This window comes from Pinus tabuliformis, chromosome 3_1 (assembly GCF_031772625.1).
Source record: "Pinus tabuliformis cultivar Carrire ecotype Pingquan chromosome 3_1, CPIR1, whole genome shotgun sequence".
Taxonomy (NCBI): Eukaryota; Viridiplantae; Streptophyta; class Pinopsida; order Pinales; family Pinaceae; genus Pinus; species Pinus tabuliformis.
Window position 1 is genome coordinate 500,416,897 of NC_142301.1, and position 72,089 is coordinate 500,488,985.

Genomic DNA, 72,089 nt, shown 5'->3' on the forward strand with positions numbered 1-72,089 from the left:
TTCATACTTCACTTTTGTATCTTGTAGTCATTTTCGTGCCCTCACTTTCTAACGACATCATGGTACTCAATAGTCCCCATTGACCTACTTTTGTGGTAATTTGTTGGCAAGATGTGCTTTGGTGGGTAGCCCTTAGTAAACAACAAACCACACAAAGACTCAGAGCTTGCAGCTTAGTCACAAATATCAAACATGATGTAACCGATCAGTCCATGTAGCCTTAGTGTTAGAAGATGTCCATTGAGCATTTAACATTCGAAATAGATGTGTTTGATGCAAATAAATTTTCTTGGAGTCTTATGCTACTTACGTGAAAAAAGTTGTGTCCATAACAATTTCCATGTTTCTTGTCTAAAAATGGTGTAGGGGAAACATCAAATAGCACAAACAACAATCCATACATTGGATTATGATGGAGAAGTTGTATTATAACCAAAAGATATCATTCCCACCAGAGAAAATCAATTACATTCTCGAGTAATTAAAGAGTACCTCATAAGTGGAAGAGCTTATCGAAAGAAGATGTTTCTTGGGAGATAGAATATTTTTGTCAACAACATCCCTCATTACCTATGTTTTGGGTACAAAGAATTTATTTTGAGGGGAAGACAATGTTATGTATAAAACAATAAAATAACTATAATTAAATATTAATTATGTAGATGGGCATGATCAAAGATCACGACACCTCGTGAAAATGCACCCAAAACTATATTTAAGACAAGGCCTTCATTGTAAAAAGGTCAACATTCATTCTATCAATTATTTACAGATCAATACATTTATACAAATACAAATATATTGTCTACACATATTGCTTGTAATATGTGACCACTCATACTGAGTAGAAAAATGTGGAAGATAAGGACACACAAGTGGATAAGTTTGATGAGTGGGTAAAGGAAAAATATGATATACGAAACCAATTGTTCGCCTCACATCAGCAGGGAATGATGCCCAATAAGGAGCATCACCAAATTATCAAAGAAATGAGAGAAAGTGGGCCAAATTTTGTGAAACCTACACAAATATATGGGATCAAGAAAGAGAATAAAAGAAGAAGTTTTTTTAGAAAAGAGACAAAGAAACAAATATGAAATAGAGCAAATAGTAATATAACTTGGGCTTGTTAGTAGAATCATCTCTTAGTTGCAAAGCCTATTCTCCACATTACAACATGTTTTTGTAAGAAATATCATAATGTTTCAAAGAAAAACCATACTGACTAGTAAGCCATTTAAAATCGTGATCCCAACCACTTTTTTGGAGGTATGTTATGTGTTAGTCCTCCATTTTGATATAAATTTGTTATGGTTTTATGTCTTGTTTGGCCTTAGGAACACCTCTCTAAGTCATTTATGAGGACATTTTCTCATATTTTTCCCACATAATCAATCTCCAAAAGTATTTTAATGGTATTTTTAATTTTTGAATTTTTATGTAAATAATTACATTATAACATATTTTTTCATATTTCAGTAGAATTCATAAATCATCCTTCATTATGGTACTCACAATAGGTTTGGGTAAATTCTAAAACATGGGTTTTGTTTATTGATGTCCTAATCTGGTGATATTCTCATTCTCTTGACTCGAAATATCCCCAAAGTATTGAGTTAATGTGGACACTCCAACAGGAAAAATGTAACACAAGTTGGCAAAATATAACAGATCTAATTTTTTGAGATCCAATCCATGATTTGAGCACTCAAGAATGTCAAATTGATCAATTTTATCTTCAAATTAGGTTGTAATTAATAGAAAGGAAGATTTTTGGGCATTTGGTTATCTTTTTCCCTAGAAAGGAAAGCAAACCTTGCTTGCCAAAACATGTTTGTATTGTTGATACTTTGAATTTTGACTTGAGAGCTTAAAATTTGTTTTTAGACATGTTTTTAGTCTATTTAAATAAATTCATGGAGTGCCCTTGAGTTTCAATCACTGGTAGAAGTTAAGTGTGTTTGTTGAGCTATAGAGGGGCCACCACCACTCAAGCTAGTGCATTGTATTTCATTACTATGGATAATTTAGGTCAATCCACTCGACATGTGAGAAACCACATGCAACAAACCTTGCCTTATGTTTCTCCACACTACCATCAGCTACTTTCTTTTCCTTGTAAAGCCATCAGGAACTCACTACTGACTTGTTCTCCGGTCTTGGAACAACATCCCAAACACTGTTCCGAACTATGGAGTCATACTCCTCCACCATAGCATCAACTCAAACTGGTTATTGCACTGCTTGATCGAAGTAAGATGGTTCAGTCTCTATACATTCCCCAACAAGGGCCATGTGACCAGTGTACTGCTCAGGTGACCTCCTTTGTCTGCGTTGAGAAGATGGCTCTCCCACATTCTCTCTCGCATCCATCAACAATCTGTCAACTTCTCTTGAGTGTTTCCGCCCATCTCTGGAAGACTCTGCATGAGTGGATGTCTCCACTCTTGGATCCTCTGCATGCGGCTGCTCTGCATCAGTCTGAGGCTTCTCCTCCTTAGGAACCAAAAGTTCCTCCTCTGCATGCAACTTCAGCTCCCTCTCAAGGGATACCTGCATGGCCTTCTGCTCATCGAACTTCAGATCTCTGTGTACCACTGTCCTCTGACTGGTAGGCAAAAACACTCGATAGTTGTGGGGTGTATCAGTGTACCCCAAAAGTATCCCTAACTCTGTTGTTTTCTCTAGCTTCTTCTGTGAATCTTTGGTCACATGGAAAAATATCGATGAGCCAAAGATCCTCAAGTGACTCACATCTGGTCTCTTCCTGGAGAAAGCCTCCTCTGGTGTCTTCATCCCTAGTATGTGATGCGGGCTTCTATTCTGCAAGTATACCGTTGTATTTCATGCCTCAGCCCACAAATGAAGTGGTACGCCTTGGTCATGCAGCATCGCTCGAACTTCTCCCACAATCATTCTGTTCTTCCTTTTGGCCACCCCATTCTGTTGTGGGTTATGGGGTGTCGTCAACTCCCGTTTAATTCCTTCTGCTACACAGAAGTCCTTAAACTCTTGAGAGACATACTCTCTACCATTGTCGCTTCGCAAGGTCCTTATCTTCTTTCCTGATTCTTTCTCAACCAATGCTTTGAACTCACAAAACCTTGAGAAGGTTTGATCCTTCTTCTACATGAAATAGATCCAGCATCTATGAGAAAAATCATCAATGAAAATAACATAGTACCTTTGTTTAGCAATGGAAGCTATCGAGAATGGTCCACACACATATGTATGAACTCGCTCCAAGATTGCTCCAGCTCGACTCTCTCGATCCTGAAAGGAAGATTTTGCATACTTACCCAAGGTATAACCTTTGCATGTATCCACATGCTCAAGTTTACCCTTGAGAAGTCCAATAGAAATTTGTTGCATGATCTTCAAGGCCCCATGGTGCAAGTGGCCCAATCTTCTATGCCTTAGCTCGCCAATATCTTGTCTTTGCACTAACTCTGCTTTGGAACTCAATGCAGCACAATAATCTACCTCCAGCTTGTAGAGATTCTTCACTTGAATCCCAATCCTCTTGGTCTGACCCGTGGCACATACTTTACATCAGTCAGGGTGAGAGGTGCTTGTTTTGGGAAAATTTAGTGTTCTTGGACAAACGCCTAACCCTCTAGACTTAGTAGCAGGTCTAAAAACAACAGACAAAGTAATCTCTACTTTTTCTATAATCAATAGATAACATAAGAGAGAAGAGAAACCTACTTGTAGTTTTCGCTAGCTCCTTGTCTCCCTTGACCAATCTTGCCGCTCCTTTCCATACTTAAGCCGCTTGAAAAGTACCTGCACAAACACAGAGAAAAAAAACCCGCCAAGGCAAACGATAATGATCTATTGCTTATAAATAACATGGAATCGGGAACATGATATACATATGAAAGCGTCAACATATAACACAAGCATAAGGAAAAAGTTTTGAAGACTTTATTGATAAGAGGAAGAAATACAACCCATATGTGCTCGATCCAGTGACACTCTTCCAATTCAATTCCTCTTCACCTCATGACAAGCAAGACACTTCAACACTATTACAATACTTGCAATAAATTCTAATCTCATATCACTAGCATCTCCCTACAATTTAATAATTTCCAGCCCCTGATCTCTTAGACGAGTGATATTTTTATAGGTGAATGAAGGAGGTTATGCCATCAATAGTGATAATGAATGCCTTTCTAAATTTAGAAATCAGTTCCATGGAAGAAGGGATAGGGGATTGATGTTCCTTAACTCCCTTCCTCATCCAAATGCGAACTCAAAGGAGTAGGTGGCATTGAGAAACTTCTAAAGGCTTCCAATGGATAAGGAATCTTCAAACCCTCAAGGAAGTTCACTCAAATTCGCACCCTATCAGTGTATGTTTTGCATTGTAGTGCACCCTAATGAAGGCCTACCTGCATTGATCTTCTTAGAGGCAATTTTTAGATGTTGTCAGTGATGGAACTTCTTGGGAAATGAGGCATTCTCATGTTCAACTTCTTTAGGGCATGTAACAACTGCATTAGGGGTTGATGTGCCCAAATGGATCTGTAATAGTTTCCCCCTAAGACATGAAGTCGTAAATATATATGTCGAGTGAAATGTTTTACCATGAGGAGAGGAGGTTTTGGAACAGAAGTTGAACTGCATCAATTACAATACATATATCTTGATAATTTGATTTTTCTCATGAACTAACTGAGGGAAGGCATACCCATGCTCAACTCATAAACTTTCATTATATGTACAAATATAGTTGCCTACAGATATAGACCCATGAATGTAAGGCCATTGTACATTTGATTTAGTATTCCTGAAAATATCGCAGCCCAGATGGATGAAACTAGATCTCGGGTCTTCAATCTCTTTCAACCTTTTGCTCAAGTACAATTCTAACCATGTGAATAGATGTTCTGAAGTTGAACATGGAAATACATCGTTTGATTACTGGCTAATGATGTAAGTCGTTAATGGACGCGAGAGGAATCACCGATAATGGTAATGACCCTCAAGGTACTACAGTACATTTCACATGGTGTGAATAAATGATTTGATGTTGAACACCATACAAATTATTTCAGTCGAAGGCCAGTGATTTCAACCTATCGCTAAAAGCGAGAAACCTGCCATTCATGTATGCAAGCTTCAAGGTACTGAAGGGGTGTTTCTAAGTCAACTTCTTGGATGATGTGCTGATGTCAACAAGAAGTGACTCATTGCAGGAGGGCCTTGATGTATCCCACATCTACAACGCGAAACGAGTTAAATGATTTTGGAGATGAAAAACGACTGATGAAAAAAAGGTTTAGCAATGGCGGTCATGAAAACGAAGGTTTACGGTATTGCAAAGGATGAAGTTTGAACTAAATGACTTCTCTTGAACATGTCGACGAGAGTAAGATGAATTGGTAGCATTGACCCAAAACAAAGTAATGGATGGTATGATAGACCAACGGTGTGATAACCATCAAGCTAAATGACCCAACCCACATAGTCACAATGATGAGGTGAAAGTGTCATGTTAAAAGAGCGACTTGCTACCATAAAGCTTTCTTAACCTTTTCCTTTTTCCCCAGTCATTGCTGACCAGTACCTCTTTATTTTTTATCAAGCTTGAGTAGGATAACATATGCTTGTTGTATAATTTCACCCTTCAGGTGAATCCATCACCATTTGATGCTTTAACGAGTCTAGCAAAGGTGAAACTCAGCCTTGTCTAGATGGACAAGCTTGTCGCTATTTGATGTTTTTAACGACAAAGACAACTTAGTTCTTTTCATGTTTAGAGAGTTTGAAAAGGGATGAAAAGGAAACTCCACAAGTTATTTTTCGTAAAATAATCTCTCAAGTCTGAAAAAAGAGTAAAATAATACAAGAGAGATATCGTTTCCAATCCTTTAACGAGCTAGAATAGACAAGCGCTCAACAATCTTTTCATATTTAGAGAGTCTGAAAAGAGTTTAAAGAGGACTCCATTTTGAGGAACGAGTGGTGTCTAGGATAGCATATGGCTTCGATGATGTTGGAACTTCTCAAAACATGTTGATTGATGTGAAGAGGTTGGCTAATAAGACCACTCATTGCAACTATCCCTCAAAAAGGGTAAAACAACCAAGTGAAAGTGTATGATCGGCCAAGAAGATAGTGACGATGGAGGGAGAAAAAACCAAGGCTCATCTGACGGAAGAGGTTGATAGAATGACAATCACGTGGGTTAAAAATGGAAATGGGTTGATAGAATGACAATCACGTGGGTTAAAAATGGAAATGGGTTCATTTTTAGACAAGCTTGAACCATAGGGAACTGTGCTTGGATTCAGTTTCATGTTTACACAAGCTTGAAACGAAAAAATATGCTTGGATTCAGTTTCATTTTTATGCAAGCTTAAAATGTAAAACTATGCTTGAGATTAGTTTACATGCCCCCAGCATGATGAAAGAGAGAGTCTCATGTAACTAGATGGAAGTCGTTGCGGTGAAGCATGATGGTTATCCAAAACCTTTTTGGCTTCGTCTAGATAGGGACAAAGGTGAATGGGTTGATTCCCTTCACATAACCTACAGGAAAACTTAACTTTACCATTAGGTGCATGCCCCCCAAGCTTCATTATATTCACCTAAGTAGACTACTCATGGCTATCAGGTGGGTGGAATGAAGGTTCTTTTACGAGATCAAGTGAAAGACTCGACTGGGATTTTACGAGATCTACTCAAAGACTCAACTTGGAACTTGGGACCTTGTTTCATTTTTTAATGAGCTTGACACAAGACAAGGAAATTTGATCAAATTCCTTGTTTCATTTTATAACGAGGTTGACACAAGACAAGGAACTCTCCTCATTGACCTATTTCATTTTTTAACGAGGTTGACACAGTGAAAGAACTATCCTCATACCCTTGGTTTCATTTTTTAACGAGGATGACACAAGACAAGGAACTATCCTCATTGACATGTTTCAATTTTTAATGCGGTTGACAGAGTAAAAGAACTATCCTCGAACTCCTTGTTTCATTTTTTAGCGAGGTTGACACAAGACAAAGAACTATCGTCGTAGGACCTGTTTCATTTTTTAACGAGGTTGACACAGTAAAACAACTATCCTCATATCTTTGGTTTCATTTTTTAACGAGGTTGACACAAGATAAGGAACTATCCTCATATCCTAGATCACAACTCATAAGAATTCATGAAGGAGAGACCTAGTTACAATGCCCCCAAGACATGATGTACAACATCATTGAATTGATCGTCAGTTGTTGTAGGTATGGAACGGGTTGCCATGTAATTAACCTATGGCGGGGATGATACCATTGGTATAAATGGACCATTTAATGAAGATGGTTGACTAGGAGCCATATTTGGACCGATAAATGAAAGTTGTTCAACGGTGAAAATTTTGCCTTCATGTGGGAAACAAATCACTCGAAAGAGTGTTGAAACAATAGCTCCCATGTCATAAACATATTCACGCCCAAGAAGTAAATTGTAATCTAATGGGCCTGGGACTACCATGACATTCAGATAAACGATTTTTCCTCCCAAAGTAATAGGTAACTGAGGGAGGATCCTTAATGGTCGATTGGTTCCTCTGTTAAAAGCCAACAGATTCTGGGTAACAGCCACAAGCAGTGGCGAACCGAGAGCTTTCCAAGAAATTGAGGAAAGGATACTCACAGATGCACCTTCATCTATAATAGTTCCAAATACAATCATATTATAAATTTGTACTATGATCTGGAAAGAAGAAGGAAGACAAAATCCCGTCAGTCGATTCCAATCAAAGGAAGTGACTAGACTACTTGGAGGGGGTACTGTAGAAATGGGAGAATTAACCCCTTGAGTTACGACAGCGGGAGGATTTTCCTCCTGTCTTGATGGAATAGGAGGACTTCCCCCAAACTCATTAGAATCTAAAGAAACAAAAAGAACTTGAGTGGTATCATGTTCACTCTCTTCAAAAAATGTATGATTTGCTGAAGGTGAAATCGGATCAACTGTTACCTCAACCTGTTGATTTGGGTTGAGTATAAACTCATAGTATTCACTTTCATAGAGAGTGGTTTCGGGTCAGTCAATTCATCGACTAATGAAGGATTTAGGCAGAGTTTCCTGTAACCAGATGGAAGTCGCTGCGGTGAAGCAGAACGGTTATCCAACACCTTCATGGCCTCATCCAAATAGGGACAAAGGTGAATGGGATGATTCCCTTCACATAACCTACAGGGAAACCTAACTTTACCCTTCTTTCCATGAACTTTATTATCACTAGTTGATGGTGTGTCACCAGCATGATGTTGAGATGTTGATGGCACAGGATGATGTGAACGGGAAGACCATTCTTATAAGATATGAGGAATATCAGGACAATTTTGAAGAAGATGGTCTCCCACACAAGTTTGCATGGATATCAAGCTTTGTGACGCTTGATGGACGATTTCTTATCAAATGTTGCATTCAAAGCAATGGTTGCTTGGTTGGCCCTCTGCTGAATTTGCTTCTTCTTCTTAGCCACTTGGTTACTAGTACCAATACTTTCACCGGGCGAAGAGGAAGAAGGGGAGGAAGAAACAAACAAGGAAGAAAGAAAAGGGTCAACTTTAGGATCAACTAGAGGTTGATTTTGTCCAGTTGGAGGTATGCTCGATTGCAGAGAAATCACGACATTTTGAACCAAGGAGGTTGAAAACAACCATACTGACAAGCCAATGGTAAATCCCGAAAGGGACAATGTAGCCATATAAGGAGCACCAATATTTCCGAAAGAAAGAAAAGGACTAGGATTCCCATCAAAACGAATTCCTTAATCGGTGGACTCTGGATTTGTCACCATATGTTTCAACCTAAGATCGACTAAGGAGTGAGCGTGGAGGATGTTATCCGCAGTCAATTAGATTTATTTTAATCAATGTAACATAACAAAACAAAAGAGGGATAATCTAGGCAATAGGTTTACCAAGCAACTGTGAACTGCGGAATACCAACCAGCGAACCGAGAAGTACACGCAGGCAATCTCCCTGAACGTTGTGTTCATTGTATCACTGTGTACAAGGCGGCCGCCTTGGTTACCTAAGGATGGATAGAAACCTAATGTTTTCCTCCCATATATACCTGAAAATACGTGGAGGCCCAATCCGTATAAGTGTTGTCTAATGCACAGCCGCACAATGAGAGCATTCCCATATACTTTACGTACTGTAACACCGCCCTATATCCCTGAAGGTACGTGGAGGACCTACAATATACTCACGTATGTGGAATGAGGTATCATACTCGGGATGTATTGCAGATAAGTTAGAGACATCTACTTTGTTTTACGACGTCGGAACACATCTCTAGCCTAGACCTCTAAATGTTTTTCGTTAGGTGACAATTCTCCATTAGGTAAATTCAGATAAATTTTAAGTTGATCTTCTATAGAATTTCCCTTTCAAGGTTCACCACGTGATGTATGTTTTCAAATCCTAAAATGAAATTAATATGATAATCATTCTTTCCATTCAATTTAACAATGAAAATCCTTAGCTAGTAGGGATAGAGCAAACAAGTACTTTTTGATCAATCAACAAAGAGCACAAACTAGATGCAATTCCCTAGACCATTCCTTTCAAGCATTCAAAAACTTTAATATGCACAATGCATGTTTTTCTTTTCAAATCCCTTAATGTTATGATGAACAAAAAGGAAATATGCACAATCGATCAAAAATATATTTTCATAAAAATGACGATTTTGCGACAATTTATTTTCAAGGAAAGGAAGAATTTAAGACACTTCCGATTTCAAAGAAATGAGGAATTACGACACTTTCGACGAAAACACAAACCATATGCATATATAAATCAATCGATATTTTATGAATGAAGACTTTACAACTATTCAGTTTTCGAAGGAAAAGACGACTTTACGACACTTTCTTTCGACAAAGATCAATCAACCAAAAACTAACTTTGACTATAGACTGATAATGAAAAAGAAAACGTTAAAGAAACATTAATCAACCAATAAAAGTAGGGCTGGCTAAGGAGATGAAAACCTATTTTCTGAGACATGACATCATTGACATTCAGCAAGCAAGCGGTCAGAATAATTTTGGAAAAAACTCAATCCAAAGGTGGAAATTTAACCTAAGGTTGATCAGCGCAGGTCAAAGAGGGGCTAACTACACTTCAGAGCACTGTCTTTCACTAAAGCCTGCGCTGATTTCCATGATTTCAAGATTGATCAGCGTAGGTCAAAGAGGGCCTATATACATTAATCAGCGCAGGAAAAAGAGGGCCTGCGCTGATTAAAATATTCCAAAGTTAATCAGCGCAGGTCAAAGAAGGCTTAACTACGTTGCATAGCACTGGCTCTAAGGCTAGCCTGCGCTGATTCCTGTGAGGCTACTAACGAGTCATCTAACCTCAAATTTTGACCAAAATTCAATGCAAAAGGCTGAATTACAACAGGTAAAGTATGTCAAGGTGTCTAACGAGGTGGATAAGCTACTAGGAAAGATGTGATTCCCCAGTGGAGTCGCTAATTTGTTTTGGGAAAATTTAGTGTTCTTAGACAAACACCTAACCCTCTAGACTTAGTAGCATGTCTAGAAACAACAGACAAAGTAATCTCTACCTTTTCTATAATCAATAGATAAAACAAGAGAGAAGAGAAACCTACTTGTAGTTTTCGCTAGCTCCTTGTCTCCCTTGACCGATCTTGCCGCTCCTTTCCGTACCTAAGCTGCTTGAAAAGTACCTACACGAACATAGAGACAAAAAACCCATCAAATAAAATGATAATGATCTATTTCTTATAAATAACATGGAATCGAGAACATGATATACATATGAAAGTGTCAACATATAACACAAGCATAAAGAAAATTTTTTGAAGACTTTATTGATAAGAGGAAGAATTACAACCTATGTGCTCGATCTAGTGACACTCTTCCAATTCAATCCCTCTTCACCTCATGACAAGTAAGACACTTCAACACTATTACAATACTTGCAATCAATTCTAATCTCATATCACCAGCATCTCCCTACAATTGAATAATTTCTAGCCCCTGATCTCTTAGATGAGTGATCTTTTTATAGGTGAATGAAGGAGGTTATGCCATCAATGGTGATAATGAATGCCTTTCTAAATTTATAAATCAGTTCCATGGAAGAAGGGATAGAGGATTGATGTTCCTTAACTCCCTTCCTCATCCAAATGCGAACTCAAAGGAGTAGGTGGCATTGAGAAACTTCTAGAGGCTTCCAATGGATAAGGAATCTTCAAACCCTCATGGAAGTTCACTCGAATTCGCCCAGCATAGGCCAAAGAGGGACCAAGTGCGTTGCATAGCACCCTGTTAGTTTATGCTTTGCATTACAGCGCACCCTAATGAAGGCCTACTTGCGCTGATATTCTTAGAGGCAGGTTTTGGATGTTTTTAGTGATGGAACTTATTGGGAAATGAGGAATTCTGATGTTCAACTCCCTTAGGGCATGTAACAGTTGCATTAGGGGTTGATGGGCCCTAATAGTATCGATATGTAAGTTGGGGTTGATGTGCCCAAATGGATCTGTAACAGAACTCCATGCTCCCTCTAAAACACAACCATGCCTTCACTTGAAACACAGTACTTTCCATCATCGCCCATCTCTATGCGCATCTAGAGGTCCTTCTCCTCCAAGGTACTAAATAAACTCTTGTTTTTGGTCATGTGGAATGAGGCTCCACTGTCCAGGTAACAAACACAACCCACCATCAATGAAACCATGCAGGCAATGAGGGTAAAATCCAATTCGAATTGTGAGGCCAATGCCTCACCATCTGATCCTTTCGAGGATCCTTTCTTGGATTCCTTCTGTGGACAATTTGTTGCATAATGGCCCACCTCATGACAATTAAAGCATCGCACTTTAGATTTGTCAATCTTCTTCCCACCATGGGAAGAACTCGATTTTGAATGGGAAGCCTTCCCTTTCCCTTTCCTCGCCTTACTCGCTAAGGCTAGATTTTCTTCATCATCATGCTTTGATGAACAACCATCTTTGGTGCTTCTCGTAATCTCCTCCAGTGTCAGATCCGACTACAGTCGTTCCCAATCTGGTAGTTTCTCTCTTCCATTCACTGATTCTTGGTAGCTATGCTAGCTCTTAGGAAGACTGAGGAGAGCAAGACTCACCTTGTCATCATTAGTTGTCGTGATTCCTACACTTCCAAGCTCATCCCTACAGGTGGTGAGCTTGTTCAAATATGTAGAGATTGTGTCACCCTTTTCACACTTAATTTTTTGAATTTTGTCTTTCAGTGCTAACTTCCTCTTATCGATGTTGTTCTGATATAGATCCTTCGATGTTTTCCACATTAAAAACGGTGTCTCCTTCCCATGGAGGCTAGAGACAATATGGTCTCGAACTCCCTCCAGAAGAATCCTCCTCACTTTAGCCACACATTTCTTCCATTCCGCCAATTCTTGGGCATTAGCTGTTGTCAGCTTGGGGACTTCTTGATCAATGAAGTCCTTCAAACCGCTCTCCTCTAATACCGCTTCCATGCGATCCTTCCAAGCTATATAATTCGAGCTACCATCCAGGGCATACTCGAGTCTCAAACCATTAAACACCATTGGTGAACTTTGAGATGTGATAAGAATTCGATTTCTACAATCAAGAACTTCAAACTTCGAACTTCTCCCTTCTTTGTATATTTTTCTCTGCTTTGATCACCTTTGCTCTGATACCATGTAGAAATTCTCACTGTAGATCACGTGATAATGCAAAGTAACTAAAGAAAAATACTTGATCTACTTCTACAACAAACTTGCGGAAGCTTAATCGATTTTGAGCAAGATAAAATAGAACACATATAACAGAGAAGAAGAAATCAATCAGACATGAACACAGAATAATATTATGGGGAAAGCCTCAGCTAGAAAACCTACTATTTGTATTATCATACAAGTGGAAATATCTCAGGATTACACAAAGCCTTAGCTCACAAGCTATCAAGCTCTCAGTACAATCCCTCACTGCTGCTCATAGACAGAATAGACAACAAATATGTCTTCCTTGAGTCCTCCAAGCCTTCTATTTCCTTGCGCAGTTTCTCCTAGGTCCTCAAGCTACCACTTGTGTGTAATTACCTCACACACTGCTCACCAACCTCAGAAATAATTGCGCAATCCTCAAGGAAAGAATTCCTTCTGCATGCAAGAGATATCCTCATGAGAATATTCTTGCAACTAATAGTACACTATCCCATCCTTTGATCTCAACTGGATCTCTGTCTGAACTAAAATGCATGAGTTATTTATGAGAGAATATTCATTTATGTGAAGTACACTTATTGCATGCATGCATGCATTGACTAACTGAACTCACAATCAGTTCCAAAAACTGTTGGAACTAATTTAACTGGCCTTAACTCAGTTAAATGAGCTAACTAATTACAACTCAAAGTACCACTCATCATGATCTCCTTAGTTAAGGGATAACTTCCTGAATCAAAGGGATAATTGTTGCATGTCTTTACATAGACTTCATGTTTGATTTTCTTTAATTAATTAACTCAAGATGAATTAATTAATTATTTTACAAATAGCTGCTGAGCTCAAATTCGAATTTTAATTCACAACTTTAATTTAGGGACTAATTAAAATTGGAATGTATCTCGAAATGCTATCTATAAGAATGTTATTTTTTATCATTTATATTTTAAGCATTTCTTGTTGTTATTTTCAACAAACATTTCTACTTAGTTCTGGGCTAACAAGCAACGTAGTTCCTTGTATTCATTCCTTTCTTTCCTTAGATTAAATCAATGGTTTAGGAACATACTAATTAAGAGGATGAGTAGAATATTATGAGTGACCACCCATTTTCAATCTCAAATATGGAAAAGGTCATAGCATATTCTTAGCTTTTCAATTAATACTATATCAAATCTATGAGATTAAATAAAAGACTACCAGAGTGTCCACTTGCCTTCAGTAGCAAGGAAGGCCCTAGTGAATTAATCATTCCCTTGGATTAAAACACTCTTGATCAATGTCATTTCCAAGCGAGTGTGTACTCGATATTTGTGAACATGATTGCGTATAGGACTTTGGCTTGTGTGATAAGTCTTAGTAAATGGCTAGTCCAAAGTATTCATAATTCAAGTAGGTGTGCTTTACATTTCAAGCCAAGCTGCCAATGTGATTAGATAGATTTTTGTTTCATGTTTTCTTAACTTAATCTTTATTTTTGAATTTGAATTTTAATCCAATCTAATAACTGATAGCTTCTAATCAACTCATTACATATTGTAGTGCCTAACACTATTCATGTACAATGAGGAGAATAACCTCCTATGCGATCTTTATACACCAATAACATAGTTAAAGGAATCTATCTCAATATCATATGGTTGTTGTAGGAGGACTAGTGTAGAGCAAAGGCGGTGTTTCAAATCACTGAATGCCTTCTATTGTGACTTGGGCCAAAAAAAAAATGTTTTGGCTACTCCCTTAGTCACTCAACATAAGGGTTGGGTAATATAAGAGAAACCCAACACGAATCTTTAGTAGAAGTTAGCAAAGCCCAAGAAGCTATGAATCTCTATTTGAGTTTGGCTTCCAATAACTTCATTTAACGATCAGGGTAAAGTGTTACCTTTGATCCGAACATATCCTTTGAATAAGGGTTTACTAAATACTATGGGTGTTGAACTTGTGAGGCAAGCATAAAATTATTGTACGAATATGGCTATGACAGGAGTGCAAAAAACAATTGTACGATATCCAGCAAGGATAATATTTTGAAATTTGAAGTTTCAGTTACCAAAAATAATGGCAATTGGCATGTCCAGTGTGGATGGAATTTTCCAAGCAGTTTTGAGTAACCATATAATATGACATCATTTTGAAGAAGTTACGTGCACACACATTTAATAATCCCTTAGGCTTTTGGAATATGAGAGTATAACCAACAACAATAAATACATCATAGTGTTACTAAGCGCGCACACACACACATATATATAATAAAGTTTTTTATGGAAAGTAATAAAACCTTATATATATGGTTGAAGCAACTTATTTTAGAGTTTTCACTAATTTCAAGTTGTATCTTAAAAACATGTTTTATGTAATAACTTCAACTACATCGCCTCCAAAAGATTGAAGATTTCCACTCTCAAATAAAGTTAAGATTTGACATCTAAGAATTAAGCATTTTTATAATTTCGTATTCATTTCAAAGTATGTAAAGTTTACATTTTGAAAATGAAAATGTAACTAAAGTACAAATATTATACATAACAACTTAATTCAGTAACAAATAATCAAATAAGGTTACACTGTCACATCTAATAATTCAACTCAACCCCTCAAAATGAGATTGAGCTAGTCACATTTAACAACTATGAATTTACATTCATTTCAAAGTGTTTAAGATTACTGTGTGAAATGGGATCCCACGATCCCACCCTCACATCTAACCGTTCAATTAAGCTATACACACTCCCGAGTGGAAATCTATTTAAATATTCTCAAGTTTATATAAATTTTGTAATAGATAATTTAAAAACTTATTTGTTTTAGATTTATTGTTAATAAATTTGAAGAGTTGGTGATTTACGGAAAGTCAATATTATTAAAATTTAAGATATGACTTTTTTTTTTTTTTTTTGAAAAGAATTACAATGTTGTATATCATATATATATTTTGCTGAGATGTTTCATATGCTTTTTAGGGTTTGGGAGTTTAACATGTTTTTTGGTTTTTGGAATGATTTGGGTTTTGGCCAGCAGTTTTGGGATATGATGTTGTGTTTGAACTGATAGGTTTATTTTACAGCGCAATATGGTTTGTAATTATGTCAGTCTATTATCAAAGTTGAAATTTTGTTCATATGGGTCCAAAAAATAAATTAATTAAACAGTGTCTGTTTATAAAAAAATATGTAGCTTCATCATGTTAAATCCGTATTTAAAATAGATAGTCAGTCTATCATCAAAATTGAAATTTTGCTTATACTAATCCAAAAAAAAAACATTAATTCATAAAAAAAATATGTCAGTTCATAGTATTAAATCCATATTTAAAATAAATATCTCCGCTCATCATGTTAGATGAGTATTTAAAATAGATATATGTTGTACCTGATTCAATGAAAATTGATTTGGTACCTTTCTTTCCCGTCGCTAATTCAAAGGAAAATTGGTTTGGTACATTTCTGTCCCATCGCTAACTCAAAGGAAAGTAGATATGCACATTGAGGGAGATGACAAATTGATCTACTTCAAGGAGAAAAGGCAAAAGTTGGTGGATCGCATTAAGGCTATGCGTATTGTCCAGTATGAGCTTATATGCACGCTTGACAAGGTTGTACTTAAACTTGAGAGCTCTCTGGACCTTTCTATGAGTTTTGGAAGTAGTACATACCTACATGCAGACTCTTAGTTAGAGCATGGGACTACATGCAAGATTCCTTCTGCATGATTTCCTCCTTCTTTAATTCCGCAACTGGTTAGTTCTTCTACATGATTTACTCCCTGATTTGATCCTTCTTTCACTCCACAATTGATTAGTTCTTCTGTATGATTTATTCCCTGATTTTCTCCTCCTTTCACTCCGCAACTGGCTAATTCTCTCTAGAACTTGTTGTAGGTGTTCAGTCTTCTCATTGATCACCACTATGGTGCATTAACTTGGGATCTTCATCGAGTAATGCTATATCATGAGAATTGTAACCTATTTTCTAATGAATCATTCTTTTGTTATTTCGATTTTCTTTTAGTTTTTTTGCTTTGCAAAGTTGTGTGTTCAAACTTTACTAGCTAGATTCATCTGTGTAGGTTTTCTAACACATTTACATGGTATCAAAACCCATAGGTTTCTAGATAAAAGGCGCACCAATACTTTATTTTGCAGGTATTACAGCTTGGAGATCGAAGATCGACAGAAAAATGGAGTTTCCCAAAGCATCGATCCTAACACCGTACAACTACCACAAATGGAAGGACCAAATGGCTCAATACCTTCATCAAAAAGGTTTGTACATGATTACCATGGCTGCAGAAGTGGAACGCACTTCAGCCATAGATAAATCCAAGTACCTCAACCGTATGGATGAGGCCCATAGATCCATATGCATGTGCATCTCTCCAGAGTTGCAGTTTCATCTATCTGCGTGCAATACTCCCAATGAGATTTGAAAAAAGGTTGAAGAACTCTACGGGAAATAGGATGAGATGAAAGGACATCTGCTCGAAGTGGAGCTACTGTCATTGGATCCACGGAACTATGACAGAATTCAAGACTTCTTCACCAAATATAATGATCTATTGCTGCAACTCAAGGGTTGTGGAATTGACAAATCCAAGGAGGAGAGTCGCCAAGTTCTCTCTATTATGTCAAAGCTCGGACCAGAATACTCCATATTTGTGTCTACATTTCATTCAGTAAGGCTCACAACAGGTAAATCCTACACTATGCCTTCTCTCAAAGAGTTCATGGAGTCCCTTATTTTTGAGCAAGATAAACTCATTAGCACGGGGAAAATAAAACCTCCAAAAGCGCATGCACTTGCTGTACATGATGGTAGCCACAATAAAAATCACAGATCTGATTCAAATAAAAAAAATCAGTAGAAAAAAGAGAAGGGAAAAGCACATTCCCATCCAAAGAAGGAAGGGTACACCAAGCCCTTCAATGACTCCTCTGGCTCGAGAAATGAGAAAGGGAAGAAAAGAAACAGATGCACCTACTGTCAAAGAGGATTCCATCCAGAATCCTCTTGCATGAAGAAACAAATTGACCAAATGGTAGAAATCCTTCAGAAGCACAACCTTGGGGACCACATCCCTTAGGGAGCCAAGAAGAAAACTGAGGATCCGCCACATGGGAAAGGTAACAATTTTCATGCTTTAGTTGCAATTAATTCTTCCCATGATGCATGGATTATAGATTCTGGTGCATCACATCATATGGCTGCTGCAAAGGAAGTCTATTCCTCTTTGTATGCATGCAAAGGAACTCCCATCCTCATGGGAGATGACTCACCTATTGAGGTCACCGGAAAAGGTAGAGTGGAATTTTTACACGGAAGCTTTGAAGATGTACTTCATGTTCAAAAACGTTCGGTAAACCTGCTTTCAGTTTATCAGATCACTCATTCCAGCACTGGAAAGAGAGTGGAATTCACTCCAGATGCAGTGAACATATATGACCTACATAGCAGCTCCAAAATTGCAACTAGTGAGGTAAACAATGGATCCAGATTGTATACATTTTCTGAATTTATTGAATCAGAATCCTCCTTATTGCTTACACCGTACAACTACCACAAATGGAAGGACCAAATGGCTCAATACCTTCATCAAAAACGGTTGTACATGATTACCATGGCCGCAGAAGTGGAACGCACTTCAACCATAGAGAAATCCAAGTACCTCAACCGTATGGATGAGGCCCACAGATCCATATGCATGTGCATATCTCCAGAGTTGCAATTTCATCTATCTGCGTGCAATACTCCCAATGAGATTTGGAAAAAGGTTGAAGAACTCTACGGGAAATAGGATGAGATGAAAGGACATCTGCTCGAAGTGGAGCTACTGTCATTGGATCCACGAAACTATGACAGAATTCAAGACTTCTTCACCAAATATAATGATCTATTGCTGCAACTCAAGGGTTGTGGAATTGACAAATCCAAGGAGGAGAGTCGCCAAGTTCTCTCTATTATGTTAAAGCTCGGACCGGAATACTCCATATTTGTGTCTACATTTCATTCAGTAAGGCTCACAACAGGTAAATCCTACACTATGCCTTCTCTCAAAGAGTTCATGGAGTCCCTTATTTTTGAGCAAGATAAACTCATTAGCATGGGGAAAATAAAACCTCCAAAAGCGCATGCACTTGCTGTGCATGATGGTAGCCACAATAAAAATCACAGATCTGATTCAAATAAAAAAAATCAGTAGCAAAAAGAGAAGGGAAAATCACATTCCCATCCAAAGAAGGAAGGGTACACCAAGCCCTTCAATGACTCCTTCGGCTCGAGAAATGAGAAAGGGAAGAAAAGAAACAGATGCACCTACTGTCAAAGAGGATTCCATCCAGAATCCTCTTGCATGAAGAAACAAATTGACCAAATGGTAGAAATCCTTCAGAAGCACAACCTTGGGGACCACATCCCTCAGGGCGCCAAGAAGAAAACTGAGGATCCGCCACATGGGAAAGGTAACAATTTTCATTCTTTAGTTGCAATTAATTCTTCCCATGATGCATGGATTATAGATTCTGGTGCATCACATCATATGGTTGCTGCAAAGGAAGTCTATTCCTCTTTGGATGCATGCAAAGGAACTCCCATCCTCATGGGAGATGACTCACCTATTGAGGTCACTGGAAAAGGTAGAGTGGAATTTTTACACGGAAGCTTTGAAGATGTACTTCATGTTCAAAAACATTCGGTAAACCTGCTTTCAGTTTATCAGATCACACATTCCAGCACTGGAAAGAGAGTGGAATTCACTCCAGATGCAGTGAACATATATGACCTACATAGCAGCTCCAAAATTGCAACTAGTGAGGTAAACAATGGATCCAGACTGTATACATTTTCTGAATTTATTGAATCAGAATCCTCCTTATTGCTTACACATGCTTATGATAGTAGTAGGCTTTGGCACGAGAGGTTTGGTCACTTAAATTACAGGTATATGCAGCAGCTAAGAAAGCATGAGATGGTGGAAGGCTTGCCAAATATCAGTTTCTCCAAAGGAGTTTGTGAAGGGTGTGTCCTTAGCAAACATCCTAGAGAAAATTTTGACATTGGAAAGACTCACAGAGCATCCTCTCCTCTAGATCTGATCCATAGTGATCTCATGGGGCCTTTTCCTCATACTTCCATCAACAAAGTAAGGTATGTGCTTACATTTATTGATGATTTCTCACGGTATACTTGGGTGTATCTTCTCAGGAACAAATCTAAAGTTTTTGCGCACTTTGAAGATTTCAAAGCACTAGTTGAGACATAGTCAGAGAGAAAGATCAAAGCCCTCCCTACAGACAATGGGGGGGGGAATATGTTAACACAACACTTTAGAACCTTTGCCTTCAGTCCGGCATATAGTTGCAGTACACAGTTCCATACACTCCACAGCAGAATGGAGTTGCTGAGAGAAAGAACTGATCTCTCAAAGAGATGGCTTCCTGCATGTTGCATGCTAAGTCACTACCTCATAAGGTATGGGTTGAAGCACTTAATGGTGCTAACTACATCCAGAATAGATCTCCTCATAGCTCTATCAAGGATCAGACCCCCTCTTAGACTTGGAGCGGCACTAAACCAGAGGTCACCCACTTCCGTGTTTTCAGCTCCCGAGCATGGGCCATGATCCCCTCTGAAAAGAGGAAAGCTCTTGATCCACAGAGCATTGAGTGCATCTTTGTTGGATACCCTGATGGTGTGAAGGGATACTGGTTCCTGATTTCCTCTACGGACAAGCTCATCATTGAGCGAAGTGTCAAATTTGAGGAAAGTCTCTCACATGCACCTCAATTGCGCATGCAGACACCTTTTATCTACCTCATGTCCGAGATGATGACTCAGTACACTCAGATGCAAATACAGAGAATGCAAATGCCATGGTAGAGCATGCAGATGCAGAGACAGTGTCTTCATATACAAATCCAGTGCATGCATATGATGATCCACATCCAAGCCCAGATCGAGCTTCCAACAATGAATCAAATTCCCCTGTCATAAATCAGAGAACAAGGAGTTTACGCGAGATATATGCACAAGACCACCCAGCTGCTAGAAATGGTCTTGTGGGGGATAATTCTGATCTATATAGGACTAGCTCAGAGTTTATTGAACCTCCTCTTGTCCTCACTGCCACTGAACCATCGCCATCCTGGCATTGTCATTTGGTTCAGTATTTTGATCCACAGTCTTATGTTGAGGCTGCTGGGCATCCATCTTGGGAGTCCGCCATGGAGGAGTATAACTCCCTCGTCGAGAACCAGACCTGGGATCTAGTCCCCCTTCCTTCAGGAAGGAAACTTGTCCGATGCAAATGGGTCTACAGGAAAAGAGTGCTGCAGATGGGCAAATCACTAGACGGAAAGCAAGGCTAGTAGCTAAAGGCTTCCAAAAAGTGCATGGCATTGATTATGACGAGACATTTGCTCCAGTAGCAAAGATGGATTCCATACACCTTACACTTTCCATTGCGGCTGCCCAGGGATGGGAAGTACATCAGATGGATATGAAGAATTCCTTTCTTCACAGAGACCTATCAGAGGAGATTTATATGGAGCAGCCACATGATTTCATTAAGGATTCATCTTTGGTCTGTAGACTGAAGAAATCTCTCTACGACCTTAAGCAGGCCCCGAGAGCTTGGTATGCGAAGATGAATTCTTTTCTCTTATCACAAATCTTCGAAATATGTAAGTCTGATCTGAATGTTTACATGCTCAGGACACATGATTCTCTTCTAATCTTAGTTTTGTATGTGGATGATCTCCTGATCACCGGCAGCTCGATTTCAGCCATTGTTGTAGTCAAGAGGGCCTTGCATGATAGGTTCTTGATGTTGGACATGGGTCCATTACACTTCTTTCTTGGTCTTGAGATCAGCTAGGATGCCACAGGCATCAAACTCTCTCAGGCTAAGTATGCACGGGATCTCCTCAAGAGATTTCACATGACTAACTGCAAGCTAGCACCGACTCCTTTTCTGTCTGGGGTCCACCTTGAGGATGGAGGTGACACTCCATTAGTTGACAACACTCTCTACTGATAGCTAGTGAGGAGCTTATTGTACCTCACCCACTCCAGACCAGATCTCTCATATGCAGTAGGAGTAGTTTCCAGATACATGCAGGAGCCGCATGAGCTACACTAAAATGCTGCCAAGCACACCCTTCGATATGTGTAGGGAACCATCACCTTCGGGATTCACTATGCAGCGGGCATTGCATTGAGTCTCCTTGGCTTCACTGATTTTGATTGGGTGGGCGACAATATTGATCGCAAGTCCACCTCCGGATATTCACTTAGTCTAGGGTCTGGCCCTATCTGTTGGTCGAGCAAGAAGCAGGCTGCTATTGCTCTCTCTTCAGCCGAGGCCGAGTACAGAGGAGTAGTCAACACCACCATTCAGGCTCTGTGGCTACAACACTTCCTCACTGAGTTGGGCATCCAGTTCCACCAGTCCATTATCATGTGGTGTGACAACCAGAGCACTCTGAAATTTTACAGGGATCCAGTACAACGGCAGGGACGAAGCACATAGAGATCCATATGCACTACATCAGAGACTTAGTACATGATCCGGTCATTGATTTGCAGTTTTTTCCTTCAGCAGAACAAACTGCAGACATATTCACCAAGACATTCACTGAGCAGAAGTTTCGCTCTCTGCACGATCGTTTTGGAGTGAAGGACCCAGTTGCTTAGCAACTGTCTGTTCTTCCTCTTTTCTTTTGATTACATTGTATTTTGAGGAGGGGTTTTTCCCATGAGGTTTTCCCTCTTTCCTCAAGATTAGTACAAGTTGCACTGTATTTTGGGTGACCTTTGGCCTTAGTTGCCAGGGCCCATTTTCTATTTTTCCTCATAGTGGTGTTTAGGGGGGTGTTGGAAGTAGCACACACCTACATGCAGACACTTAGTTAGAGCATGAGACTACATGCAAGATTCTTTCTACATGATTTACTCCTTGATTTGCTCATTCTTTAACTTCGCAACTGGTTAGTTCTCCCTGATTTGCTCCTTCTTTCACTCCGCAACTGGTTAGTTCTTCTGCATGATTTGCTCCCTGGTTTTCTCCTTCTTTCACTCTGCAACTGGCTAGTTCTCTTTGGAACTTGTTGTAGGTGTTGAGTCTTCTCATTGATCACCACTATGGCGCATTACGTTGGGATCTTCACCCAGTAATGCTATATCATGAGCATTGTAACCTATTTTCTAATGAATTCTTTTGTTCTTTTGATTTTCTTTTAGTGTTTTCTAATGAATTATTTTGTTCTTTTGATTTTCTTTTAGTGTTTTTTGCTCTGCAAAGCTGTGTGTTCAACCTTTACTAGCTAGATTCATCTGTCCAGATTTTCTAATACATTTACAATGAGCATAATTTCTACATTCGATGGAGCAAATCCTAATAGAACGGTAAGGCCACATAAGCGCCATCATGGTGGTGGTTTAGGCAGTGGTGTGGGTGCAACAGGTGGCGTCTTGAATTCCGAAGACAGAAATGGTGTTTCAAGAATGGACTATGTAAATGGTAGCGAAGAAGCAGATATTAGGTCTCGTCTGCTTCGGTTGGATGACAAACACGAGTATGATGCCACTGGATCTCATCCTAAGGCTCTTAGTACTGTCAAAGTTATGGTTGCTGATGTTTTTCTCGATTGCTGTTCGGATCAAACACGTTTTCCGCCCATTGATTCTGCTGCGGTTCCTAGGAAATTGGAAAATGGTTACTGCACACCTGCAGATAAGAACACTCTCGTTGAACTCGGGGGAGAAGTGGGGGCTATTGCAGCTGTAGAAATGGCGTTGAAAGCATTTGCACATGAAAATGCAGGTGTGGACTTGGAAGAATATGCAGTGACCGGTAAAAATAGGATAATGGTACTGAATATTGACCGAACCAGATTGGCAAAGGTGCTTCCTGAAACAGCACAGCAACTAAATACTAAAAATACAGATAATACAAATGGAATGGGTGTTGTTCCAGTAATGGGAACTGCTGGTGGAATGGATTTAAGTAGAGCCGCAGCTGGTATGAACTCCGTCATTCCGAGGCCAGATATGTGGGCTGGATCCAGTGGACCTCATCCGCAAGGTGTTCATCGCTTGCCATTGACAGGACCTCCAATGTTTCCAGAGCAAACCTCCACAAATGATGGGCCCGAGAGCTGTCCATAGACCCACGGGTTTTATGGGAATGCCTGGACCTGGTGGTGTTCCTGGACAGGGGATGGGATTTAATGGTCATCCTGCTATGCAAAGGCCGCCAATAGGATCATCTCCTGGTCTAGTTCCACCTCTTGTATCTTCCAAACCAAGCACAGAGGAGGATGACATCAAAGATATTGAATCATTGCTTAAGAAAAAATCATTTAGCGAGTTGCGGAAATCCAAGACAAGTGAAGAACTTTATGATCTAATTCATCGTCTGAGTGCAAGAGAAACTGCTCTTGCTGCAAAGTTTAAAACAAAAGGAGGTACCCAGTTGAAAGAGTATTGTAAAGCTTTAACAAAAGAAGATTGCCGACGTCAAAGATGCTCCTATATTGCATTATGCTACGACATTAATGTTGTAGCTCACGTTCTTCATGCTATCAAACTCCAATAACCTATATTATTTAACCTATATCATTTAACGCACGGAAACAAGAACTTATCTATAGAATTAACAATGACAAACGTTGAATTGGATCACACATACACTTATGGACACATCTGATTTTCTACAAAAAGTACATATTACATAATTATGAAGCAATGATTTTTCCCAATCATCTCTATTGAATTATGAATGCTTTGTTCAATCTTCCCAAAATTGTGTTCTTTGCGCCACCTGCACAATCTCATTTCGTTGCATTGTATTTTCATCTACACACTCTTGAACATGTCTTTGAAAACTTTGGTGTTGGCATCTTTTCACTATCTTCCAACTCTACCTTTTATTTTGTAATTTTTTTGTGAAATACACATCCTCGAAAAATTCATTGAGCACTTCTCCTCATTTTGATACCCAGGGTAAATTGGATTCCATAGAAGCTCAAGACTTTGTCAACATAGGGCTTAGGCCTCTTACAATGATATACCCATTAAGAGCTTGACACATCACTTGTAGGAATTTAACCTACGGTGAATGATAGTACTTTTCACAACTATCTTAGAAAAAAAAAACTTCTCACAACTATCCAAGCTAGACCCAATTGACCTAAAATTTTTGGAATATTTATCCTAGAAAACCCCTAGGCACTTCCTCTCATTCCAGGGATTGTATTAAGGATAAACCAAATTTTCCAATGTTGAAGGTTGTATCAACATATCACCAGCAAGAATAAAACCTAATTGGAAAAGATAACAATCCATCTTCCAAATAACAAAAGCTAGATCCAATTGACAACTTCCAACTCTAACTATTGTGTTGTACTTCTTGCAAATTTTCTCTAGCTTCCATTTGATCCACACATTCATTCAAACATTGCATCATTAGAATATATTGTTGGTTATGTTTTATAGACTTATGTGTGATTATGAGTCTTATTTATCATAAGATAATTGGTTTTTTTAAGAGCAATCTATTTGGAAAAGTTGAGCAAGGTACTGGAAGTGCCATTCACCACTTTTCTTGGTGAAGAAGGCTACAACCATCTTGACAACATTTTTACTTAGTTCTGTGCTAACAAGCAACGTAGTTCCTTGTATTCATTCCTTTCTTTCCTTAGATTAAATCAATGGTTTGGGAACATAATAATTAAGAGGATGAGTAGAATATTATGAGTGACCACCCATTTTCACTCTCACATATGGAAAAGGTCATAGCATATTCTTAGCTTTTCAATTAGAACTATATCAAATCTATGTGATTGAATAAAAAACTATCAGAGTGTCCACTTGCCTTCAGTAGCAAGGAAAGCCCTAGTGAATTAATCAATCCCTTGGATTAAAAACCTCTTGATCAATGTCATTTCCAAGCGAGTGTGCACTCGAAATTTTTGAACATGATTGCATAGAGGACTTTGGTTTGTGTGATAAGTCTTAGTAAATGGCTAGTCCAAAGTGTTCATAATTCAAGTACGTGTGCTTTACATTTCAAGCCAATGTGATTAAATAGTTTTTTGTTTCATGTTTTCTTAACTTAATCTTCAGTTTTGAATTTGAATTTTAATCCAATCTATAACTGATATCTTCTAATCAACTCATTACATATTGTAGTGCCTAACACTATTAATGTACAATGAGGAGAACGACCTCCTATGTGAGCTTATACACCAATAACATAGTCAAATGAATCTATCTCAATACCATATGGTTGTTGTAGGAAAACTACTGTAGAGCAAAGGCGATGTTTCAAATCATTGAATGCCTTCTATTGTGACTCAGACCAAAAAAAAAAAGTTTTTGCTACTCCCTTGGTCACTTAACATAAGGGTTAGGCAATATAAGAGAACCCCAACACGAATCTTTAGTAGAAGTTAGCAAAGCCCAAGAAGTTATGAATCTCTATTTGAGTTTGGCTTCCAATAACTTCATTTAACGATCAGGGTAAAGTGTTATCTTTGATCCGAACATATCCTTTGAATAAGGGTTTACTAAATACCATGGGTGTTGAACTTGTGAGGCAAACATAAAATTATTGTACGGATATGGCTATGACAAAGGTGCAAAAAGTAATTGTACGATGTCCAGCAAGGATAATATTTTGAAATTTGAAGTTTAAGTTACCAAAAATAATGGCAATTGGCATGTCCAGCGCGGATGGAAGTTTCCAAGCAATTTTGAGTAACCCATATAATATAACATCGTTTTGAAGAAGTTACATGTACCCACATTTAATAATCCCTTAGGCTTTTGGAATATGAGAGTATAGCCAACAACAATAAGTACATCATAGTGTCACTAAGCATACACCGTAGATATATATATATATATATATATATATATATATATATATATGAATGAAGTTTTTTATAGAAAGTAATAAAACCCTAGATATATAGTTGAAGCAACATCCTTTAAAGTTTTCACTAATTTGAAGTTGTATCTCAAAAACATGTTTTATGTAATAACTCAACTAAATCATTTCCAAAAGATTAAAGGTTTCCACTCTCAAATGTCACTGAGATTTGACATCTAAGAACTAAGCATTATATAATTTCACATTCATTTCAAAGTAAATAAAATTTACATTTTAAAATGAAATTATAACTAAACTACAAATAACTAAGCATTATATAATTTCGCATTCATTTCAAAGTAAATAAAATTTACATTTTAAAATGAAATTATAACTAAAGTACAAATATTATATATAACAACTTAATTCAATAACACATAATCAAATAAAGTTACACGGTCACATCTAATAATTCAACTTAACACCTCGAAATGAGATTGAACTAGTAACATTTAACAACTTAGAATTTACATTCATTTCAAAGTGTTTAAGATTAAACTGTGAAATGGGATCGCACGATCCCACCCTCACATCTAACAGTTCAATTAAGCTATACACACTGCCGAGTGGAAATCTATTTAAATATTGTCAAGTTTATATAAATTTTGTAATGGATATTTTAAAAACTTATTTGTTTTAGATTTATTGTTAATAAATATGAAGAGTTGGTGATTTACGGAAAGTTAATATTATTAAAATTTAAGGTATAAAAATTCTATTTTTTTTTTTTTTTTTTTGAAAAGAATTACAATGTTGTATATCATATATATATTTCGCTGAGATGTTTGAGATGTTTAATATGCTTTCTGGGGTTGGGAAGTTTAACATGTTTTTTTAGGTTTTTAAAAGAATTACAATGTTATATATATATATATATATATATATAGATATAGTTGACATGTTTGAGAAGTTTAATATGTTTTTTAGGGTTTGGGAGTTCAACATGTTTTTTTGGTTTTTAGGATGCTTTGAGTTTTGGCCAGCAGTTTTAGGATATGATGTTTTGTTTGAATTGATAAATTTATTTTACACTTCCATATGATGTGTAACTATGTCAGTCTATTATCAAAGTTAAAATTTTACTCATATCCATTCAAAAAATAAATAAATTAAATAGTGCGGGTTCATAAAAATATGTGGTTTCATCATATTAAATTCGTATTTAAAATAAATAGTTAGTCTATCAAATTTATAAAAAAAAATTAAATAATATCGATTCTTAAAAAATATGTAGGTTCATCACGTTAAATGCCTATTTAAAATAGATATCTAAGCTCATATAACATGATAATATCTCTGCTCATATAACATGATAAGTATTTAAAATAGATCTATACTGATTTGATACCTTTCTTTCCCGTCGCTAATTCAAAGGACAGTAGATATGCACACTGAGGGAGAAGACGAATTGGTCTACTTCAAGGAGAAAAGGCAGAAGTTGGTGGATCGCATTAAGGCTACGCGTATTGTCCAGGATGAGCTTATATACTCGCTTGACAAGGTTGTACCTAACTTTGGGAGCTCTCTGGACCTTTCTATGAGCGTAGTTTCTGCATTCAATGAAGCAGATCCGAATAGAACGGTAAGGCCACATAAGCGCCATCATGGTGGTGGTTCAGGCAGTGGTGTGGGTGCAACAGGTGGCGTCTTGAATTCCGAAGACAGAAATGATGTTTCAAGAATGGACTATGTAAATGGTAGAGAAGAAGCAGATATTAGGTCTCGTCTGCTTCGGTTGGATGACAAACACGAGTATGATGCCACTGGATCTCATCTCTGTAAATGTGTTAGAAAACCTGCACAGATGAATCTAGCTAGTAAAGGTTGAACACACAGCTTTGCAGAGCAAAAGCACTAAAAGAAAATCGAAAGAAGAAAATAATGATTCAATTGAAAATTATGTTACAATGCTCATGATATAGCATTACTGGGTGAAGATCCCAAGGTAATGACTATAGTGGTGATCAATGAGAAGACTCAACACCTACAACCAGTTCCGGAGATAACTAGTCAGTTGCGGAGTTAAAGAAGGAGCAAATCAAGGAGTAAATCAAGGAGTAAATCATGCAAAAGGAATTTTGCATGCAATCTCATGCTCTAACTAAAAGTCCGCATGTAGATGTGTAGTAGTTCCAACATGCAAAAGGAATCTTGCATGCAGTCACATGCTCTAACTAAGAGTCTACATGTAGGTGTGTAGTAGTTCCAACACCCCCCCTGAACACCACTATGGGGAAAAATAGAAAATGGGCCCTGGCAACTAAGGCAAAAGGTCACCCAAAATACAATGCAACTTGTACTAAAATTGAGGAAAGAGGGAAAACCTCATGGGAAAAACCCCCCCTCAAAATACAATGTAATCAAAAGAAAAGAGGAAGAAAAATATTGTTGCTAAGCAACCGTGTCCTTCACTCCAAGACGATCACGCAAAGAGCGGAACTTCTGCTCAGTGAATGTCTTGGTGAAGATGTCTGCAGTCTGTTCTGCTGAAGGACAGAACTGCAGATCAATGACCCGATCATGTACTAAGTCTCTGATGTAGTGCATATGGATCTCTATGTGCTTCGTCCGCTGCCGCTGTACTGGATCCCTGCAAAATTTGAGAGTGCTCTGATTGTCACACCAGATGACAATGGGCTGGTGGAACTGGACGCCCAACTCAGTGAGGAAGTGTTGTAGCCACAGAGCCTGAATGGTGATGTTGACTACTCCTCGGTACTCAGCCTCAGCTGAAGAGAGAGCAATAGCAGCCTGCTTCTTGCTCGACCAACAGATAGGGCCAGATCCTAGACTGAGTGAATATCCGGAGGTGGACTTGCGATCAATGCTGTCTCCCGCCCAATCAGAATCTGTGAAGCCAAGGAGATTCAATGCAGTGCCTGCTGCATAGTGAATCCCAAAGGTGATGGTGCCCTGCACATATCGGAGGATGCGCTTGGCAGCATTCCAGTGTAGCTCATGCGGCTCCTGCATGTATCTGGAAACTGCCCCTACTGCATATGAGAGATCTGGTCTGGAGTGGGTGAGGTACAATAAGCTCCCCACTAGCTGTCGGTAGAGAGTGCTGTCAACTAATGGAGTGTCACCTCCATCCTCAAGGCGGACCCCAGACAGAAAAGGAGTCGGTGCTGGCTTGCAGTCAGTCATGCGAAATCTCTCGAGGAGATCCCGTGCATACTTAGCCTGAGAGACTTTGATACCTGTGGCATTCTGGCTGATCTCAAGACCAAGAAAGAAGTGTAATGGACCCATGTCCGTCATCAAGAACCTATCATGCAAGGCCCTCTTGACTGTAGCAATGGCTGAAGCTGAGCTGCCAGTGATTAGGAGATCATCTACATACAAAACTAAGATAAGAAGAGAATCATGTGTCCTAAGCATGTAAACATTCGGATCAGACTTACATCTTCAAAGTTTTGTGATAAGAGAAAAGAATCCATCTTCGCGTACCAAGCTCTCGGGGCTTGCTTAAGGCCGTAGAGAGATTTCTTCAGTCTGCAGACCAAAGATGAATCCTGAATGAAACCATGTGGCTGCTCCATGTAGATCTCCTCAGATAGGTCTCCGTGAAGAAAGGCATTCTTCACATCCATCTGATGTACTTCCCACCGCTGGGCAGCCGCAATGGCAAGTGTAAGGCGTATGGAATCCATCTTTGCTACTGGAGCAAAGGTCTCGTCATAATCAATGCCATGCACTTGTTGGAAGCCTTTGGCTACTAGCCTTGCTTTCCGTCTGGTGATTTGCCCATCTACAGCACTCTTGGTCCTGTAGACCCATTTGCATCGGACAAGTTTCCTTCCTGAAGGAAGGGGGACCAGATCCCAAGTCTGGTTCTCAAGGAGGGAGTTATACTCCTCCTCCATGGCGGACTCCCAAGATGGATGCCCAGCAGCCTCAGCATAAGACTGTGGATCAGAAGACTGAACCAAATGACAATGCCAGGAGGGCGATGGTTCAGTGGCAGTGAGGACAAGAGGAGGCTCAATGACCTCTGAGCTAGTCCTCTGCATATCAGAATTATCCCCCACAAGACCATTTCTAGCAGCTGGTTGGTCTTGTGCATATATCTCACGTAAGCTCCTTGTTCTCTGATTTATAACAGGGGAATATGATTCACTACTGGAAGCCCGATCTGGGCTTGGATGTGGATCATCATTTGCATGCACTAGATTTGTATCTGAAGACTCTGTCTTTGCATCTGCATGCTCTTCCTCGGCATCTGCATGATCTGTATCTGCATCTGAATGCACTGAGTCATCATCTCGGACATGAGGTAGATAAAAAGTGTCTGCATGCGGCGCTTGAGGTGCATGCGAGAGACTTTCCTCAAATCTGACACTTCGCTCAATGATGAGCTTGTCCGTAGAGGGTATCAATAGTCGATATCCCTTCACACCATCAGGGTATCCAACAAAGATGCACTCAATGCTCTGTGGATCAAGAGCTTTCCTCTTTTCAGAGGGGATCCGAGCCCATGCTCGAGAGCCGAAAACACGGAGGTGAGTGACCTCTGGTTTAGTGCCGCTCCAAGCCTCAAAGGGGGTCTGGTCCTTGACAGACCTATGAGGAGATTTGTTCTGGATGTAGTTAGCACAATTAAGTGCTTCGGCCCAAAGCTTATGAGGTAGTGACTTGGCATGCAACATGCAGGAAGCCATCTCTTTGAGAGATCGATTCTTTCTCTCAGCAACTCCGTTCTGCTGCGGAGTGTATGGAACTGTATACTGCAACTGTATGCCGGACTGAAGGCAAAGATTCTGAAGTGCTTTGTTAACATATTCCCCCCCATTGTCTGTACGGAGGGCTTTGATCTTTCTCTCTGACTGTGTCTCAACTAGTGCTTTGAAATCTTCAAAGTGCTCAAAAACTTCAGATTTGTTCCTGAGAAGATACACCCAAGTATACCGTGAGAAGTCATCAATAAATGTAAGCACATACCTTGCTTTGTTGATGGAAGGATGAGGAAAAGGCCCCATGAGATCACTATGGATCAGATCTAGAGGAGATGATGCTCTGTGAGTCTTGCCGGTATCAAACTTTTCTCTGGGATGTTTGCCAAGAACACACCCTTCACAAACTCCTTTGGAGAAACTGATATTTGGCAAGCCTTCCACCATCTCATTCTTGCTTAGCTGCTGCATATACTTGTAATTTAAGTGACCAAACCTCTCGTGCCAAAGCCTACTACTATCATCAGCATGTGTAAGCAATAAGGAGGATTCAGATTCAATAAATTCAGAAAATGTATACAGTCTGGATCCATTGTTTACCTCACCAGTTGCAATTTTGGCATTGCTATGTAGATCATATATGTTCACTGCATCTGGAGTGAATTCCACTCTCTTTCCGGTGCCGGAATGAGTGATCTGATAAACTGAAAGCAGGTTTACCGAAAGTTTTGGAACATGAAGCACATCTTCAAAGCTTCCGTGTAAAAGTTCCACTCTACCTTTTCCGGTGACCTCAATAGGTGAGTCATCTCCCATGAGGATGGGAGGTCCTTTGCATGCATCCAAAGAGGAATATACTTCCTTTGCAGCAGCCATATGATGTGATGCACCAGAATCTATAATCCATGCATCAGGAGAAGAATTAATTGCAACTAAAGCATGAAAATTGTTACCTTTTCCGTGTGGCGGATCCTCAGTTTTCTTCTTGGCGCCCTGAGGGATGTGGTCCCCAAGGTTATGCTTCTGAAGGATTTCTGCCATTTGGTCAATTTGTTTCTTCATGCAAGAGGATTCTGGATGGAATCCTCTTTGACAGTAGGTGCATCTGTTTCCTTTCTTCCCTTTCTCATTTCTCGAGCCAGAGGAGTCATTGAAGGGCTTGGTGTACCCTTCCTTCTTTGGATGGGAATGTGCTTTTCCTTTGTCTTTCTGCTGCTGATTTTTCTGATTTGAATCAGATCTGTGATTTTTATTGTGGCTGCCATCATGCACAGCAAGTGCATGTGCTTTTGGAGGTTTGATTTTCCCCATGCCAATGAGTTTATCTTGCTCAAAAATAAGAGACTCCATAAATTCTTTGAGAGAAGGCATAGTGTAGGATTTACCTGTTGCGAGCCTTACTGAATGAAATGTAGACACAAAGACGGAGTATTCCGGTCCGAGCTTTGACATAATAGAGAGAACTTGGCGACTCTCCTCCTTGGATTTGTCAATTCCACAACCCTTGAGTTGCAGCAATAAATCATTATATTTGGTGAAGAAATCTTGAATTCTGTCATAGTTCCGTGGATCCAATGATAGCAGCTCCACTTCGAGCAGATGTCCTTTCATCTCATCCTGTTTCCCGTAGAGCTCTTCAACCTTTTTCCAAATCTCATTGGGAGTATTGCAGGCAGATAGATGAAACTGCAACTCTGGAGAGATGCACATGCATATGGATCCGTGGGCCTCATCCATACGGTTGAGGTACTTGGATTTCTCTATGGCTGAAGTGGGTTCCACTTCTGTAGCCATGGTAATCATGTACAACCCTTTATGACGAAGGTATCGAGCCATTTGATCCTTCCATTCATGATAGTTGTACGGTGTTAGGATCGATGCTTTGGGAAACTCCATTTTTCTGTCAATCTTCGATCTCCAAGCTGTAATACTTGCAAAATAAAGTACTGATGCGCCTTTTATCTAGCAACCTGTGGGCTCTGATACCATGTAAATGTGTTAGAAAACCTGCACAGATGAATCTAGCTAGTAAAGGTTGAACACACAGCTTTGCAGAGCAAAAGCACTAAAAGAAAATCGAAAGAAGAAAATAATGATTCAATTGAAAATTATGTTACAATGCTCATGATATAGCATTACTGGGTGAAGATCCCAAGGTAATGACTATAGTGGTGATCAATGAGAAGACTCAACACCTACAACCAGTTCCGGAGATAACTAGTCAGTTGCGGAGTTAAAGAAGGAGCAAATCAAGGAGTAAATCATGCAAAAGGAATTTTGCATGCAATCTCATGCTCTAACTAAAAGTCCGCATGTAGATGTGTAGTAGTTCCAACATGCAAAAGGAATCTTGCATGCAGTCACATGCTCTAACTAAGAGTCTACATGTAGGTGTGTAGTAGTTCCAACAATCTCAACGCTCTTAGTACTGTCAAAGTTATGGTTGCTGATGTTTTGCTCGATCGCTGTGCGGATCGCACATGTTTTCCGCCCATTGATTCTGCTGCGATTCTTAGGAAATTGGAAAATGGTTACTGCACACCTGCACATAAGAACACTCTCGTTGAACTTGGGGGAGAAGTCGGAGCTATTGCAGCTGTAGAAATGGCGTTGAAAGCATTTGCAGATGAGAATGCAGGTGTAGACTTGGAAGAATATGCAGTGAGAGGTAAAAATAGGATAATGGTACTGAATATTGACCGAACCCGACTGGCAAAGGTGCTTCCTGAAAGAGCACAGAAACTAAATACTAAAAATACAGAATTTAAATGGAATGGGTGCTGTTCCAGTAATGGGAACTGCTGGTGGAATGGATTTAGGTAGAGCCCCAGCTGGTATGAACTCCGGCATTCCGCGGCCAGATATGTGTGCTGGATCCAGTGGACCTCATCCGCAAGGTGTTCATCGCATGCCATTGGCAAGACCTCCAATGATTCCAGGAAGCAAACCTCCACAAATGATGGGCCCCAGAGCTGTCCATAGACCCATGGGTTTTATGGGAATGCCTGGACCTGGTGGGGTTCCTGGACAGGGAATGGGATTTAATGGTCACCCTGCTATGCAAAGGCCACCAATAGGACCATCTCCTGGTCTAGTTCCACCTCCTGTATCTTCCAAACCAAGCACAGAGGAAGATGACATCAAAGATATTGAAGCATTGCTTAAGAAAAAATCATTTAGCGAGTTGCAGAAATCCAAGACAAGTGAAGAACTTTATGATCTAATTCATCGTCCTACTGCAAGAGAAACTGCTCTTGCTGCAAAGTTTAAAACAAAAGGAGGTACCCAGTTGAAAGAGTATTGTAAAGCTTTAACAAAAGAAGATTGCCGACGTCAAAGATGCTCCTATATTGCATGTGAGAAGGTTCACTTCAGGCGAATAATTGCTTCTCATACTGATATTAGCCTGGGTGATTGTACTTATCTGGACACTTGTCGGTATTTGAAGACATGCAAATATGTGCACTATGAGCTGGATCCAACTCCCGATCTACCTATGCCAGGGATGGTTGGCCTTCCACCACCAATACCTTTACGTGCAGAATATGGCTCAGAAATTGAGCTTGGGGAGCCACAATGGATCAATTGTGATATACGCAATTTCAGAATGGATATTTTGGGTCAGTTTGGTGTTGTTATGGCAGACCCACCCTGGGATATTCACATGGAATTGCCATATGGAACAATGGCTGATGATGAGATGAGGAATTTGAATGTGCCAACTCTGCAGACTGATGGTCTCATTTTCCTTTGGGTTACTGGACGTGCAATGGAACTTGGACGAGAATGTCTGGAACTATGGGGTTATCGTCGCATTGAAGAGCTTGTCTGGGTGAAGATTAATCAGCTTCAGCGAATTATTAGAACAGGGAGAACAGGCCACTGGTTGAATCAAAGTAAAGAACATTGTCTTGTTGGTATTAAGGGTGATCCAGAAGTGAACCGTAACATTGACACAGATGTCCTTGTTTCTGAAGTTCGAGCGACAAGCCGAAAACCAGATGAAATGTATGCGATGCTAGAAAGGATAAGTCCACGTACCCGAAAACTTGAACTGTTTGCACGGACGCATAACACTCATGCAGGGTGGATATCACTTGGTAACCAATTAAATGGTGTGAGATTAGTTGATGAAGAATTGAGAGCAAAGTTCAAAGCTGCCTATCCAGATGTGGAGGTGCAGCCTCCTTCTCCTACATGATCTGCTCCTGTTTCTGATGGAGAGGGAAATGCACAAGCAAACAGCCGTTTTAGCGGAATGGAAGCCAAGGTTACACCTAAACACATGCCTATGACAGCATCAGAAAATTTTGCATCAGAGGAGAAGTTTGTAGCTAAAGACGCTGAAACGATAACTATTTACAACTCTATAAATCCATTAATACACCCTTAGAGTGACTGCCGCAACTCCGGAAACTCTCCCTTACAATACCTACAGACGGTAGTGCATAGCACCATGGTAGTGCATAGCACCATGGCATATCATAGGATATATAATTATACATTTCCATGCATACATAGCATCGGTATTTTAGAAACCACATCGGCAGCCTCTTGATTTTCCGGCATCTCTACCCCACAACATTTTAGAAACCACATCGGGAGCCTCTTGATTTTCCGGCATCTCTACTCCACAACATTTCCGATGCCTCGCTCCACAGCTCCGCTCTGGCTCCCAGATGTGATCGATAAGACAGAAATGCAGTATACACATTCAATGCCAACTGCATGCTGATTTCAAATGCTATCTTCCCGCCAGAGTTAGCTAGGCGTATGACGTTCCTCAACGCAGAAGTGGAGAAGGTGATAGTGGAGCTTCGGAAAGCATCTCCGATAGCACATGGCCTCCGACGCAGGCCTGCTCTTATACTCACGGATTCATGGAGGGCTCTTTCTTGACTGAGATTGGAAATCAGGGCTATGAGCCACAGGTACAGGGCAGTGCCTAATAGAGATAGGGTGTGTGCAGCAGGGAGCCATTTTTGCACAGGAAGCGACGGGTGCCTTTATCAGCGGGTTGTGGAGAGCATGGCAGCCGAGGTTCCGATAATCAAGTTTCCTATGCTGGTTGACCAGGCGACTAATGCTCTTCTTTTGGCGAGGGAAGAAAAAGTGGCAGTGGAGATGAAAACTGTGAAAGGGTTGTTGGAAAGAATGAGTTGGAGAGGGCAATGAGGAGTTTAATGAGTGTCCAAAGTGTGGAGGTGAAGTAGAGAGTGTAGACCGAGAGTAAAGCTGTCGTTTATGCCATTTTCCGTAAGGACGAAGATGCTTGGAGAAACTTGGATTCATTCATTTTGTATGCAGTAGGGTGAATTTTGATTGCTCAACAAACAAATATCGCTCTGTTTTTTGTTTCATTTTGGCGTGGTTGTGCGCCATTGGTATGGACAGGCTTCAATTTCATGGAGTCATAATAACCCCGACATTGAGTTTGCTGTCATAAATTCCACGAGAATTAGAGTTCAGTTGATGTGGCAAATTCAAATGGATTCATGAGGACTTTTGCTTTAGCGTTTTCTTTTGAACAACATTTTTTTGAATGGTTATTTTTGAATGCCAAATATAAAAATGTAAGAAGTAAGACTCATTTCGTTAACAACCCAAAATGAGATAACATCAATGATTCAAACAAATTCTTATCTCCGGTTATTTGGATTCTAGTTCTCTTTCGCCCTTTTTTTAATACATTGACGCCATATAATTTAACGTGCAGAAATAATGATGGTAACGCTGGCATGTCCTCTGATAAAAATGAAACGGGTTTCTGTTCATTATGAATTCAGACCCATTGTTTGATTTACTTAATATCTCGACTTTGATTACTGTCTATTGTTATTGTTGGTTCAGTTACCGTGCCCAGACATCGTACAAAAGTTGCTAGCATCGATTAATTTCTGGCATGTATTCGTCTTGGTAATATTTTCCAATTCAAACATAATTAATTTATCTTATTACTTCAGTGTATAATGAGTGGTCCAATCATCAGTTTCGTGTAGGTTCATAATTTTTTTCTCAAAAAGATAAATGGTAATGAGCCCATGGATCATTCTATATTTAGTAAAGGAATATCTACAACAATATTTTAAATGTTGAAGTATTGTTAAGCATCATAAGTTTTATTGTAACAAATAAATAAGAAATTGAGATTATGTGGAATTTAAAACTCTCATAAATATCAATTTCATGTTTTGGTCTCAAGATATTTTTGGAAAGTTGGTTATAGCATTGGACATTCACCATCCATGAAAAAAATATCACGGTTAAATGTGAATAGGATGAATGAGAAGATATACATATATGAATGAAGAAAGTTGGTTATAGCATTGCACACTCACCATTCATGAGAAATATCATGGTTAAATGTGGATATGATAAATGATGAGATATATATATATATATGAAGGAGTAGGTAATAGAATTTATTGTTTTTTATTTATTTAAAATATTATCTCATATAAAAAAAATGAAAATTTAAATTAAGGAAATTTAAATTAAAATATAAAATTTTTATTTATAAAAGTGTTAGAATATAATATTTTCTTGGATTGATGGTGATTTAGTGTTTTGTTAAGGCACTTTTTGATGTGAAGTTACCGGTTCAATTCCCCCTTCCCAATCTAGGTGATATATTAAACATGTTAAAGATGTAGCCCTACCAAAGTTACAAAAAAGAAAAAGTGGAGATATAATAAAAGTTTTAGTTTATATATATATATATATATATATATATATATATATATATTTTTTTTTTTTTTTTTTTTTCTTATTAAAAATTTATAGAGTTAAAGGTTCATGTATAAATTTTTTTAATAATATTTTTATATGTTTTTAAAAATAAATAAATTTAAACAATTATAATGTTTTTTTTTCCTTGATAAGTGGGTGAATCTTGAAAATCACTCTTACCCTGTCGCTGAGAGGCCACGACTCAGGGGCGTCTAAGCTGTCAAAGTCACCTGGGGATCTCACCCGGCCTAAGCTGCACCAGCGGAAACCATAATGGGTTTTTTGGTATCGACAAGACTAGAATCGGTGACCTTTGCTTACGAAACACTTTAACAACGTGCTCCTTTACCAATTGTTCTAAATCTCTTTGATTAAACAATTATAATGTTAAAATTAATAAAAATAGTTTATTTAATGAAAAGATCTAATATTCTCACTTTTATTATAAATGTTCTTTTAAATAGTTAATACAATCAAAAGATATATCTATTTTTAAAAATTATTGTGATATGAGAGACATGGTAGTGTATGGCATAGCTCCAAAAACATTTGAGATTGTAGAGTTTCGACATCTCTTACTTTTTGAGACTAAATTTGATGAATATGTCAAGGGGATCTTTAGAATATCCAAATATTAGTTAAACATGCAATAGAATGGGTTAAGCATGCAAATGATTATGAAGCCTTAAGCAAGTCAAAGTGCTCTTAGGAAAATTCGATCCTGATTCAAGAGGATTTGCTCCCACCTTTGTATAGCTTAGCTTGTACTTTGCGTTCTCAAAATCCTAGCTAATGCAAGATGCAGGTAACTTAAGGACTCCCTTGGAGTATCATCTTTCATCTACTAATTTTTAGATTTATCTTGTTTCGATTTGATGTGTTTTAGCACTGCCATGTAGGGTAATAGCTTTGTCCCAATTTTAAGAGGTGGCCTCAAAAGTTACAATGTTTTTTTTAATCGTAAAATCAACAATTTTTTATATTATTTTTGTCAACCAATTTTTTTTGGAATTGTAGAACAACTTGGTTTCCCATCTGGCTATATTATTTTGGACTATTACGAGGGCTTGATTTCCACTTTGGCAAGCCCTCCCACACTCTAAGAATTTTGTATATATTGTGTTATGCATGTGAAATGGAAAGTGTGTGTGTGTATATATGTGTGTGTGTATGTGTGTTTTTAAAAATAAATAAATCTAGATAATTATAATGTTATAATTAATGAGAATAACTTACTTGATGAAGAGATTTAATATTTTCACTTTTATTATTACATTTTAAAAAAATGTTTTTTTTTTTTTTTTTTTTAAGCGAATCAAGATATATATATATATATATATATATATATATATATATATATATATATATATATATATATATATATATATATATATGCACTTCAAATTTAGAAAACAAATTTATCATTTTTTGGGGTGGCTTATTATAAACAGAATAAGCGCAACAGAGTGTATGGTTAAGTGGAACATTGCTCTACCTAAGTTGGTGTTGGCCTTCAACTTTCAAATAGATAAGTTCTTCCTTTAGTTTGTTTATGCATTTGATTAATAAGATGCACTATGTTGAAGTATTTTACTATTTGAATGTTGAGTATTACTATAGGTTTACTATTTCTTCATAACGGGAAATCAATGTTATATGTGCTAATGTGATTCATGTAAATGTAATTTTATATGATGCTACAAATGTTTTACTAAATATCATTATCTTTGTTTATTTTTCGATGTGAGTGTGCAAGTAAACATCCATAGTGTTATAGCTTGTGACGAACATGCTATGTGAATTGATAATATGGTTATAAGATACCATTAGGGAATAAGGCACTGTGGATGGACCATTTGTTTTCTTTGCTAATGTTATGCAGGAAATTGGAGGTATACATTTTTCCCCATCTACTTAATCATACTCATTTACCTTGCAACTTTTTTTATCAAAATAATAACTCACTTGTTATGCATGAAATTGGAGGTAAAATAAAAATAGACCATTTCGAATAAACTTTTTGATTAAAATTAATGTAAAAAAAAGATATAAAATATAATTGTGTAAGGGAAAATTCCAAAAGATAAAGTTCTTCTAATACCTAAGGGTTTTGAAAACTAGGCTATCCATGAATATTTTGCTTTCTTGAGCTGCTTCTTGAGAATTTTAGATACAAGTCCATATGTACAATGCCTCATATTCTTATTGAGAGTGATCATGATGTTCTTTTTGTTTGCATGTATATTTTCTTCCGCAGGATATGAGGATCAACTCGTTAAATAGAAACCTAACAACAGTAATTGGCACTAACAACAGATATGTGCACACATGATCAAATTAGTGTACAAGTACATGTTTGTATTGTTTAACATTGGATTTTAATATGGAAAGGGAGTATAATATAGGATTTTTTTGGAGGAGAAATACATTCTTGTAGCTCCAAGGTTTTTTTTTGTCACATATCTAACAAGAATTTGATAAAAGAATTAAGGATTTTTCCCCTTCAAAGTCTTGTGGATGTTAAAGAGATGTTGTAGGGGTTTTGCGACATTTTGGAACTACTTAGAGATCGGAAAATAATTATCCATTCTAAATACCTAGATCTCTGAAAAAATCATTCAAAAACCCAAATCAAGATCTCACTTGTTATATATCGGATTTAGGCAAACCTAAAAGAGTCTTAGGGGTTTCCAACATAGCTTTGTGTTAGTCCATCCTTCTATAAACACATAGGCTATATGAAAAGTGGGTAGTTGACAATGGAAATGGACATATTGAGTGATTTTCATGATAACCTACTCTACTTTCATATTATCTCTAAGCGATGTATGTTCCATACGCATGGTAACCTCTAGAGAGAAGGTGATGTATGTTCCAAACGCATGATAACCTCTAGAGAGAAGGTGATGTATGTTCCAAACGCAGGCAAGATTATTGAGTAAAATTTGTATACAAAGGAAGAAATACACACCAAATTTAGTAATACAAAGGGAGAATGATGCACGAAACATGCCATGATTGATCATATATAAGTGTATATATTGTCCATGTTCACACAATATTAAGTTGAAGAGTCTGAAAAAAATAACAAAGCATGAACAATTTCCAGACCAAGAGGAGTTTGGTAGTGACCATTACTATTTTAGGCCCTGTAGTTTGCGGGTGAACACTCAATGCCCATTTTATTGTTGAGAACTAAAATAAATTACTCCAAAACATGTAGAAAAATGATGTTATCATCAATTCACAACATAGTTTATGAATTGTATTTTATTAATTTAAAAATTCAATTGAATAGGAAATGTTTTTACTACTGATACCACTGAGTATCAACCATGTTGAAAAAATGTGTGCAATCAATGCCAAATCATCACCACTACAATCAGTCTCAAATCATCATGACTGCAATCAAACATTCCTATAGCTCCAAGGATTTTATTAGGTCACATATCTAATAAGAATTTGATAAAAAAAATTATTTGTACCCCTTTCGAAGTCCTATGCATGATAAAGAGATATTGTGAGAGTTTTACATCATTCTGGAACTACCTAGATCTCGCAAATATTTCTCCATTATGAATACCTAGATCTGTGAAAACATTGATAAAAAACCCCAAGAACTCACTTGTTGTACGTCCACTTTAGGAAAACCTAAAAGAATCTTAGGGCTTCCCAGCGTAGCTTTGTGTTGATCCATCATACTTTAAACACATTTCTTGTATGAAAAGTGGAGAGTTGACAATGGAAACATAAAGATTGAGTGCTTTGGGTGATAACCTACACTACTCTCAGATTCTCTCTAAACGATGTATGCTCCAAACACGTGATAACATATTATCTCATATACCAATTTATATCCATTGCCTCTACTTCGGATGATAACCTACTTTATCAATTCTTGGTAGAAACATAATCGATAAAAATTTAAACAATTTTAGTAGAATTATTTTTTTAATAGGGTGTCTTCTAGGAGGGGTCTTCTGGCAGAGGTTTTCAAGCTATTAACACCTTGGAATTCAATAAGAAACAACTAATTTATTAGTTCTTCGTAGCAACATAATTTTTATAGAGTTTAAATTTAAGATAAATGGTAAGTGAATTGATAACCATTGAATTTGGGTTTTATCATCAACATAGAATTTTGGAACACAAGGGATTAATTTTTTCGGATGGATGTATTTTAATATATGTCAACTTAAGGATGGGGAAAGATGGAAAGAAAGAATCAAACATTGATTGTAACACCTCCCTCCCTACATTTTCCCACTGTTACAAGCCCTCAAGGTGAATGCGAAGCAGAGTGCCACTATGACATGACCCAGCCTCCTAGTTCTAGGAAAGGAAGTGGGGCTTGCAAACTGAACACAAACTAGAAACCTACAGGGACTACAAATCACCCAGGAGCTGGAGTAACACCTCAGGTGGTCAATCCTTGAGTTGGAACCTGATTTCACTGGACTAGTCCCCAACCGCATGCATGACAAGGCTCGGGTCCAGTTATAGGCCTCCAACAACATACATAACATTTCCTCCATGCGGTTATAGCCAAAAATCTCGAGTTCAGAGGGCCTGGTCTTGAGATCTGAGCCACCTTTCTAGGTTAGCCTTCTTAGGTACAAAAAAGGTACAAAATAGGTCATAGGAATGAACTCGTTCTCCCATACATGTTTCTTTTTTATATGTGCATATATATGTAAGCCATGCATATAGAGAAGATAACATCCATATATATATATATATATATATATATATATATATATATATATATATATATATATATACCACACATGTATATATGTGCTTCCAAACGAAAACCAACATGCTCCAACCATTGATATATTTATACCGGATGATGGAATGTCCTCTGGAAATTAGAAAGAAATTTTAGAAGTGGACGTAAATCGAATCTAGGATGTGATAATTTAAAAATAAGTTTGTTGAGCTTTTGAAGCAATAATTTGTTGCCTAGGCCATAAATATTTTAAGGGTATCTCGTGACTATTAAATCTCATCAACCATTCCTATTTTTCGAATTCAAATCATCTGGAAGAGGGAGATGTTATGTTTATTCAAGCATGCAAGCCCATCTAGAGAGAAGAAGAGATAATCATTTGTTACCTCGACACTCTCGTCCCCTTGTTGCAGAACTGAGTGAAGTGCAACTGTTGGGGCTACATATAAAAGTGCTAGAGATGTAGATTGGAGAAATTTTCAAGGCCACTCCTAGAGCCCATATCTAGAGAATTTCGAAAATTTCTTAGAAAAGAAATGGAGGAAATCAATGTTGCAAGGTCTCTTCAATTGCATCCTTCCGATGTTGGTCTTCGGGCATGTGAAAAAATTGCAAAGATTTTTGTAAAGGTGGAAGAGGTTATTAAGGGTTCCCTCGAGTCAAAAATGGAAGAATAGAAGAAGTGGTTCATGCATCTTTTTTGTTTTCCTATTTTGTAGGAACGCAGTCGAACATGTTCTTCTCCACAACGTTAGAGGAATGTGTTCCTTATGGAAAGATAATCCTAGAAACTATTCAGAGAACTATATCAAGGACATTCAAAATGCAATAATGGTAGCTTAGCATGTAAAAGAACATAAGCGTTGGATGATGGATGAAAATCAAGCATCTATTACAAAAACTGTATCAAAAAAAGCAAGGGAGGAACACATCCAAGTGTTTGGAAGACAAAGAGAACATATTTTCAAGGAACTTGTATTTCAATATTCAAACTACCCGATGTTTTAGTAATAGTACAAATGACATTCTCGTGATATAATAATATTCAATGTCAAAGGCATTAGGTAGGGTGCCATTTTGAAGGGTTAATTTGTTTGAAGTTGTTTGAAATAGTTAGATGTTGTTATCCTATCTAGTAAGACATAGGGAAACATGCCATTTGGGAGGGATAATTTGTTTTAAGTTGTTAGAAAAAAATAGTTAGATGATGTTATGTTTTTCTTGTATGAATTTAAGATAATGTCTAAATACAAGCTAGGAGTGTTTAGCCGGCATGCGTTGCTTTGCTAGATGGGGTTATTTTGGTATGGATATTGAATATTAATGTCGGTAATTGAGCCACTGTGCTTTGAAAATAAAAAGAAAAACCATAAGGGTGTCAACGACAGGCTTTGGCACGTCTTCTCTCTCGAAGATATATGGAAGAAACTACAATGAAAAAGGATTCCAACTCCTGTATATCATGCACACATATACATGTGTGGTATATATATGGAAGCTAAATTATGTATATGCATGGATTGAATATATATGCACATATATGAAAGAAACACATATGGAAGAACAAGTTGAGTCCTATGACCTCCTTTATACCTGAGTAGCCTACCCACTAGCTTGACTTGTCTATGCTTGTCCTCTATTTTTTTTGAATTCACTAATCATTGGTTCTTTATAACTTGGACCTAAGGTAGCTAGGAGCAGACTCTATAAATTTCAAGCTATAAATTACACATTTGTGCGAAGAGAGGTACTAGGTGAATGCTCCTTTGCATGCATGCATCATGAACTTACTCAATCCATTTGGAATATATACATGAATATCTTCCATATATGTGCAACATTTGTATATGCACATATCTGTTGTATATGCTCAACTTTCGTATATGTGAATATCATTTTTATATGCACAACTTTCATATATGTGCGTATCTTCTGTATATGCACATAGCTGGGCACAACTTGAATCTCCACATATACACAATTTCCGTATAGGCGCATATCTTCCATATGTGTGCAACTTTCGTATATACATATATACGAAGGTTGCACATATACAGAAGATATGCACATATATGAATGTTGTGCATATATAGAAGATATGAATTACAAAAGATGCACATATATAGAAGTTGTGTGACTTCCGTATATGCACATATTTCATATATGCAGATTTATTTCGTATATATGCATATCATCTGTATAAGCGCATATTTTGTATATGTGCATATATAGAAGTTGTGCATATACGGTATATTCACATATATACAAGACATGCATATACAAAAGATATGTGCATATAAAGAAGTTATACATATATAAAAGATATGTGCATATATGAAAGTTGCACATATACGGTGGATGTGGATATATAAAATATGCACATATACAGAAGTTGCACATATATGGAGGTTGTTGTATATGCATATTACGGAAGTTGCACATTGTTTTTTTATATGTAAGACTTCCATATATGTGCATATACTAAATATACACATATATGGAAGCTATGTACATATACATAAGTTACACATATACAAAAGATGTACGCATATAGAGAAGTTATGCATATACGGAAAATATGTGCATATATGGAAGTTTTACATATACAAAATATATGCACATATATCGAAGTTGTGAATATATGAAAGATACACATATCTTACGTATATGCACAACTTCCAAATATGCACATATATAGAATAAGCGCATATACAGAAGTTGCACATATATAGAAGATATGAACATATATGAAGGTTATTTATATATGTTATAGACATTTTTGTGCCTTACAACATTGAGCATGAAATGTCCATAATTCAAGGGATCCAAAGTCCCTAAAAGTGTTGTTCCTGCCCATAAAGGAACAAGGTCAACCAATGACAGCTTCTCCCAGAATTTCTCCACCAAAAACCACTCAGAATGAGTCAATTCAGGATCAATTCAGATGCTCTACTAGCTGCCTACGTTGCAATGCACCCCAGTACACTAGCTAGGTGCATTGAAACTTACCTAAATGCACCACCAGGGTGCGCTGAGCGAGAAATGCCAAATGGCAATGTCATTCCGCGAGGTGTACAGACACTGGAAGCTTCCAGAATCTTCCTCAATGACACTTGCCTCAATGAATTCGACCAGTGATGAGTAAGAGGCTCTCAGCCTCCAAGTGGAAGCAAGAACTGACAGAGAGAAGCCACAAGTCAAAACATAAGCTGACTCATCCTCTCTGCTTACATCTATATATGGATCCCTCATCCCAGAGATCCAAAGGCTGGAATTTTGTACTTTGCAGAGAATTGCTGTTGGTTTGAGATTGAGATTAGTGCATTGGGTGATTTATGCTTTGTTGGAGGAGAGGAAGGGATTCCTTTGCTGGGAGGTAGATGCTAGATCGGGACTCACTTGGTTGTATCTCCTCTTGGACTTTCTTATCATATCAATAAAACTATTTGAGTTTCTCCTATATGCTTGTATATCAATGATGCTTTGTTATATTTGCATGTTTAGTTTAAATCTGATCCTAAACTAGTTATGAATGTAAATCTATGTCTTTTGTGTAGTTTTCCTCTCTTGTGATCTTGCAGGAACTTGGTGAAGCTGGACCAGTAAGGGAGCAGGCAGCGGGAAGCGAACAAAGGAGAGAGCGATTGGATCAACAAACTAGCGAAAGACACAGGTTAGTTACATCCTTCCTCTTCGTTTACATTTCATAAAGAAGAATACGAGAATAGTTTTCCTTGTTTGTTGCTAAGGCACTATCACACCTTAGAGTGGGATAGGGGCATTCCGAATGGATACTTTTCCCAACAACAAATTGGCGACTCCACTGGGGAACGTATCTAGTTAGTTTGTTTGTGTTTCTATTCATTGTTTGTTTCATAAACACAAGAAGTAGCAATCGAAAAGCATTCGCCATTATCAAATGCAAAGTAGCTGCTACTTCAATCCTTTCACTAGGATTTGTTTATGATTTGAACAGCTGATCCACAAATGCCCTAACTGCCCTTTGTGGTAGATCTTAGTCCTCCTTTAAATCATCCCTCTAATTGTACCTTATTGATAGCTTTTATCCGGCCAAAAACCGTAGATTAAACTGCAAACCGTGACCCAAAACCCAGAGACAATTCTCGTTTCTGCTTCAGCGCAGGCTCTGTGAAGAGGTTCTGCATTTCAACGCAGGTCCCGAGAGGGCTACCTACGCTGCAATTTAGTTTCTCTGTGCTAGGGGTGCGCTGATCAGCCTTTGCCTTGTGTAGCTGTGGTTCTCTGCTTCTTTTTTCTCAGTTTTATCTCTGATTTTTGCAGCCCGTTATGAATGTGTGTACCTATCTGAAAACCCCTTTTCTCTGCCTCAATTCCACCTCAGTTGTATAAAAGAAACTGTATTTGCTTTTGTGTATTTGTTACATCATTTGCAGTTTCCAATTACAAAAGTAAACTAGTCATATTGTCGCCCTTAGATCTGGACCTGTCGTAAGTGTCGTTTTGATCTTAGGAGTAAGTTTGTTTGCTGTTGACAGTTGATTACGCTTTTACTTTTGTCTTTTGGTTTGAATTTGTGAATTTCTAGTGTCGAAACAAGTGTTTACTTCAAAATCATAAGTGTCGTAATCGTCTTTTTGATTTCAAAAAGAAGCTTGTTTGTGTTTTCACTTGAAATAGAATTCAAAATTTGTACAACAACTTTCTTTTTAGGCATCAATATTAAGAAAGTGAAAACAAATACATGCATATGTGCATTTGCATTTTGACAGTTTGTATGTTGATTTAGGAAAAAGTGCATTTACGGTGTGCTCTATGCTCTTTGAGAAAATATTGTGTCTTTCTTTTCCCCTTGTAGCTAGGATTTTCATTGTTGAAAAGATATAAAAGCTTGCTTATCATCTTTAGACTGCATTTAGGAATTGTATCATACATCTTGTGGTGATCCAAAAAGGCAAACTTCTAAGAAAGATCAACCTAAAATAAATTGAATGAACTTAACAACGATTTGTAACTTAACGCACAACATAGAGGTCTAGGCTAGAGACGTGTTCCGGCGTCGTAAAACCTGGTCACTGGTCGCCTCACTGATGGTTGGGTGATTCCTCCTAAGAGACGATAAGTGCCAGTACGGATTGTGCTCCCACGTACCGTCGAGTATATCTTGGGAGACCCCTATAGGCATAAAACCTTTATCCATAGGAAGCCGTGTCGGCCGCCCTACTGATCGCAATGCACTGAACACAGCATTTGGGAAGACTGACCGCCCGTACCCTAAAAAGTATTCTGCGGTTTTGCGATTGGTTTGGCACACCCTCTACCTAGAACTCCAAAGCAGTCCCTTTCGTTCCTTTTGAGACTCCTTAACGGAAAAGGTCCATCTGAGCACTTGTCACTTCAGGCTCATTAAAAATCGAAGGAGACTAGAGTCATCTTTTGCTTTTTCTCGACTCTTTAAAATTGAAAAAGCAAGTTGTGTCTAAGCGTCGTTAAAATTTATTTTAAACGGAATATTCATACCCTTTTCCCGCGTTGATCTTTAGGTTGAGAAAATGGAGCCCACCAACCAAGGAATTCCCCTTGGTGGAAATCCTAGTCCCTTCTCCTCTTGGGGAGATGTTGGTGCGCCCCATATGGCCACATTGTCGCTTCCAGGACTGACAATTGGTTTGCCGGTCTGGCTCTTCTCAACCAATGTCGTTCAGAACACCACTATTCCTGAATAGTCGAATCAACAGTTAGACGAGTCCAGAATTTCCCACCAACCTTCTACTTCCTCTAATTCTTCCTCTCTTCCTTCCTCTTCGCGTGACGCGACTGGTAAAGCTAAAAACCAAGTTCCTAAGGAGAAAAAGGAAAAGAAGAAGAAAGAGAAAAAGAAGAAGGAGCCAAAGGCAAATAAGGGAAAACAAGTGTCGTCTAATGAAAATCCACACACAGCACTGACCTGACCTAAATCGCCATGTGTCATTTGCAAGGGAGACCACTTTCACAGAGATTACCCTTGCATCCCTCGGATAATAAGGGACTGGTCTCCCCGTTTGCACAAGCCGGTGTCGTCAACCTATGATGGCCATGTTGAAAGTACACCGTCAACTAGCGAAAGTGAAGTTCCAGGACAAAAAGGGAGAACAAGACCTCCCTGTAGAAGAATGTATTTCTCCCCCAAAAAAATTATATATTATACTCCCTTTTCCATATTCAAATCCAATGTTAAACAATACAAACATGTACTTGTACACTAATTTGATCATGTGTGCACATATATGTTGTTAGTGCCAATTATTGTTGTTAGGTTTCTATTTAACGAGTTGATCCTCATATCCCGCAGAAGAAAATATACATGCAAAAAAAAAGAAAATCGCGATCACTCTCAATAAGAATGTGAGGCATTGTACATATGGACTTTTATCTGAAATTCTCAAGAAGCAGCTCAAGAAAGCAAAATATTCATGGATAGCCTAGTTTTCAAAACGCTTGGGTATTAGAGGAACTTTATCTTTTGGAATTTTCCGTTACACAATTATATTTTATATCTATTTTTTTTACATTAATTTTAATCAAAAAGTTCATTCGAAATGGTCTATTTTTATTTTACCTCCAATTTCGTGCATAACGAGTTATTATTTTGATAAAAAAAAATTTGCAAGATAAATGAGTATGATTAAGTAGATGGGGAAAAATGTGTACCTCCAATTTCATGCATAACATTAGCAAAGAAAACATATGGTCCATCCACAGTTCCTTATTCCCTAATCGTACCTTATAACCATATTATCAATTCACATAGCATGTTCGTCACAAGCTATAACACTATGGATGTTTACTCGCACACTCACATCGAAAAATAAACAGAGATAATGATATTTAGTAAAAATGTTCTAGAATCATATAAAATTACATTTACATGAATCACATTAGCACATATAACATTGATTTCCCATTATGAAGAAATATTAAACCTATAGCAATACTCAACATTCAAATAGTAAAATACTTCAAAATAGTGCATCTTATTAATCAAATGCATATACAAAATAAAGGAAGAACTTATCTATTTGAAAGTTGAAGGCCAACACCAACTTAGGTAGAGAAATGTTTCACTTAACCATACACTCTGTTGCGCTTATTCTGTTCCGCTATAACTGGATTTCGGCCAACTTGGACCAGATTTTGGGTGAGTTTGTGGCCTGTTTAATTTGACTCCTTCGGCCAAAGTTTGAAATTTTTGAAAATGTTTTATTAGTATTAAAAATTAAAAATATATATATAAAAAAGGGGGGTGGTGGACCACCCCCACCACCTCACGCCTCTCCATAACAACCCTCACCATAACAACCCTCATATATATATATATATATATATATATATATATATATATATATATATATATAATATATATATATATATATATATATATATATATATATATAACCATACACATTAAATAAGAGAGGGCGGTGGGAGTTGAACCCACGGCTGGCGAGAGGACCGGCCCTGCCCACACGGCGACCCCACATATAACGTGCAAACCATGATACATACCAACAAAACCAACGGCCCAAAACTTAATATTAAATGCACCACCAAAACGTAATCCAAAATTAATGCAAAGAGTTGCGAGGGTTAAGGGGAGGGCTGCCCAAGGCAGATCCGACCCCTAAAATAAAAGGATATGCAGTTTTAATAAAAACAAGTTTTAGGTCAATATGGAGGGATCGGGGTTTGACCACCCGACCTCCTCCTCATAATTCGTTGCCTTACCAATCCACCTAAACCAACTTCTTGGTAAATCTGTCAGAGAGTTTATATAAACCTCATTTGCATAGTGCGCCAAGGCAGCATGGAGGAACCAAGAGAGGGCGTGGAAATCGAGGCGATTTTTTAATTAATTTATTTGCAAGTGGAACCATGACTGAGCGAAATTTCCAGGCGGGTGAAATTTTTGCAGTGTCCAAATTGGACAAATTTTATGTCGATTTTACACCTCCCAGTGACACAAACCCGATGGGCATTCAGTTTCCTGATTTGAGCAGAAGATTTGCAGAGGACCCAAAGGAGGGAATCTTTGAGGAATCTAGGGGGAATCTAAAAGATTCCTTGAGCCCCAAATTCTCACTTTCTCAGAATTCAAAAATTTGACAATCGGTTTTGCACTATTCGATGCCACAAATCTGATGGTGTGTTTAGGTTTTCCATTTTCTCATTTCATTTTTCGGCCACTTTTCTAAGTGGAGTGCAGGTGTCAGCATTCATGTGTGAGCAACCATTCCACGTGATTCGACGCCATGAGATCGATGGTCCGAACAACTTCAGCAACTTGACATCATTTTCTTTAGATGGTCCCAAGATATGAGGTATATGTAGTGTGTTCATGTATTTCTTTTGCTATGCATTGTACTGCATAGATCCCCGTTTGATGTTTGATGTGGGATCTTGTTTCTTACTCGTTTTCATGATTCTTTCTTGATGTGATGCAGAATCATCTGTGTGATGTACTTGTTGTCATGATTCATCATGTTTTATTTGAGATCCCTTTGTCGTCATGTTGATGGGATACTCATGTTGTCGCCATGTATGTTCGCATTAAGATCCCTTTTATGCCATGTTGGCGAGATGCTCATCATGCATGAGTTTATGTCATACTGATAGGAGTCCTTTTGACTGAGAGTTCCTACAGCAGAACATCTCTTGACACCACTCTTGCATGAGGGCATTTTCCTTGTATGATAGCGACATCACCTCTTATGTACATCATCAATATTGACATCACTTAATGTTGCGGCCTACACCATCTTGACACAGGGGCCCCGGATACGTAGTCCCTCCTGGATGAACTCCATTATCAATGGCTTATGTTTTCATGTGCCGATGATTGTCATGTTCCTCTTCTTTACATCATGCAGATGTATTCATTTATGTTCTCTTAAAAATGGAATTTAACACATCACAAAAGTAAAAGGTCTTGGAAGGGTCCTTTGTCACACCCGGACCCGGATCAAGTGGTATCAGAGCGATCTTTATGTGGATGTGAATTGCAGTGTGAACAATGGAATGCGTAGTGACAGAGGATGAAAAAGTGATGTACGAGAATATGCTCAAAATTTCCAAAAGGGTGGAAATAATGTATGAAACTCTGCAAAAAGAAACAGAGGAAAATGAGTGATTGCAGGTTCAGTTGCAAGCCACAGAAGAGGCCCTAGAAGAATGGAAGCACAACAACCAGAATCCTCAAATAGAGAATCAGGCGGAGTACCAGGGACGGATCTTCTTCAAAGGGAGCTGATGAAGAGAATTGTGCTTTCGCTGCCAAAGCAAAGAAAGGGAAAATCAAGAAACCTTCTCAGTCTGGTGCAAAAGGTAAGAAGCAGGATATGTCCAAGGTGAAGTGTTTTCACTGTCACCAACACAGACACTATGCCACTAATTGTCCGCAGAAGAAGAAGAACAAGCAGGGTGTTGGATCTTCAGCAGGAGAGGCTCTAGCCTCACAGTTTGAGCTTGATTTTTCATTGATCGCATGCTTGCTTTCAAGTGTGATGGGATCGGTGTGGTTCTTGGATAGTGGTGCGTCTTTTCACATGACAGGAGATAGAGATTTTTTCTCTGATCTGGAGGATAAAGATCTTGGAGTGCACATCGAGATGGGCGATGATGGTAGATACAGTGCGACCGGTACCGGTACCATTTCCTTTGAGAGGGAGTCTAGTAAACCCTTCGTATTGAAGGAAGTCATGCATGTTCCAGGATTGAAGAAGAATCTCATCTCAGTGGCGATGTTAGAAGACAAGGGGTATGATGTTATTTTCAGCGAGGGAAAGGCTTTCCTACGCAGCAAGACAACTGGTGAGACCCAGAAGATAGGGGTTCGAGTGAGGAACCTTTATCAGTTGCATGTAGATGGATGCGCAGCAATGGCAGGCAAGGCAGAAGGATTGGTGAGCTGGGATGATGGCGAGTTGTGGCACATGAGATTGGGTCACCCTTACCATGGAGCCTTGAAGATACTGCAGCAGATCACTACAGGGCTTCCTAAAGGCACACTTGCACAGTCAGATCAGTGCAAGGGGTGTACTTTGGGGAAGTTTATGAAAGCCACCTTTCACGAGAAGGATAGTCGCGCCACGAAGATCCTTGAGAGAATTCACACAGACGTGTGTGGACCTTTCTCAGTTGCTTCGACAACAAAACACAGGTATTATGTGATTTTTTTTGATGATTTCTCTTGTAAGTGCTGGATCTTCTTCATGCAGAAGGAGAGCTAGACATATTCAAAGTTCTATGAATTCAAAGCACTGGTCGAGAAGGAGTTGGGGAAGAAGGTGAAGGCTCTTAGGAGCGATAATGGTGGTGAATACATCTCGGACGAGTTCAAGGATTTATGCAAGGCAGGAGGGATTCGAAGAGAGCTCATAGCTCCCCATAACCCACAGCAGAACGGGGTAGCTGAGCGGAAGAACAGAATGATTGTGGGTGTTGCACGGGCAATGTTGCATGATTAGGGCCTACCCCTTCACTTCTGGGCGGAAGCATGCAATACAATAGTTTATGTGCAGAATCGTTGTCCTCATAGGATACTTGGCATGAGTACACCCCAGGAGACTTATTCTGGTAAGAAACCTGATCTTTCTCATCTAAGTATTTTTGGTGCTAACGTTTACATGCATCTGACGAAGGATGCCAGGAAGAACTTGGAGCTGACCGTAGAGGTTGGGATATTTGTGGGGTACACTGATACACCCCACAACTATCGTGTGTATTTTCCAGACAGTGGTAAAACTATCGTGCGACGGGATATAAAATTTCAGGAGGAGAAAGCCATGAAGTGTTCGCTTGAGAGGGAGCTACACTTGCATGCAGATGAAGAGCTATTAGTTCCTAAGGATGAGCTTCCAGATGTGGATCAACCACAAGATGAGGTTCATGGAGTGGAAGAGACCACTCATGCAGCACCAACCATCAGATGGCGAAAGCGCTTGACAGAAGCTGAGCGACTGGCTGAAGATGCAGAGAAAGTTGTAGGACCACCTACAGCCCAACGCAGGCAGAGATAGTCACCTGATCGGTACACTGGATACATGGCTCTGATGAGCAAGTGTGTTGTGACTGAGCCATCCTCTTTCGAGGAAGCTGTGGAGGATCCCGCATGGGTAGACGCCATGGTGGAAGAGTATGATTCTATCGTCAGAAACAATGCATGGGAGATTGTTCCTACACTGGAAGGGAAATCAGTGGTGGGTTCAAGATGGATCTACAAGGTCAAGCAGGCAGCTGACGGGAGTGTGGATAAGTACAAGGCAAGATTTTTTGCCTGAGGCTTTTCAAAGATAGAGGGGATCGATTATGAGGAGACCTTTGCACCTGTCGCTAGGTATTCTTCCATACAGACGATTCTTGATCTCTCAGCGCATATGGGATGGCACATTCATCAAATGGATGTGAAGACTGCATTCCTGAATGAAGTCATTGAGGAGGAGGTGTACATTGAGCAGCCTGAAGGCTTTGAGGTCTTCAGCAGTGAGTCTCATGTGTGCAGGCTCAAGAGAGTGTTGTATGGGTTGAAGCAAGCAGCACGTGCTTGGTACAAACAGATAGACAACTCTTTCACAGGACTTGGATTCTCCAAGAGCGAGGCGGATCCTAACCTATACCAGATTGTGGTGGAGGGTAAGTTGCTTATCATTGTAATGTATGTTGATGATTTGATTATAACGGGTGATGAGCTGTTGATATTGTCATGCAAGAAGGATCTTGCTACAGAGTTTGAGATGAAGGACTTGGGCCTCCTTCACTATTTCCTAGGATTGGAAATATGGCAACGCAGTGGTGGACTGTTTGTTTCTCAGGGCAAATATTCTCGGGAGATACTGGAGAAGTTCAACATACATGGCTGCAAGCCTGTTGATACTCCTCTTCCTGGAGGTTGGAGGAAGGAGGATGCCACTTTGGGAGAAGAAGTGGATGACACTGTTTATTGATAGTTGGTGGGGTCGCTGATGTATTTGGTCAATACACGACCCGATATATGCTATGCAGTTAACCAGCTTTCACAAGCTATGGTTAAGCCTACCAAGCTCTTCTGGAAGGCGGGAAAGCATGTATTGCGCTACTTGAGAGGCACATTAGGATATGGTTTATGGTACAGATAGGAGGATGAGGTGAAGCTATGTGGCTTCACGGATGCAGATTGGGCAGGGAGCCTAATGGACAGAAAGAGCACATCAGGAGGGGTCATAAGTATTGGATTGACAACAGTTTCTTGGTACAGCAGGAAGCAGAGATCTGTGGCACTCAGTTCAGCGGAGGCCAAGTATATGGCAGCGAGTCTGGTTGCATGCGAGGCTATATGGATGAGGAATATCCTGGTTGGTTTGTTTAGTTCTCATTTGGATCCTACTGTGATTTACTGTGATAACCAGAGTTGCATTAAACTCTCGGCTAATCCTGTATTTCATGATAGATCTAAGCATATTGACATCAGGTACCATCATATCAGAGATTGTGTGTAGCGGAGGATCATGTTGCTTTCGTACATTCCAACAGAGGATCAGGATGCTGATATTCTGACGAAGGCTCTCACCAGGAGCAAATTCGAGTACCACCGAGGCAGGATAGGGGTTGCTAATAATCCATATCTTGTCAAGAGGGAGTGTTGAGATTGCAACAAGATGATGGAGCTTAGTGAAAAGAGTCGCCTTCACTAAGTGGACCCGCAGGCAAATTATGGCGCAAGTTCTATTTTTGATCCCAGCAGGGATGATCACGGTATAGGTGATCACAGTATGGGTGACCACAGTGTGGGTGATCACAGTATGAGTGATCAAAGTCTATTTTTAGACTGGCTGTCAAAAATAGAAAAGTCAAATATTATTGTCTCATAATAATATTTGGACTATAAACTTGATCTTATTCTCTTGGAGCACTTCAGTTTGAGCTACAGATGTGGCTCATGCAGCTGTCAGAAGGAAGTATGATTTTCTTATGAGTCAGTTGAGTTGTTGCATGCATGACTTCTGTTAGAACTCAATCAGTTGAGTTTGGTGGAGTTGATTGTGGAGTTGATGGAGTTGTGTTCAGTTTGACTTGGTTAAACTAGTTGTAGTTAGTCTAACTGCAAATAAACTAATGATGAGTTGTTAAACTAATTATTAACTCATAATACAACTATAGAATACATCAGTTAACTCATTTACATGTCAGTGCATGTTCAGTTCAGCAGGGACAGGTGTTAGAGAATAAGATTGCTATCAGTTGTGACTATAGTTGTGCATCAGATCTTGCACAATCAAGGGATTGAATATGCCAATTAGTTTGCTCATGTATTTGCCCAATATTATAACCTATTCTCACGTCTTACACAGTGTGAGTGATTCTTTGGAGGTGAAATACGAGTTTGGTAATCCATTCTCATTCATTCTTGAGTAGGTATTGAGAAGTGGAGGCCGGCAAGAAGTGGAATAGATTTGGAGATCAGGTCTTAGCTGTATTGGGTGTAACAGGTGGAGCTAGTACTGGATTGCTTGTGATAAGCATTGTACTTTGTAATGTTACATGGTCTCAATCATTAATATACAGATAGTGTGGGGTTTTTAGCGAGATGCTTTCCCCGGGTTACATACTGTGTTAATGTGTGAATGCTCTTGATGTTTTATTGTTATTGATGCCGCTATATTGATGATCAATGTAGAGGAGCTTATGTATTGTGTATGTATTCCGCAATAGTACATGATCAGGATAATCTCTGTTGAATATGTGTTAAATTATTCAAAAGTTCTACATGGGTCACTTAGACTCAAAGGAGGTAAAGCTGGATATTTTATTTGTGTCACCACCTCAAAAGGGACAAGAAAGAAAATTGAACTCCCATATATCTCCAATCCTTTAATTTCTACAATGGCACACACTGTACAAGATCTGTATAGAGCCGAAGCTAGACTATCAGAATTAAAGGATCTAAAATGTACGCTGAGAATAGAAGAACAACTTAGGCTGCCTCAGATCCAGAACAAAATTGGAGATTTAAAGAAAATAATAGATGAAGAATGATGCTCTGAAGAACCTAATTCCTTTTGGCACAGGAAGCAGCACACAGTGGAGCTCCCTTAAAAGGAAGGATACACTGGCAAGCCTTGTAAAAGCAAAGCCATCCTAATGAACACAAAGTACCGAGATCTTTGCCAGAAAGAGATTCAACAGCTCCTCAGTAGAAGACTGATCAGAGAATCCAACAGTCCTTGGAACTGTTACGGGTTCTATGTCAACAAAAGAGCTGAACAGATTAGAGGCATTCCCAGATTAGTCATAAAATATAAGCCTCTAAATTCAGTCCTGGCTGATGACACCTATCCAATCCCACACAAAGGAGACTTGATCAGAAGGATAGCAGGTGCCAAGATATTTTCTAAGTTCGACCTGAAAGCAGGATTTTGGCAAGTGGCCATTGCTGAGAAAGATAAGTTTAAAACTGCCTTCAGCATACCAGCAGGACATTATGAATGGAATGTCATGCCTTTTGGACTCAAGAATGCTCCATCAAAGTTTCAAAAGGTAATGGATGACATTTTCAAGCCATATTTTGATTGGCTGATTGTATATATTGATGATGTATTAATATTTTCTAAGACTATTCAGGAACATTTTAAACATGTAAATATTTTTAAGAATTTGGTTAAGCACAATGGTTTAGTGCTTAGCAAGAAGAAGATAGAGGTATTTCAAACCACTGTCAAATTTTTGGGCCATACAATCTTCAATGGGCAGATTGCTCTGCGAAAGCATGCTTTGGAGTTTGCAGACAAGTTTGCAGATGTTATCACAGATAAGAAACAACTGCAAAGGTTCTTAGGTTGCCTTAATTACGTCAACAATTTTTATCAAGATTGCGCTAGTGACAGAAAAATCTTAAATAAGAGGCTGACGAAGAATCCTCCTGAATGGACAGAAGTCCACACAAAAGCAATCAAAGACATCAAGGCCAAGGTAAAATCCTTGCCCATTCTGTATGTTGCTAATTATCTTGCATACAAAATAGTTGAATCCGATGCAAGTAATATTGGATGGGGTGGTATTCTAAAGCAAAAGGTTGGAAAAGAAGAGCAAGTTGTTCAATTTGCCTCAGGAGTATGGAATCCAGCCAAACTGAACTACTCCAAGATAGAGAAAGAAGTCAAGGCAGCATGGAACTGCATCAGTAAGTTTGAAGTTTATCTTATTAATAAACCTTTTCTTCTAAGAACTGATACATATGCTCTAAGATTTCTTGTAGCCATTTTCGTGCCCTCACTTTCTAACGACATCATGGTACTCAATAGTCCCCATTGACCTACTTTTGTGGTAATTTGTTGGCAAGATGTGCTTTGGTGGGTAGCCCTTAGTAAACAACAAACCACACAAAGACTCAGAGCTTGCAGCTTAGTCACAAATATCAAACATGATGTAACCGATCAATCCATCTAGCCTTAGTGTTAGAAGATGTCCATTGAGCATTTAACATTCGAAATAGATGTGTTTGATGCAAATAATTTTTCTTGGAGTCTTATGCTACTTACCTTAAAAAAGTTGTGTCCATAACAATTTCCATGTTTCTTGTCTAAAAATGGTGTAGGGGAAACATCAAATAGCACAAACAACAATCCATACATTGTATTATGATGGAGAAGTTGTATTATAACCAAAAGATATCATTCCCACCAGAGAAAATCAATTACATTCTCGAGTAATTAAAGAGTACCTCATAAGTGGAAGAGCCTATCGAAAGAAGATGTTTCTTGGGAGATAGAATATTTTTGTCAACAACATCCCTCATTACCTATGCTTTGGGTACAAAGAATTTATTTTGAGGGGAAGACAATGTTATGTATAAAACAATAAAATAACTATAATTAAATATTAATTATGTAGATGGGCATGATCAAAGATCACGACACCTCGCGAAAATGCACCCAAAACTATATTTAAGACAAGGCCTTCATTGTAACAAGGTCAACATTCATTCTATCAACTATTTACATATCAATACATTTATACAAATACAAATATATTGTCTACACGTATTGCTTGTAATATGTGACCACTCATACTGAGTAGAAAAATGTGGAAGATAAGGACACACAAGTGGATAAGTTTGATGAGTGGGTAAAGGAAAAATATGAAATATGAAACCAATTGTTGGCCTCACATCAGCAGGGAATGATGCCCAATAAGGAGCATCACCAAATTATCAAAGAAATGAGAGAAAGTGGGCCAAATTTTGTGAAACCTACACAAATATATGGGATCAAGAAAGAGAATAAAAGAAGAAGTTGTTTTATAAAAGAGACAAAGAAACAAATATGAAATAGAGCAAATAGTAATATAACTTGGGCTTGTTAGTAGAATCATCTCTTAGTTGCAAAGCCTATTCTCCACATTACAACATGCTTTTGTAAGAAATATCATAATGTTTCAAAGAAAAACCATAATAACTAGTAAGCCATTTAAAATCGTGATCCCAACCACTTTTTTGGAGGTATGTTATGCGTTAGTCCTCCATTTTGATATAAATTTGTTATGGTTTTATGTCTTGTTTGGCCTTAGGAACACCTCTCTAAGTCATTTATGAGGACATTTTCTCATATTTTTCCCACATAATCAATTTCCAAAAGTATTTTAATGGTATTTTTAATTTTTGAATTTTTATGTAAATAATTACATTATAACATATTTTTTCATATTTCAGTAGAATTCATAAATCATCCTTCATTATGGTACTCACAATAGGTTTGGGTAAATTCTAAAACATGGATTTTGTTTATTGATGTCCCAATCTGGTGATATTCTCATTCTCTTGACTCGAAATATCCCCAAAGTATTGAGTTAATGTGGACACTCCAACAGGAAAAATGTAACACAAGTTGGCAAATTATAACAGATCTAATTTTTTGAGATCCAATCCATGATTTGAGCACTCAAGAATGTAAAACTGATCATATTTTATCTTCAAATGAGGTTGTAATTAATAGCAAGGAAGATTTTTGGGCATTTGGTTATCTTTTTCCCTAGAAAGGAAAGCAAACCTTGCTTGCCAAAACATGTTTGTATTGTTGATACTTTGAATTTTGACTTGAGAGCTTAAAATTTGTTTTTAGACATGTTTTTAGTCTATTTTAATAAATTCATGGAGTGCCTTTGAGTTTCAATCACTGGTAGAAGTTAAGTGTGTTTGTTGAGCTATAGAGGGGCCACCACCACTCAAGCTAGTGCATTATATTTCATTACTATGGATAATTTGGGACATGTGAGAAACCACAGGCAACAAACCTTGCCTTATGTTTCTCCACACTACCATCAGCTACTTTCTTTGCCTTGTAAAGCCATCAAGAACTCACTACTGACTTGTTCTCCGGTCTTGGAACAACATCCCAAACACTGTTCCGAACTATGGAGTCATACTCCTCCACCATAGCATCAACTCAAACTGGTTATTGCACTACTTGATCGAAGGAAGATGGTTCAATCTCTATACATTCTCCAACAAGGGCCATGTAACCAGTGTACTGCTCAGATGACCTCCTTTGTCTGCGCTGAGAAGATGGCTCTCCCACATTCTCTCTCGCATCCATCAACAATTTGTCAACTTCTCTTGAGTGTTTCCGCCCATCTCTGGAAGACTCTGCATGAGTGGATGTCTCCACTCTTGGATCCTCTGCATGCGGCTGCTCCGCATCAGTCTGAGGCTTCTCCTCCTTAGGAACCAAAAGTTCCTCCTCTGCATGCAACTTCAGCTCCCTCTCAAGGGATACCCGCATGGCCTTCTGCTCATCAAACTTCAGATCTCTGTGTACCACTGTCCTCTGACTGGTAGGCAAGAACACCCGATAGTTGTGGGGTGTATCAGTGTACCCCACAAGTATCCCTAACTCTGTTGTTGGCTCTAGCTTCTTCTGGGAATCTTTGGTCACATGGAAAAATACCGATGAGCCAAAGATCCTGAAGTGACTCACATCTGGTCTCTTCCCGGAGAAAGCCTCCTCTGGTGTCTTCATCCCTAGTATGTGATGCGGGCTTCTATTCTGCAAGTATACCGTTGTATTTCATGCCTCAGCCCACAAATGAAGTGGTAGGCCTTGGTCATGCAGCATCGCTCGAGCTGCTCCCACAATCATTCTGTTCTTCCTTTTGGCCACCCCATTCTGTTGTGGGTTATGGGGTGTCGTCGACTCCTGTTTAATTCCTTCTGCTACACAGAAGTCCTTAAACTCTTGAGAGACATTATACTCTCCACCATTGTCGCTTCGCAAGGTCCTTATCTTATTTCCTGATTCTTTCTCAACCAATGCTTTGAACTCACAAAACCTTGAGAAGGTTTGATCCTTCTTCTACATGAAATAGATCCAGCATCTACGAGAAAAATCATCAATGAAAATAACATAGTACCTTTGTTTAGCAATGGAAGCTATCGAGAATGGTCCACACACATTTGTATGAACTCGCTCCAAGATTTCTCCAGCTCGACTCTCTCGATCCTGAAAGGAAGATTTTGCATACTTACCCAAGGTATAACCTTTTCATGTATCCACATGCTCATGTTTACCCTTGAGAAGTCCAGTAGAAATTTGTTGCATGATCTTCAAGGCCCCATGGTGCAAGTGGCCCAATCTTCTATGCCTTAGCTCGCCAATATCTTGTCTTTGCACTAACTCTGCTTTGGAACTCAATGCAGCACAATCATCTACCTCCAGCTTGTAGAGATTCTCCACTTGAATCCCAATCCTCTTGGTCTGACCCATGGCACATACTTTACATCAGTCAGGGTGAGAGGAGCTTGTTTTGGGAAAATTTAGTGTTCTTGGACAAACGCCTAACCCTCTAGACTTAGTAGCAGGTCTAAAAACAACAGACAAAGTAATCTCTACTTTTTCTATAATCAATAGATAAAACAAGAGAGAAGAGAAACCTACTTGTAGTTTTTGCTAGCTCCTTGTCTCCCTTGACCAATCTTGCCACTCCTTTCCATACTTAAGCCGCTTGAAAAGTACCTGCACAAACACAGAGAAAAAAACCCATCAAGGCAAATGATAATGATCTATTGCTTATAAATAACATGGAATCGAGAACATGATATACATATGAAAGCGTCAACATATAACACAAGCATAAGGAAAAAGTTTTGAAGACTTTATTGATAAGAGGAAGAATTACAACCCATATGTGCTCGATCCAGTGACACTCTTCCAATTCAATTCCTCTTCACCTCATGACAAGCAAGACACTTCAACACTATTACAATACTTGCAATAAATTCTAATCTCATATCACTAACATCTCCCTACAATTTAATAATTTACAGCCCCTGATCTCTTAGATGAGTGATATTTTTATCGGTGAATGAAGGAGGTTATGCCATCAATGGTGATAATGAATGCCTTTCTAAATTTAGAAATCAGTTCCATGGAAGAAGGGATAGGGGATTGATGTTCCTTAACTCCCTTCCTCATCCAAATGTGAACTCAAAGGGGTAGGTGGCATTGAGAAACTTCTAAAGGCTTCCAATGGATAAGGAATCTTCAAACCCTCAAGGAAGTTCACTCAAATTCGCACCCTATCAGTGTATGTTTTGCATTGTAGTGCACCCTAATGAAGGCCTACCTGCATTGATCTTCTTAGAGGCATTTTTTAGATGTTTTCAGTGATGGAACTTCTTGGGAAATGAGGCATTCTGATGTTCAACTTCTTTAGGGCATGTAACAAATGCATTAGGGGTTGATGTGCCCAAATGGATCTGTAATAGTTTCCCCCTAAGACATGAAGTCGTAAATATATATGTCGAGTGAAATGCTTTACCATGAGGAGGGGAGGTTTTGGAATGAAAGTTGAACTGCATCAATTACAATACATATATCTTGATAATTTGATTTTTCTCATGAACTAACTGAGGGAAGGCATACCCATGCTCAATTCATAAACGTTCATTATATGTACAAATATAGTTGCCTACAGATATAGACCCATGAATGGTTGACCATGAATGTAAGGCCATTGTACATTTGATTTAGTATTCCTGAAAATATCGCAGCCCAGATGGATGAAACTAGATCTCGGGTCTTCAATCTCTTTCAACCTTTTGCTCAAGTACAAGTCTAACCATGTGAATAGATGTTTTGAAGTTGAACATGGAAATACATCGTTTGATTACTGGCTAATGATGTAAGTCATTAATGGACGCGAGAGGAATCACCAATAATGGTAATGACCCTCAAGGTACTACAGTACATTTCACATGGTGTGAATAAATGATTTGATGTTGAACACCATACAAATTCTTTCAGTCGAAGGCCAGTGATTTCAACCTATCGCCAAAAGCGAGAAACCTGCCATTGATGTATGCAAGCTTCAAGGTACTCAAGGGGTGTTTCTAAGTCAACTTCTTGGATGATGTGCTGATGTCAACAAGAAGTGACTCATTGCAGGAGGGCCTTGATGTATCCCACATCTACAACGCGAAACAAGGTAAATGATTTTGGAGATGAAAAACGACTAATGACAAAAAGGTTTAGCAATGGCGGTCATGAAAACGAAGGTTTACGGTATTGCAAAGGATGAAGTTTGAACTAAATGACTTCTCTTGAACATGTCGACGAGACTAAGATGAATTGGTAGCATTGACCCAAAACAAAGTAATGGATGGTATGATAGACCAATGGTGTGATAACCATCAAGCTGAATGACCCAACCCACATAGTCACAATGATGAGGTGAAAGTGCATGTTAAAAGAGCGACTTGCTACCATAAAGTTTTCTCAACCGTTTCCTTTTTCCCCAGTCATTGTTGACCAATACCTCTTTATTTTTTATCAAGCTTGAGTAGGATAACATATGCTTGTTTTATAATTTCACCCTTCAGGTGAATCCATCACTATTTGATGCTTTAACGAGTCTAGCAAAGGTGAAACTCAACCTTGTCTAGATGGACAAGCTTGTCGCTATTTGATGTTTTTAACGACAAAGACAACTTAGTTATTTTCATGTTTAGAGAGTTTGAAAAGGGACGAAAAAGAAACTCCACAAGTTATTTTTCGTAAAATAATCTCTCAAGTCTGAAAAAAGAGTAAAATAATACAAGAGAGATATCGTTTCCAATCCTTTAACGAGCTAGAATAGACAAGCGCTCAACAATCTTTTCATATTTACAGAGTCTGAAAAGAGTTTAAAGAGAACTCCATTTTGAGGAACGAGTAGTGTCTAGGATAGCATCTAGCTTCGATGATGTTGGAACTTCTCAAAACATGTTGATTGATGTGAAGAGGTTGGCTAATAAGACCACTCATTGCAACTATCCCTCAAAAAGGGTAAAACAACCAAGTGAAAGTGTATGATCGGCCAAGCAGATAGTGACGATGGAGGGAGAAAAAACCAAGGCTCATCTAACGGAAGAGGTTGATAGAATGACAGTCACGTGGGTTAATAATGGAAATGGGTTCATTTTTAGACAAGCTTGAACCATAGGGAACTGTGCTTGGATTCAGTTTCATGTTTACACAAGCTTGAAACGAAAAACTATGCTTGGATTCAGTTTCATTTTTATGCAAGCTTAAAATGTAAAACTATGCTTGAGATTAGTTTACATGCCCCCAACATGATGAAAGAGAGAGTCTCCTGTAACCAGATGGAAGTCGTTGCGGTGAAGCATGATGGTTATCCAAAACCTTTTTGGCTTCGTCTAGATAGGGACAAAGGTGAATGGGTTGATTCGCTTCACATAACCTACAGGAAAACTTAACTTTACCATTAGGTGCATGCCCCCCAAGCTTCATTATATTCACCTAAGTAGACTACTCATGGCTATCAGGTGGATGGAATGAAGGTTCTTTTACGAGATCAAGTGAAAGACTCGACTGGGATTTTACGAGATCTACTCAAAGACTCGACTTGGAACTTGGGACCTTGTTTCATTTTTTAATGAGCTTGACACAAGACAAGGAAATTTGATCAAATTCCTTGTTTCATTTTATAACGAGGTTGACACAAGACAAGGAACTCTCCTCATGGACCTATTTCATTTTTTAACGAGGTTGACACAATGAAAGAACTATCCTCATACCCTTGGTTTCATTTTTTAACGAGGTTGACACAAGACAAGGAACTATCCTCATTGACCTGTTTCAATTTTTAATGAGGTTGATAGAGTAAAAGAACTATCCTCGAACTCCTTGTTTCATTTTTTAGCGAGGTTGACACAAGAAAAATAACTATCCTTGTAGGACCTGTTTCATTTTTTAACAAGGTTGACACAGTAAAACAACTATCCTCATATCTTTGGTTTCATTTTTTAACGAGGTTGACACAAGAGAAGGAACTATCCTCATATCCTAGATCACAACTCATAAGAATTCATGAAGGAGAGACCTAGTTACAATGCCCCCAAGACATGATGTACATCATCATTGAATTGATCGTCAGTTGTTGTAGGTATGGAACGGGTTGCCGTGTAATTAACCTATGGTGGGGATGATACCATTGGTATAAATGGACCATTTAAGGAAGATGGTTGACTAGGAGCCATATTTAGACCGATAAATGAAAGTTGTTCAACGGTGAAAATTTTGCCTTCATGTGGGAAACAAATCACTCGAAAGAGTGTTGAAACAATAGCTCCCATGTCATAAACATATTCACGCCCAAGAAGTAAATTGTAATCTAATGGGCCTGGGACTACCATCACGTTCAGATAAACGATTTTTCCTCCCAAAGTAATAGGTAACTGAGGGAGGATCCTTAATGGTCGATTGGTTCCTCTGTTAAAAGCCAACAGATTCTGGGTAACAGCCACAAGCAGTGGCGAAGCGAGAGCTTGCCAAGAAATTGAGGAAAGGATACTCACAGATGCACCTTCATCTATAATAGTGCCAGATACAATCATATTATAAATTTGTACTATGATCTGGAAAGGCACATAAGAAGGAAGACGAAATCCTGTCAGTCAATTCCAATCAAAGGAAGTGACTAGACTACTTGGAGGGGGTACCGTAGAAACGGGAGAATTAACCCCTTGAGTTACAACAGCGGGAGGATTTTCCTCCTGTCTTGATGGAACAGGAGGACTTCCCCCAAACTCATTAGAATCTAAAGAAATAAAAAGAACTTGAATGGTATCATGTTCACTCTCTTCAGAAAAGGTATGATTTGCTGAAGGTGAAATCTGATCAACTGTTACCTCAACCTGTTGATTTGGGTTGAGTATAAACTCATAGTATTCACTTTCATAGAGAGTGGTTTCGGGTCAGTCAATTCATCGACTAATGAAGGATTTAGGGAGAGTTTCCTGTAACCAGATGGAAGTCGCTGCGATGAAGCAGAACGGTTATCCAACACCTTCATGGCCTCATCCAAATAGGGACAAAGGTGAATGGGATGCTTCCCTTCACATAACCTACAGGGAAACCTAACTTTACCCTTCTTTCCATGAACTTTATTATCACTAGTTGATGGTGCGTCACCAGCATGATGTCGAGAAGTTGATGGCATAGGATGATGTGAACGTGAAGACCATTCTGATAAGATATGAGGAATATCAGGACAATTTTGAAGAAGATGGTCTCCCACACAAGTTTGCATGGATATCAAACTTTGTGAGGCTTGATGGACGATTTCTTATCAAATGTTGCATTCAAAGCAATGGTTGCTTGGTTGGCCCTCTGCTGAACTTGCTTCTTCTTCTTATTCCCTTTCTTCTTCCTCTTAGCCACTTGGTTACTAGTACCAATACTTTCACCAGGCGAAGAGGAAGAAGGGGAGGAAGAAAAAAACAAGGAAGAAAGAAAAGGGTCAACTTTAGGATCAACTAGAGGTTGATTTTGTCTAGTTGGAGGTATGCTCGATTGCAGAGAAATCACGACATTTTGAACCAAGGAGGTTGAAAACAACCATACTGACAAGCCAATGGTAAATCCCGAAAGGGACAATGTAGCCATATAAGGAGCACCAATATTTCCGAAAGAAAGAAAAGGACTAGGATTCCCATCAAAACGAATTCCTTAATCGGTCGACTCCGGATTTGTCGCCATATGTTTCAACCTAAGATCAACTAAGGAGTGAGCGTGGAGGATGTTATCCGCAGTCAATTAGATTTATTTTAATCAATGTAACATAACAAAACAAAGAGGGATAATCTAGGCAATAGGTTTACCAAGCAACTGTGAACTGCGGAATACCTCCCAGCGAACCGAGAAGTACGGGCAGGCAATCTCCCTGAATGTTGTCTTCATTGTATCACTGTGTACAAGGCGGCCGACTTGGTTACCTAAGGATGGATAGAAACCTAATGTTTTCCTCCCATATATACCCGAAAATACGTGGAGCCCCAATCCGTATAAGTGTTGTCTAATGCACAACCGCACAATGAGAGCATTCCCATATACTTTACGTACTGTAACACCGCCCTATATCCCTGAAGGTACGTGGAGGACCTACAATATACTCACGTACGTGGAATGAGGTATCATACTTGGGATGTATTGCAGATAAGTTAGAGACATCTACTTTGTTTTACGATGTCGGAACACATCTCTAGCCTAGACCTCTAAATGTTTTTCGTTAGGTGACAATTCTCCATTAGGTAAATTCAGATAAATTTTAAGTTGATCTTCTTTAGAATTTCCCTTTCAAGGTTCACCACGTGATGTATGTTTTCAAATCCTAAAATGCAATTAATATGATAATCATTCTTTCCATTCAATTTAACAATGAAAATCCTTAGCTAGTGGGGATAGAGCAAACAAGTACTTTTTGATCAATCAAAAAAGAGCACAAACTAGATGCAATTACCTAAACCATTCCTTTCAAGCATTCACAAACTTTAATATGCACAATGCATGTTTTTCTTTTCAAATCCCTTAATGTTATGATGAACAAAAAGGAAATATGCACAATCGATCAAAAATATATTTTCATAAAAATGACGATTTTGCGACAATTTCTTTTCAAGGAAAGGAAGAATTTAAGACACTTCCGATTTCAAAGAAATGAGGAATTACGACACTTTCGACGAAAACACAAACCATATGCATATATAAATCAATCGATATTTTATGAATGAAGACTTTACAACTATTCAGTTTTCGAAGGAAAAGACGACTTTACGACACTTTCTTTCGACAAAGATCAATAAACCAAAAAATAACTTTGACTATAGACTGATAATGAAAAAGAAAACATTAAAGAAACATTAATTAATCCAATCAAAGTAGGGCTAGCTAAGGAGATGAAAACCTATATTCTGAGACATGACATCATTGACATTCAGCAAGCAAGCGGTCAGAATAATTTTGGCAAAAACTCAATCCAAAGGTGGGAATTTAACCTAAGGTTGATCAGCGCAGGTCAAAGAGGGGCTAACTGCACTTCAGAGCACTATCTTTAACTAAAGCATGTGCTGATTTCAATGATTTCAAGATTGATCAGCGCAGGTCAAAGAGGGCCTATCTACATTAATCAGCGCAGGCAAAAGAGGGCCTGCGCTGATTAAAGTATTCCAAAGTTAATCAGCGCAGGTCAAAGAAGGCTTAACTACGTTGGATAGCACTGTCTCTAAGGCTAGCCTGCGTTGATTCCTGTGAGGCTACTAACGAGTCATCTAACCTCAAATTTTGACCAAAATTCAATGCAAAAGGTTGAATTACAACAGGTAAAGTATGTCAAGGTGTCTAACGAGGTGGATAAGCTACTAGGAAAGATGACATTCCCCAGTGGAGTCGCTAATTTGTTTTGGGAAAATTTAGTGTTCTTAGACAAACGCCTAACCCTCTAGACTTAGTAGCAGGTCTAGAAACAACAGACAAAGTAATCTCTACCTTTTCTATAATCAATAGATAAAACAAGAGAGAAGAGAAACCTACTTGTAGTTTTCACTAGCTCCTTGTCTCCCTTGACCAATATTGCCGCTCCTTTCCATACCTAAGCCGCTTGAAAAGTACCTACACGAACATAGAGACAAAAAACCCATCAAAGAAAATGATAATGATCTATTGCTTATAAATAACATGGAATCGAGAACATGATATACATATGAAAGTGTCAACATATAACACAAGCATAAAGAAAATTTTTTGAAGACTTTATTGATAAGAGGAAGAATTACAACCTATGTGCTCGATCTAGTGACACTCTTCCAATTCAATCCCTCTTCACCTCATGACAAGTAAGACACTTCAACACTATTACAATACTTGCAATCAATTCTAATCTCATATCACCAGCATCTCCCTACAATTCAATAATTTCTAGCCCCTGATCTCTTAGATGAGTGATCTTTTTATCGGTGAATGAAGGAGGTTATGCCATCAATGGTGATAATGAATGCCTTTCTAAATTTATAAATCAGTTCCATGGAAGAAGGGATAGAGGATTGATGTTCCTTAACTCCCTTCCTCATCCAAATGCGAACTCAAAGGAGTAGGTGGCATTGAGAAACTTCTAGAGGCTTCCAATGGATAAGGAATCTTCAAACCCTCATGGAAGTTCACTCAAATTCGCCCAGCATAGGCCAAAGAGGGACCAAGTGCGTTGCATAGCACCATGTCAGTGTATGGTTTGCGTTAAGGCGCACCCTAATGAAGGCCTACTTGCGCTGATCTTCTTAGAGGCAGTTTTTGGATGTTTTTAGTGATGGAACTTATTGGGAAATGAGGAATTCTGATGTTCAACTCCCTTAGGGCATGTTACAATTGCATTAGGGTTTGATGGGCCCTAATAGTATCGATCTGTAAGTTGGGGTTGATGTGCCCAAATGGATCTGTAACAGAACTCCATGCTCCCTCTAAAACATAACCATGCCTTCACTTGAAACACAGTACTTTCCATCATCTTCCATCTCTATGCGCATCTAGAGGTCCTTCTCCTCCAAGGTACTAAATAAACTCTTGTTGTTGGTCATGTGGAATGAGGCTCCACTGTCCAGGTACCAAACACAACCCACCATCGATGAAACCATGCATGCGATGAGGGTAAAATCCAATTCGAATTGTGAGGCCAATGCCTCACCATCTGATCCTTTCGAGGATCCTTTCTTGGATTCCTTCTGTGGACAATTTGTTGCATAATGGCCCACCTCATGACAATTAAAGCATCGCACTTTAGATTTGTCAATCTTCTTCCCACCATGGGAAGAACTCGATTTTGAATGGGAAGCCTTCCCTTTCCCTTTCCTCGCCTTACTCGCTAAGGCTAGATTTTCTTCATCATCATGCTTTGATGAAGAACCATCTTTGGTGCTTCTCCTAATCTCCTCCAATGTCAGATCCGACTACAGTCGTTCCCAATCTGGTAGTTTCTCTCTTCCATTCAATGATTCTTGGTAGCTATGCTAGCTCTTAGGAAGACTGAGGAGAGCAAGACTCACCTTGTCATCATTAGTTGTCATGATTCCTACACTTCCAAGCTCATCCCTACAGGTGGTGAGCTTGTTCAAATATGTAGAGATTGTGTCACCCTTTTCACACTTAATTTTTTTAATTTTGTCTTTCAGTGCCAACTTCCTCTTATCGTTGTTGTTATGATATAGATCCTTCGATGTTTTCCACATTGAAAACGTTGTCTCCTTCCCATGGAGGCTAGAGACAATATGGTCTCAAACTCCCTCCAAAAGAATCCTCCTCACTTTAGCCACACATTTCTTCCAAACCGCCAATTCTTGGGCATTAGCTGCTGTCGGCTTGGGGACTTCTTGATCAATGAAGTCCTTCAAACCGCTCTCCTCTAATACCGCTTCCATGCGATCCTTCCAAGCTATATAATTCGAGCTACCATCCAGGGCATACTCGAGTCTCAAACCATTAAACGCCATTGGTGAACTTTGAGATGTGATAAGAATTCGATTTCTACAATCAAGAACTTCAAACTTCGAACTTTTCCCTTCTTTGTATATTTTTCTCTGCTTTGATCACCTTTGCTCTGATACCATGTAGAAATTCTCACTATAGATCATGTGATAATGAAAAGTAACTAAAGAAAAATACTTGATCTACTTCTACAACAAACTTGCGGAAGCTTAATCGATTTTGAGCAAGATCAAATAGAACACATATAACAGAGAAGAAGAAATCAATCACACATGAACACAGAATAATATTATGGGGAAAGCCTCAGCTAGAAAACCTACTATTTGTATTATCATACAAGTGGAAATATCTCAGGATTAAACAAAGCCTTAGCTCACAAGCTATCAAGCTCTCAGTACAATCCCTCATTGTTGCTCATAGACAGAATAGACAACAAATATGTCTTCCTTGAGTCCTCCAAGCCTTCTATTTCCTTGCACAGTTTCTCGTAGGTCCTCAAGCTACCACTTGTGTGTAATTACCTCACACACTGCTCACCAACCTCAGAAATAACTGCGCAATCCTCAAGGAAATAATTCCTTCTACATGCAAGAGATATCCTCATGAGAATATTCTTGCAACTGATAGTACACTATCCCATCCTTTGATCTCAACTGGGTCTCTATCTAAACTGAATGCATGAGTTATTTATGAGAGAATATTCATTTATGTGAAGTACACTTGTTGCATGCATGCATGCATTGACTAACTGAACTCACAATCAGTTCCAAAGACTATTGGAACTAATCTAACTGGCCTTAACTCAGTTAATTGAGCTAACTAATTACAACTCAAAGTACAACTCATCATGATCTCCTTAATTAAGGGATAACTTCCTGAATCAAAGGGATAACTGTTGCATGTCTTTACATAGACTTCATGTTTGATTTTCTTTAAGTAATTAACTCAAGATGAATTAATTAATTATTTTACAAATAGCCCCTGAGCTCAAATTCGAATTTTAATTCAAAACTTTAATTTAGGGACTAATTAAAATTGGAATGTATCTCGAAATGCTATCTATAGGAATGTTATTTTTTATCATTTATATTTTAAGCATTTCTTGTTGTTATTTTCAACAAACATTTTTACTTAGCTCTGGGCTAACAAGCAACGTAGTTCCTTGTATTCATTCCTTTCTTTCCTTAGATTAAATCAATGGTTTAGGAACATACTAATTAAGACGATGAGTAGAATATTATGAGTGACCACCCATTTTCACTCTCACATATGGAAAAGGTCATAGCATATTCTTAGCTTTTCAATTAATACTATATCAAATCTATGAGATTGAATAAAAGACTACCAGAGTGTCCACTTGCCTTCAGTAGCAAGGAAGGCCCTAGTGAATTAATCATTCCCTTGGATTAAAACCCTCTTGATCAATGTCATTTCCAAGCGAGTGTGTACTCGATATTTTTGAACATGATTGCGTATAGGACTTTGGCTTGTGTGATAAGTCT

At 38.5% G+C, this 72,089-nt stretch overlaps 2 pseudogenes; both read left to right on the forward strand.

The window, feature by feature from the left end:
- The first annotated feature begins 16,208 nt into the window (after positions 1–16,208).
- LOC149187994 (N(6)-adenosine-methyltransferase MT-A70-like) lies at positions 16,209–24,325 on the forward strand (annotated as a pseudogene).
- Positions 24,326–28,046: 3,721 nt separating this feature from the next.
- Positions 28,047–35,728, forward strand: LOC149187995 (N(6)-adenosine-methyltransferase MT-A70-like; annotated as a pseudogene).
- Positions 35,729–72,089: the final 36,361 nt, after the last annotated feature.